A 66,905-nucleotide genomic window follows, 5' to 3' on the forward strand; every position below is an offset into this window, starting at 1 on the left:
CTGAGTCAGCCTTGGCTGAGTCCAGTCTAGGGGATTCCAGCCAGCGGCCAGATCCCGCCTATCCATCCAAGTAAGATTAACTGCATTGCTATCTCCCCATGTCCTTTCTGCCATCCACAATCTACTACGTTCCTCTCCGGTCAAAACTCTACTTAACAACTGATCCACATCCGTATAAGTAGGATTATAACTTAAAAACAATCTTTCTAGAAGTTCTATGATCTTTCGGGGATTTTCCCCAAAAGACCCTGACAACTGTCCCCACTCTTTCAAGTCCCATTCTAGCCATCCTTTATATTCCACAATACTAGCATGTTGCAACCGTCCATCATTGCCCATATAAGGTTGATCGTGCACCTGTAAAGGCATCTCTCTAACTATACTTTCCTCAGGGGGGGGGCATGCACCCTGCCGTACCTGCTTGGACATAAGCCTAGTAACTACTCCTCCCGAGGTTTGCCCCTCCATTTCCTCCTCATCCTTCTGCAGAAATTCCAATCTGGTATCCTGCAGATTCCCCTCTGCTACAAGGAGAGAGTCCCCCTGCGGAGGAATAGGGGCAGGTGCACAGGGGACCAGCTGACGAGTCAAAACACGCCGTGGTCTACACCCTTCATCGAAATAACCTGGAGGGGGTTCACTCTCGGGAGAGTACCTGACTGCCATAATTTTTAAAGATTTCCACAGCTCTGCTGCTGTGTCCCAACAAAACCAGTAACATAACTGTCCCGGATGGTCTTTTTTGATCTGGCTCTTTACTCCTCTTAAGGCAGCCTGTTCGAAAGAGCCATACGAAGGCCACCTTATCTCCGGGTCGGCCAAATCCGCGGTATACCCAGTCCAATTCCTTACACATAGTGTGTACAATTTCTTCCTAGACATTCCTGTCTGTACTGGGAGTTTCCCTTCGTTCCATAACTTATTTACAATCCCCAACGGACTCTCAAGAGGCACGCTAGTCCCTTGACCCATGGTGTCTGACAGGAGCCCTCCAACTGGCGTTTACCCTGCTGTCCAATACACGACCCCTCAATATTGAATTGGCTGGGAGAAATCTCCTGTGGCGCCTTGCCAATTCATATATGAGTGGTCTGACCACTGGACAGAGGTACCGCACCAGAAGGTATCCTGGACGAGCCCCCAAATTGTTAGGTAATAAAGCAAGTCCTTACTCACCTCTCCAGCACCCGAGTTCGTGCGGAGTGGGTATGGGCACACAATTCTGTCAGAGACCAGACACAAATGCGTTGATCAACGGGCTCACACTAACCCAAAAGCTTTAGAATAAGTGTGGCCCCTTTATTAGGGGTGAGCATCAATATTTATACACAGAAGTAAACAAAGTGATTAATAAAAGATAATGGTCATGCATAATCAATCAAGATTTTACAGGAAAAGCAAGTTTAACAAGTAAATGCATAGAGATAAAGGCTAATGGCTACTTGATAAAGGGGGTGTCATGAGTAGTTTGCAGGTCAGTGCTTTGTTCGATAAAGGGTTCAGAAAGGATTATGCAGAGACGGCCAGTCTGGGTGTGTTTTGGCTCCAAAGTTCACCAAAAGTTTAGACCCAACAACTGCAGAGGGGAGATAGATGGGATGCATATTCCAAGACTACCTAGCCTCTGAGTACATAAATCAGAAGAGGTATTTCTTAATGGTTCTCCAGGAGCTTTTGGATCACTTGTGAGTGTTTATGGACACTAATGCAGGCTGGTCTGGAAAGGTGCATGACCTATGCATCTTTCGGACCTCCAGCCTGTTCAGGAAGCTGCAGTCTGGGACTTTCTTCCCAGACCAGAAGATCACCTGTAGGGGAAGTCAAAATGCCCATTGTGATCCGTGGAGACCCTGCCTACCCCTTAATACCATGGCTCATGAAACCATATACAGGGAGCCTTGACAGCAGCAAGGAGCAGTTCAACAACAGCTGAGTCAGTGCAGAATGACTGAGTGTGCTTTTGGCCATTTAAAGGGCGGCTGGCACTGTCTGTATGGGAAGCTGGACCTGGCCAATGGCAACATCCTCACGGTTAGAGCCGCATGCTGTACCCTCCATAACATTTGTGAAGGGAAGGCTGAAAGCTTCACTCAGGCATGGAACTCGGAGGTTCAGCAGCTGGAGGCTGAATTTGAACAGCCAGAGACCCAGGGTTAGTAGAGGGGCCTCGTGCAGGGCTGAAAGGATTAGGGATGTCTTGAGGGAGCAATTCTATGATGAGAGCCACTAGTAATGTGTGGTGCCCTGCACAGGAGTGAAGTGCAGTGGTTCCAATGCTAGTAGGATCTGTGTTTGCTACATATGATGCACTGATTTGCAGGTCCTGTTGCTTTCCTGGGCTATGCTATTTTTTACTTAATGCAATAAAGAATGTTTGCAAAGCCAAAAAATTCATGTATTAAAAAGAAACCCAACTGCTGGAGAAACACATATTGCATGACACATCTGTGCTGTATGGAGGAGGGAAGGGGGCAGGGTGAGGATTGGGACAATCACAGATTTGTATTATGTCCTGTTATCATACTCAGCCTTCCTGTCTGGAGTGCTGTGCAATGAGTGCTGCACTTCAGGCTGGCTAAAATGCATGGTGATGGGGGCTGAGTGCAGTGGGTAAGTGTCATAGTTTGCAGGGCTGGGCGGTGAAGCTAAAGGTGTTGGAGGCAGCTGGTGGCTATAAGAAACCAGAGGTTGAGGAAAATGGGTTGGCAGTGACATGGGAGCACAAGGAAAGAGTTTAGGACAAGGGCTGCAGGATGGGGTGGGCGCAGATCTGCTCTGTCTGGAGTGCTATGAGAGCCTGCATCGAGTTCACTTGTGTCTGTTACAGCTATCCCCCTATTCCATTTTGTTTCTTACAGCTGTCCCCATACTCCATTTTGTTTTTGTTCTCCTCCTGTGGCCGCCCTTCCCTGGCTGTTCAGTTGTTTACCAGGGCCACTGCCCTTCTCAAAGGGAGGGCCCCTTAAGTTGTTTACCAAGAGCTATTGCCCTTCTCAAAGGGATGGCCACTTGTGCTGTGTGCTAAGTGGGACCACTGCCCTGTTCAAAGGGTTAGTCCTGTTATCACCTTGTTGAACCTGGGCTTGGTGTGGAGCAGGCAATGTCCAGAGCTGCAAGACCTATTGTATTTTTAAGATCCTGGGCATGAGTCATAGGCCTCATGTGCTTTTGAGTCACCTATTGCACAGGATTCTGCCCAGACATGTCTCTGTGCTCACCTGCAGTTTTTTCCCTGTGCCTCCTCCCCTGTGACAGAGGGAGCCTATCAGGATTACTGGCGGGAAACTGCCTAAGTTTGCCTTTAAAAACAGACATTTTTTAAACAAACATCAGAAAGGTTCCTGCTTTGCTGCCTCGTCTGATCAGCCAGGGGTTTTGGGGGCTCCTTTCTCTGCTCTCGTTTTATTTTTGAGCGTACCCCCGGTTTTTAAACCCCCCCCCCCACAAAGAACGAATTGCTGCCTGAGAGATCTCCTGATTATCGAGACCCTACCGAGCCCTCCTTGCTTCTTCTGATGTTGCTGCTGCTTCTGCCTTTGCTGCTGCCTTGGGGACTGGTAAGAATCCCTCTGTGAAACTTTCCATACTTTTATTTCATTACTTTAGCTGCTGGCTCTGTTTCCCTAGCACACAGACTCAAGCTAAACCTTGGTCTGTGTCTTAAAACCTCTCTTTAACTCCGCGGCGCTTTGCTGCTAAAAATAAGCTTGTGCTGCTGCTAAGCTCTGCTCCCTGCTTTCAGCTGTATCCACTGCAGCAGCCACCATCCCTTGGCTTCCTTGGGGGCTGCCTTGGAGCTGTATCCTGGGCACATACCACTCTGCCCTCTGTAACTTCCCCATAGCATAAGGTGCACCGTAGGTTTTGCTTTTTAGTTTAATAAGTCATAGTTTGCTAAGATTGTAGAGCTTGTAAGTTTCACCTGCCTTGTTATAGTTTGCTGTTTTGTTGCTCTGTATAGTTGCTTGTTATAGTTTGCTTAGAATTGTGATATTTGTTGTTTTGCCTAGTCATTGATTAAGATAGATTTAAAAAAAACATTGCCTGGTTATATTCTGTACCTGTTTTATTACTTTGTATAAGCTGCTTGTAATTTATATAAGTTTGATTAAGTTAGAGAATAGATAAGGTTTTTACTGCTTGAATTCGTCTTCCCGCTGTCCCAATCTCTCCCTGAACTTTCCCGTGTCTGTTTTTCCCCCTCTGTGTGCTTCTCCGTGTCTCCCTGTTGTAACCCCTTGCTGCTTCCCGCCCCCGTGTAACTTCCCAAACCCTTTGCCGCTTCTTTCCTTTTTTTTTTTGAGTGTCCCTCTAGCCCTTCTTTACACCGCTCTGCTGCCTCTCCCTGTATCCCCTGTGTTCGTGCTCCTGCTCCTCCCCTACCGAAGATCACCATCACATTGCTCCGTTTGTCTTCACCCCGCTACTCCGCAACTTCCCTGAAGTGCTCTCCGCTGCTGCAACCTGCTTCTTCCCTGAAGTGCTCTCCGCTGCTGCAGCCTGTTTCTTCCCTCAGCCGTCTCCCCCATTCTCCACGTGCCTTCCCCTCGCTTACATGTTCAGCGCCCTCCCCTCGTGCTGCTCTCAGACTCCCCTTAAGTGCGCTCCAGCTCCTCTTGTCTCCCGTACCTCCAGCCCACAGGCTCCTGAAGACTGCTGCTCTGGGCTTCAGAGTCTCTCGCTGCTTGCAGCTGCACTCTCCTCTCATCAGATACCACTAATCACTCACTACCCTCCCCCCTCCTGTTTCTTGACCCAGCTTTTAGGTACACTCTTGCTATCACAGCCTCGCAAATTAAGTCAGTAATTTTCTACATTGCATAATTTCACTTATCACCCATATTGTATCATTGCACTGTGACTCACATTTTACTTGTGGTTATAACACCCCATTAGTTGCCTCCATTTTTCTAATATACTTTGTATACCATTTTTATATAGAAGCTACCATTTTATTTTGCATTTTCTTTTGGGTACGTTTTGCACTCCACACTGTATCTAGAGTTGTTCCTATATAAAGTTGAGTTGCTTATTGACTGTACTGTATCCCATTGTGCTGAACCCCACTTACTGTATCCCACTGTTAAAACTCCCTACACTGTTCAATAAGAAGAACCCTCCATCACTGTCTATTGTAAACACCTTATACACCCCATCCCATCACATTTCATCGTTAAATTCCCACCACTTCCTCTTCCCTTTAATAAAGAAATTAATTGGCACCCCACCTGTGTGGTAATTGTTCCCCAAGATCCCATATACCTGCAGGCAGGGACAACTTGATGCTCCATAATGCTTAGGAGCCACTCCGGGCTTTGGTGCCAGCAAGTCGCATTCTCCTGGCAGAGCCTCCTTTCAGTCTCGCACCACTTCTGTACTTTTTTATTTTCAGTAAGGGACTGCTGCATGACTTCATGCAGAAGATCCTCCTTGCTTCTTCATGGACGCTTCCTGATTCTTTGTAGCCTTTCGGCCATTGATAACAAGGACAGCAGGCATCTCAAGGTTGCATCTGTAAAGCCAAAATGCAACACTTAACAGAGGCAGTGTTGTTAACACTAGACAGAGCAATGATTCGGCTGAACTTGAAGACCAGCACAGTGCACACAATAGCAGAAAGTGCCCATCCCAAAGCGAGCGCACATAACCCATAAGAGTCCTGAAATGATGAGTAAGCACAGGGGCGAGGGAGACTGTTTCAGGGCTGTACTGTCCTCTAGGGTTCTGTGCCTTAGGGAGAGCTAACGGCTGCAGGAGGCCCCTATACTGAACTCTGTCCCCACATTTTCCACAGCATGAGTTCATCCTGGAAGATATCTAGCTCCTGAGGGTGACCTGGGGAGCAAGGGTTGGTCCCAGGGCTGGTAATCACTCCGGCCCCTCGGGAGTGGCACGATCAGCCAGGTCAGGACCTGCCCCGACTGGGCTCCCTCAAGACGCACTTACCTGGAGGGGCCCAGCCAAGCCCTCCATTTTATTTCCCCTAGACACACCTGGCTGAGACTGGCCAGGCTTCTGCATCAATTCCAGGCAGCTCAGCTCCGTGGAGACAGGTGGGGCTTCACAAGTAGTGAGAAGCAGAGACTGTCCAGAGCTGGAGATGTACTGGGGTCTGGCCAGGGGACTGCGAGGAGAAGGGGGTGGGCCAGGAGATGGAGAGGAGGCTTTGGCCAGCCAGCGGGCAGGCCGAGAGGAGCAAGTGGTGGGCAGGGGGAGCCAGCGACGCCTCAGGGGCAGTGCAAGCGGAGCAGGCCAGGGCCCCTTCTGAGCATAGGCCCAGCTCCATGGGGCCACTGGCGCCATTGTAAACCTGGCACTGGTGGTGCGAACATGTTAGCCTTACTGGGACAAGGAGCACAGTAGCTCTGCCAAGGAACCTGCACAAGCGGCTTGCCCAGCTTCTGCATGAGATCTTCAGTGAGATCATTGAGGCTGATTACCATGATATGAAAGAGCACATCAACACCCTGTTCCTCTGAAGTACAGCTGCCCACCAGGTCCCAGCTGAAGCAAGAAACCCTGGGGCAGCTTCCCTCACCCCCACTTCCCACTGGGAACCAGAGCCGTGAAATTGTCAAGGCTGCTGGCCTCCTGGCAAGGAGCAGAACTGAGATGCCGAGACAGCTGGACCCTGCTTCCTGGGGGTCAGACGCCCCTGGCAGCTTCCTTCCCGCTTCCGGCGGGAACCAGGAAGGGGGCAGGGAGCACACCCAGAGCTTGTGGAACAGCTGGATTGTCAAGGAGTTTAGTGTGACTGATGTGTGAACACACTGGTGCACAATATTCAGCTGCAGAATATACTAAGGCAATTGTTGTAGTTCATAGAGTCCATGGGTTAGAGCCTCATTGAAAAGTATAACACAGGACCTAGCCTTAGTGCGGGTGTTCTCAAGGTGTTGTCGAAAGGTTAAACTCTGATCCAGTGTAATGCTAAGATATTTTGGGTTAGCCTCCTGGCTAATGCTCTCACCTCAGAACTGCACATCAAATTGGGTATTAGCCATTTTATTGTTGAGATGGAAAGTGGTTACCCTGGGGGGGTTTGGGTTAGCCCTAAATTTCCAGTGGTGGAAATAATCAGCCATTGATCAGCTAAGATCTTGGGTTAGGCTGCAGCTACTGGTATAAAGGCTTGTATGCTGAACAGCTAGGGCAATGTATCCGCATACATGAACTTCCTTGACTCTCGCAAGCTCCCCACAGACCAGGACACACCAAATAAAAGCAGCACAACACCCTGCCAGAACAACAGATGCTAAACCTGCTGATGCATCTCTACTGCTACAATGATCAACACCACCCACAATACGACTTTGAAGAACCATCGGTCCTACAGATGCCTACACAACATGTGGTGTACCCCATCCAGTGCACTAAATGCCTCAACAACAACTATGTGGGTGAAAACAGACAATCACTATGCTTTCAAATGAACTCACAGGAAAACGATGAAAGACAAAAACAACCTAGCACCTCTGGGTGAACACTTTTCACAGTCCTCATCCTCAAAGAAAAACTGCAGAACACTTTCAAAAGATGAGCTTTGGAGCTTAAATTCATTACTCTGCTAGACACCAAAGTTCATGGACTGAACACAGACATAGAATTTATTATAACAATCTGCAACCCACTAACCCTCTTTTTGTCCTATGACTGCAGAGGTGTTAATAGGTCACTCTACCTTGAATGGTCCCTTACAGTCAGGGCTGGCTCTACAGTTTTCGCCGTCCCAAGCAGCGCGCTGAATTGCCGCCGGACGGTGGGGGCAGTCCGTGTGCCCTTACGGAGGCAGGGGCGTTTCCGCGGCAGCGGCAATTCGGCGGCAGCTTCTATGTTTAACTGAAGCCACCGCGGACAGCTAAATATTGAAGCTGCTGCTGAATTGCCGCCACCGCAGAAATGCACATCACCCTAAGGGCACATAGACTGCCCCCGCCGTCCGGGGTGGCAATTCGACGCGCTGCTTGGGGGCAAAACAACAGGGACTGCCGCCCCTTTCAGATTGCCGCCCCAAGCACCAGCTTGGAATGCTGGTGCCTGGAGCTGGTCCTGCTTACAGTATATATTAGCTACTTCTGCTAAACAATCTACCCATCTTGCATTTTGCTGTGAGGCTGGGAGTTCCTTTCCCAGTCTTGAAGAAGAATTCTGTGGCTCAAAAGCTTGTCTCTCTCACCAACAAAAGTTGTCCCAATAAAAGATATTGCCTTACCCACCTTGTCTCTCTTACAATATCTGAAGCAGAGCCAGAAATTCTATAGTTAGGACTGTATTTTTTCCTCTCAGCTAGCAATGGGTCAAAAGTGGTTTCCATCAATTGTTCACTTTAGCATAGTTTACCCCCTGATCAACACTGGCTTCCTGCTCTCTCTTTAATCCCAAGGATTTGGATGTTCTTGCTTTTGTTTGGTTTTCTAAAATGTCTAACTAAAGACAAGGTGGTTGAGGTATTTAAAATGTGTAACCGCATACTGTGGACTGTCTTTTCAACTCAATGGAACATGTAACCATGCTGGTTAATTACATTAGCTGGAAGTTTCAGCCTCATTAAGCAAGGAGAGACAAACCTACTATTAGTGTTATAGCTAAATACATGGTGGAACAAATCTGTGTCACTGAGTATGTTTCCCAGATCTGAAGAAAAGCTCTGTGTAAGCTTGAAAGCTTGTCTTTCTCACCAGCACAAGTTGGTCTAATAAACAATATCACCTCCCGCACCTTTTCTCTCTAATAGCCTGAGACCAACACTGCTATAATAATGCCACATATAGCTAAAGTACTGCATTTTTCTTGCTTAGAGAGGCTGAAACTTCCAGCTAATGTGCTTAACCAGCATGGTCACATGCAGTCCATTGATTTAAAAGGACATTTTACAGCAGTGGTTTTCTAACTTTTGTACTGGTGCCCTCTTTCACGTAGCAAGCCGCTGTGTGCTACCCCCACCCCCAAAATTAAAAACACCTTTTTATATATTTAACACCATTATAAATGCTGGAGGCAAAGCAAGGTTTGGGGGTGGAGGCTGACATCTTGTGACCTCTCCCTCCCCCCCCCCCATAATAACCTCATGACCCCCTGAGGAATCCCGACTCCCACTTGGAGAACCCATGTTCTATAGGATGAGGTTACAAATTTTATATATTCCAATAAAGCACTGTTCTACCAACTTTGGTTTTCCTTCTACTCCCCCTATGGAGGGACTGAACACTCTGGCCCAAATCCAGCAAAGCACTTAAGCATATACTTCACTTTAAGGGAGTGAATATCTTAATGACTTCAATGGTCCTACTCACTTGCTTAAAGTTAAGTATGTGGATCAGTGCTTTGATGGATCAGGGCTAGATTGCTTAACTTGCAGGACTGAGTTCTTACTGCATCTGAGGCTTTGGCTACACTCACACTTTACAGCGCTGCAACTGGGGTGTGAAAAAACACCCCCCTGAGCGCTGCAAGATACAGCGCTGTAAAGCGTCAGTGTAATCAGGGCAGGAGCGCTGGGCGCTCCCAGCGCTGCACGCTACACTCGTAAAGGATGTGGTTTACATGCAGCGCTGGGAGAGCTCTCTCCCAGCGCTGCCTCTCTGACTACACTCACACTTCAAAGCGCTGCCGCGGCAGCGCTCCCACAGCGCTGCCAAGGCAGCGCTCTGAAATTCCAAATGTAGCCATACCCTCAGTGTAGGACTTTCTCCCCCTGTGAAAGGTTACAAGAAATCTTAGGGTATGGCTACACTTGAAACTTCAAAGCGCTGCCGGGGCAGTGCTGCGGCAGTGCTTTCAAGTGTGAGTGTGGTTGCAGCGCTGCACGTAAACCAGCGCTGCACATAAACCACATCCTCTATGGGTGTAGCTTGCAGATCTCCCAGCGCTGCATGTAAACCACATCCTCTATGGGTGTAGCTTGCAGCGCTGATTACACTGAGGCTTTACAGCACTGTATCTTGCAGCGCTCAGGGGGGTGTTTTTTCACACCCAAGCGCGAAAGTTGCAGTGCTGTAAAGCGCCAGTGTAGCCAAACCCTTAGTTTAAGCAAGCCCAGGTTTGTAAGGTGCCCTGGTTATACTCAAACCCGGCTTTGTCTGAGATTCTATATTGAAACTCAATTGCAGCTAGGCTGACCAGATAGCAAGTGTGAAAAATCTGGACAGAGGTTCAGGGTAATAGGCACCTATATAAGAAAAAGCCTCAAATCAGGATATCTGGTCACCCTATTTGCAGCAGAACCTTTACAACAGGGGTTCTCAAACTGGGGGTTGGGACCCCTCTGGGTCATGAGTTTATTACACGGGGGGTCACAAGCTGTCAATCTCTACCCCAAATCCCACTTTGTAGCCAGCATTTATAATGGTGTTAAATATATTTTAAAATGTTTTTAATTTATAAGGGAGGGTCACACTCAGAGGCTTGCTATGCGAAAGGGGTCACCAATACAAAAGTTTGAAAGCCACTGCTTGACCCCATTCCAGCCTACACCACTCCCCCAGCAGGAGAATCTTCATCATCCCCCATATGTGATGAAAAATGTATTGTTCTGTGTTTCACTAGGACAGTTATAATTGCTCTCCTGCTTCAAAAATGCCTCCCCTTCTTCCTATGGTCTGTGTGGCAGTCCTAGCCCTGTAACTGCAGAAAGCTTTAACATCTCATTTTTCATCTCATGCGTTTTCACAGTGACCTTTCCTTTTTTTAATAACTGGGCTCCCCCCCTTTTTAAATATATAAAGGAAGTCTGAAAGTTGCTTTGTTTTTGAAGTTTAATTTTAATACAGCTTGCATTTTATATGGAAACTTCTGCTCCCTCCCCCAAAACAATCTCGTTTTTCCTGGCTTTGCAGGAAGACTCTGGGGAGATCTCAGCACATTGCCCGTAAGCTCCAATCCCGCTGCGTGCAGGAACAGCAACAAAGGCAGCTTTTATTCAAAGTGTGACCTGCTCACGGAAGTTAAATAAGCGCCCCCAAACCCAACCCACGAGTTTTAAGCAGGCCCACTGAAGCTCCCAGCCGCTGTGTAACTCCGGCTGTCCTGGGAGCAGCAGGGCCCGAGCGCTCCCGCCAGCCCGGGGCTGCCCGCAGGGTCGGGCTCGTGTCCAATGCAAAAACCAGAAGGATCCGTGTGAGCCGCCAGGAGCCCCCGCCCCGGTACAGCAGCAGCGGGGGGCGGAGGGGCTCAGGCTCCGCTCCCTTCCGGGCAGGAGCCGCCCCGGGGCGTGCAGTTGCAGTGCGGGTCTAGGGCGCCTTGGCCGTGCGCTGCAGCAGCGGGAGTCTTGGCTCCCCCGCAGGCTGAGAGCGGCCGGACCTGGGGGGCCCGGAACTGCGAGCCCCGCGGCCCCTCCGTCACCGCCCCCTACGCTGGGGGCGCGGCTCCCTGCATTCAGCCGTGGTGGCCTTTGTTCATGCTCCTTATGCGCATGCGCCCCACAACCACCATTTTGTGGCGCTCGAGGAGCTGGGTGCTTCGCTCCCCACCGCACCTGCCCAGCCGAAACCGGGTAGAGCTTGAGTCTACGGGAGAGGTACGGGCACCTCTGCCCTGTACAGTGGGGCGAGTGCGTGCGCATCCGCTGTAGAGGGAGGGGCGGGGCTGGCTCAAGAAGAGGGTCCTGATAGCGCACCTGGTGCCGTTGCGTGCGGGTTGTTTGTGCGCATGCGCTGTTGTTGGGCCGGAGCTGCGCTCTCCCCCTGCCATTACCCCCAGTTGCTGGAGAGGCGCGCGGCTCTTGCCCCCTCCCCTGCTGTGACGCAGCAGTGCTAACGGTCGCGCTGTCCCCGCAGAGCCCGCGCCATGGGGGACGTGAAGAACTTCCTGTACGCCTGGTGCGGCAAGAGGAAGGTGACGCCGACCTACGAGATCCGCGCCGTGGGCAACAAGAACCGGCAGAAGTTCATGTGTGAGGTGCGGGCCCCTCACCGCGGCGTCGGAGCGGTCTCGGCGCCTGTTCTGCGCGGCTCGGCTCGGCTCCACACACCGGGCCGGCAGCCGCAGGCGCGGCGTGTAACCGCCCAGGGCCGGGCCTGGAGCGTAGCTGCGCAAGTTGCCGTTAAGGGGCCAGTCAAGGATGCTGCCCGCACCGCCCGGCAATGGGCTCCCGCTCCCTGCAGCCCCCCGCTCAGGGCTCCCGCCTGGCTTCCCCACGCCCAGGAAAGGAGCATTGGCTCAAGGGCCGTTTTGCTACCTCATCCTTTTCCTCTTCTCACCCTAAAAGTGGGAGCGGTGCCTGGATTGCTTTGCTTACAGGCCCAGCCCTTTCATGTATTGTGTCACCACCTTGGAAAATTCACTAATTACCATGAGTGGCCTTATTAGTGTAATTAGCCAGCTTCTGTCACTTCACACTTTTTGGCTGAGCAAAACCAGAGTCTATGTTCAGTTTATCTATAGAGCAAAGAACTGGTTGAGGCAACCTGCAACAGGTCCCAGCATAACAAACCCCATTTCAGCCCAGCTGTTGTCCCAATAAAAATGTTGACATTCTGAATGACTTGCTGCCTTCAGAGGCAGAAAAGAAATAATGGTGAAGGAGTGTGGGGTATGTGCACAGCCTTTGGCATGGCTAAAAGCGGCTAGCACTTAAAAAGTTAAGACCCACATAGCAGCTCTGGGGAAGATGCTCAGCTAGCAGGGGAGCCAGGAGTGAATAGAAACAGCTGAGAGTCCATTGGAATTGATTGGGTGTTCACATGGTGAGGTTTTGATGTTGTAAATGCTTACCTGAGGGTCAGTTTTTTTGTCTGTTGCAGGTTCGAGTGGAAGGTTTTAACTACACTGGAATGGGCAATTCCACAAACAAGAAAGATGCACAGAGCAATGCTGCTAGGGACTTCCTTAATTACTTAGTTCGGTTGAATGAAATCAAGAGTGAAGAAATTCCAGCTTTAGGGGTAAGTGTCTTTGTCCCTGTCTGTCATGTAGGAGAGCAGCTTTGATTCTCTCAGGTGGTAACTTGTAATGTGTTGCTAGGTAGGTTGGTAGCAGCAGAGATTGAATCTGGGATCTCTGGATCTAAATGTCAGAGCCACTTCTCCTGGAAGGGGAAAGCCTCAGGTGAGGTAGAAGACCCAGGCTTTCCACCTCAGCCTGACGCAAGGTAGAAGACCCAGGAACAGGGGCTATTGGAGAGACAGATAGCATTAGGCTGCTGGGGGGACGAGGGGTCAGATGGGGGCTCATAAGGGCTAGTGAGGGAGGACAGACTGGGGCAGGGGCTGAATGGGAGAGGAAGCGCAGGGTGACATGATGATGGGAGTGGGGTTGGCTGTTGGGGGCACAGAGACACGTGAGGACAGAGGAAGGGGTGCAGGGCCACATGGAGATGGGAGGGAGTGGGTGTCTGAGTGGAAGTGGAGGGAAACATGGAGTTGCAGGAATACATGGGGAGAGGGGCAGATGTGCCTGACTGAATGGGAAAGGCTAGGGGTCAGCCAAGGTCTGCACAGGGGAAGCTCCCTAACAATCCCCTCCCCCCACACACAAAACCCCTGTTCCATACTTTTCCCACCCATACCCAACAACCCTCCAAATTCACACCCAGGCTCCTTCCCAGCAATTTACTTCTCTCCCTCAGCTTCTCTGTTACCCCTGACTCCCCAAAGTCTTTGTATTGCTTCTGAGGGGTGTGGGAAATTCAGTTCTGTATTGTAGTTTAAATGATTTATTACTCAGAGTTCTGTATTAATATGCTTGGTAAGGAATCTATTTGTCAAAAAACATTTCCTTTTTTTTTTTTTGTTGTCTGTATTGTTACAGACATTCTTGCTGACAGGTATTTTGAAATAAATGACCACAAATAACTGAAACTGGTGTGATTATATTGTGGTGGTTTGACAAATAAAATATGCAGAATTTTTAACTTTTTGTGCAGAATTCCCCTAGGAGTATATACTGGAGGAGATTGCAGAAGCTAGTCTCTTATGACTGCTCTAATAGTTTTATAAGCTATTTTTCATCGCTGTGTCATGAAACCAGTAATGGGTTTAAAGTCCTCTGCCATATTGCCCTTTTCCTGTGAAGCAGTGGCTTTCTGCAGCTTTTAGGTTGTCTGTCCCTTAGGATACCTCTGGAACTGGTCATAGTTTGGTCAAGCAGTTGTGATGTAAGAGTGTCAAGTACTGAATGTGTCTGCCATAGGACACTGAATATCAGCTGTAAATTGATTGTAATTTTGTCTTTTGGTCTGTTGCTCGTAGCTTTGCTGAGGCATTGGAGCAGTGTGTAGACCCAGGCAAACAGTACTGTATCATTTCTGCCTGGTTAGAGTCTAGACTCCATAGTTGTGAAGATTATTTTTAATGGAAGTTTATGATCAGAAGAAATTTGTAGCTCTGATCATCCTATTCATCAGGAAAAGCTTCCTGCTCACTACTGGTGAGTGAATTTTCAAGCCCTGATTTATTATAGGCAAGGTTGGCAGCACCTGAGAAACCTCTGTGAGATGGGAGGGTCATCTTATCCCTATTTTACAGGTGGAGAATTGTGCCAGAGAGAGAGTAGGGTCAAGAGCACTTACTAATCTTGAGTGCCCATTTTGAGGCCCCTGGGACCTGTCTTTTCAGAATATTTAGCATTATAAAACAGGTTTCCATTGACTTCAGTACTTCTACAAATCAGACCCTGGGTCTCAAGTCAGGCACTCAGAAATTGAGGAACATTCAGTTAATGACCACCTGTGAAAAGTGTGGTTTAAGTAACTTGCCTAGCATCATGTAGGTACCCTGTGGTATAGGCAAGGCTAGAATCTGTTTCTCCAGGCAGCATTCACCTGCACTAACCATGAGACTATACTTTATCTTCCTTCAGTCCCCTACTTCATTCACTGTGCACTTTGTAAAGGTGCTGGTCAAGATGGTCAGAAGAGGAGTTTGACTGCAGGAGGGGGTTTGCAGGGGGTTGCTCTGCAACTGTGGGCCTACTTCTGATCCCTAGTGCAATCATGTCTCTGAGCAGTTTTCCCCTGGGCAGTGTCCATTGACTCCTTGGATGTCTTTGAGCAGTCATGGGTGCTGTCAGGGTTTCTCTGCTCGGTGTCCCCTTCCAGTTCCCTGATTTTTCACTCCTATCTCTGTTTGTTTCATTTGTTGTCCCCAGTATTCAGTTGTGGCCTAGGTTCACTGTCCCCCTCCCCTCTAGTCGGGGGAAGGCCTTTAGCTACTGGTGAGCTTAGACCCGCTGTGTCCTGGAACCCGCAATAGGTACTCATTTTCCAACTTTTACAGCAAATGAAGAATGGTGTTTTAGGGACAAATCTCCTTCACTACACAACATTCCTAGAGCAGATCCTTTCTGCTAGCTGAATGGGCTGAGGTCCTGTTGGAAAACTATATGTGATTATGTAATTAGACTATCATAATGCATATGAATAATGGGGCTGAATTAAGGGTGTCTAGCTAACTGCTTAACTTTTGAGTGCTTGATTTTTGCAATATTAATAATGTTCTTTTTGTGTGTAATTATACAGTGCATTCAGTGTGTCATGTTTATCATGGCTATAAGCCGTAGGTCATAAACATGCATTTTTCCTGTCGCTTGAAGCAACTAGGAATGTTAAATTGTGAGTTTTAGTAGGACACCTGAAAAAGTTTAAATGCTCAGCAGTCAAGCTTTTAAAATGTTTTAAATGGAAACTTCTGACAATGTTATATAACGAACATATCTTTAAATTGTATGACAACTTTTCTGACATAAATGTTGAGTGAAAAGTTCTGTCATTTTATGTGAAGTTGATGGCATTGCCATTCATGGGCTGTTTCCCTTCCCCAGGCAGGAGCTGCTGATGCTCCGGATGGAATAGTGCCTGAAGCACGGGGAGATGCTGGTGAACGTGTTTCTACTCTGGGCGGACCTCTTCCTCCACATTTGGCACTGAAGAATGAAACAGGTAAGACTTGAATATCTGTAACTTTTTCATTATATTTATTTATTTTTATGCACACACACACACACACACACACACACACACACACACACACACACACACACACACACACACACACACCACACACACACATATATGCGTGGAATATTTTTTACCTTATAGTAGCAATGTCTCCTGTGTGTGTTTCTTCATAAAGAAAATAACTAAAAGAAATTGAGTATTTCTGAGGCGTGGCTGGGAACAGTTGAGATTTTTCTTTCCTCTTCAGAGCACCTGACTTCTCAGCATGCATCTCACAATTGTTAGGAGAGGGGTTAACTTTTTTTCCGCCATTAGGTGGTGGTCCGGCACCTGGAGTTGGAAGCTCTGGCTATGGTGGGGCTCAGTGGGACCGTGGAGCCAATCTGAAGGATTACTATTCAAGGAAGGAGGAGCAGGAGGCACAGGCTGTAAGTTAACCTATCTAATTCTACTTTAGCTCTGAAACAAGTGTTTTCCACACCTTTTAATGATTGATTAGAGTTTGCAGCCAGGCTTGTAATTTTTATGAGTTCAGTATTTTGTAATTTTTTAACTGGCAGAAGATCTATCAGTGAAGAAACTAGCTGGTTACTGTTAACATCCAACACATTGCTAACCACTGTAACTAATTTACTATCTTAAATTAGTAACAGAATAATGGGTACACTGACAGTCAGATTGTCCTCGTATCAACATTATTATTGTTTATACAGACTCTTTGCTATGGCAGTCTGTGGAAATAGGCTTGAGGCCGTAAAGGCACTTAGATTTCTTATGAAAATTCCTGACTATTCCGTGGCATGCTGACCTATTACTTGGGAAATTCAACTTTTATATTTTGTTTTAAACATTCTTGTAACAAACTTTACAGTTAGAGCCAGTAAATTTAAATTGTTTTCAATATTAGACCTTGGAGTCAGAAGAAGTGGACTTAAATGCTGGTCTTCATGGAAATTGGACCTTGGAGAATGCTAAGGCGCGTCTGAACCAGTTTTTCCAAAAGGAGAAGGTCCAGGGAGAATATAAATACACTCAAGTGGGGCCTGATCACAACAGGTTTGCTAGTTTCACTCATATCCTTCTGTAACGAGGGTTAGAAACATTTGTGGGCAAGAGGAATCCTTTCTGGAAGCCAGCCTATTGATCTAGTTTGTAGTACTCCGCAGTCCTATGTGGGAAAGCTTTGTTCATTAGTCAGTAGCTCTTTAAAAAAGGCAATGAGCAGTAGTCCCTGGAAAGAGGGAATTATACCTCATGTTAATCTTCCGCAGCTCCTTTTTTCCTTTCTCAGTTGATTTTAAAAAATGGCTTTGGCTTTGCAGTGTCCTATCCAGTGTGTTTAGAAGGATGGCGACTGTTGTTCTGGACCTTGGGAGGGAGGGGGAAGAGGTCCTTGACGTTGGGATGTGGATGACACTGTGGAGAAATCTTTGCCTGATGGTTTTGGCATCTTCTTAAAGAAATGTCTTTTGTTTTGCATTTTATAGTGGTAATATTGCTATAATCTAGGTAACTGGGAGGTCTCAGTTTGATTGCTAGGCGATTATCCCAGCAGTAAATAATCATTTGTGCTACTCACTATAAAATGCATTAAGGAAACATTAATTTAATGTGTAATGCTTAAATTAGGTTAAGCAGGGAACGTATCTAATGGAGACTTAACAATTGTTATGCTAGAGCTGGTTGAAAATTTCCATTGGAATATGCTGATTCAGTGGAATCAGTGTTCTGTGGGAATGTATTGTGATAGCATTGAAAAGTTTTGGCAGAAACTAGGAAATCTGGCCAACCTGGTTTCCTGCCAACCGGTCAGGGTCCCAGGTTGCTCGGCTCCTTGGGGAGTGAGCTAGCTAGCAAGCTGAAAAATTCTATTTCATTTCTTCTGAAATGGAATTTTTTCCATTCTGTGGAAAAATTCACAATTTTGAGTTTTCATCCAAACTTGGGACACCTTTCCCGGCCCCCCCCCCCCACCCCCGGCCCTTGAAAATGTGAAACTTTTTGTGGCAGGGAAAGTCTGTTTTCTTTCATACTGAAATCTTTTTGTGGTGAGAAACACTATCATACTTCACTTTTTTTTTTTAAATACATCAGTTCTGTATAAATAAGCCTTTTGGAAAGCTGCCGTGCCCTTTGCCATCCTAAATGTGTTCTCTGAAGGTTATGCTATTATCAAGAGAGACAGCTGGATTTTTGTTTTCTCTGATTCCAATATCCTTTGATCTACTTGCAGAAGATTGCCAGGAACTCTGAAGTATCTCTCCAGTCAGTTCCTATTAATGGTGGGAAATTTCATAAAATTCTTTTTCAGCTATATGAACACATTATGTGTTTGACATCAAGATACCCTGGTACTCATGTAAACCTTGTACTGGCATTGCTTCAAGTCAGTTCACTTCCATTTCTGTTTCCAAATGTTGGGCACTTACCTCTTTCAAATCAATGGGGTGAGGATTAACTGTATACTACTGAGTACATACAAAATTCAAGTTCTAAGTGGTTGTTCAGCAGAGTGTTTACTTCTATAATCTGCTGGTTGCTGTTCCTGTATGTGGTGGTATGGATTCCTTGTGGGTGGAGACCTTAAAATCCATATAGTTGAGGAAAGTGGGGGTGGTGGTTGGTACTGGTATGTTTCTCAGCCTGCTTGCTGTTCTTCCAAAGAGCATTCCAGGGTGTAGTATTTATTACTCCCAGGAAGGCTCGTGTGGATTACTCTCGTGTGGATCAGCATGTTGGAAAGAGTGGATTGTGAGAGAAACCTGTTACAGTGGATCTGACTCTTCAGACCTATTCTAATATGAGGCCCGGAGTAAATTTGCATATTAGGTGAATCCTTCTGGTGTATATACAGTAAAAGCAGAGGAATAGTTGCACTGTATCTCTGGATTGAAGAAGTAGGGTGATGATAGTATTTTCAGGAAGCACCAATCCTCGCATATACTAGGCTTGGCAGAATTCAGTGTTTGATTTTTGTATAATGTTGAAAGATAATATCAATATTTTAAATTTTCAGATGTACAAAACTGAGTGTGTCAGACAGTTGTTTAATGACAGACACTGAGATTCAGAAAGTTAAAGCTTTAGAAACTAAACACAAATTGTAAATATCACATATCAAAAGATACAAGGAAAATAACCTTAAATCAAACTGTAAGTTCTCAGGCAGCATTTTTCTTACTTTGCTTATCTATAAATTTAGATTATTGATGGTAATGTCTTTTGTCCATTTGTATGTGTATGATGAAATCTAAACTTGCTGACATTTACCAATAAAAAGCTAATCCTTCGAAGTCTACATATAACTTGGCAGTTCTGATCTTTTTAATATTCTTTATATTGAGTGTCAGTTTTACTCTTCCATAAGTGAGAAATTTTAAAGGAGAAATGTCTCTTCAGTGGATTTTTTTGTCACTGTCCCTTCAAAACTGAGTGGGTACAGGTACTTAATAGCATACATTTGGAATCAAGAGGGTTTATTTTGAGTAACAGGCATGTAAATATAGAACTTCTGGGACACAGGCTACAAAATAAATATTTTAGCAAATGATGGGACAAGACTTTTACCTTTTGGGGACTTCGCTGGCAGTCTGGGTACAGCATTGCTGCTTGTTTCATGCTGAAAGGGGTAGCAGACGGCGACACCAGAGATCTGTGCTCATTCACACATGTGCTTCTGCTTAGGCCGAACTAAGCAATCACATGGGAGTCTATTGTAAACTGATTTCTGGTGTCGCTGTTCCCCCCTTAGGTGGAGGAGAATGAGATTGAGTGCTGACTATAAGCCTGGCTGAGAAACATACTGGCATCGGTGTCATTAATGAAAGGGTGGCTGTTGTATCCCTGAGAGCCAGTGGCCTTTGACTCATGAAGCCGCTGTGCGTGAAGGTCAGTTCACTGATGGTGCGTGCAGGAAGGAGTCTAACATTGAACTTAAATCCTCACCTAACCTTTGTTTTATTTACAGCGAGAAATCAAGTCTGTGTCCTAGCTGCAAGGTTCTGCCTGCAGCAGTGGAACCACCAGAGGCATAGTTTTCAGAGAGGAACTGCATCTGTTAGAGCCCAAACAACTTGGATCAGATTTGCAAGTTTAAATCCAAAGTTATAACAACGTGGTTTTAATTTCTAATCTTCGAACAAGCATTTGTGCTGTGATTTTTTTTTAAAAAGGGAGGGAGGGCAAAACTTGTGAGATCGGTGCCCAATTCCCATTGAATTTCAGTGTAAGTTGGGTGTCTTACTCCCTTAAGTGTCTCTGAAAATCACAGCCTTTATCAATGTACCAGTAGTCTCTTTAACGAGTTTATTATATGGTTAGCAGTCTGAATGTTTGTGTTCTGACTGAAGGCAAAGCCAGAACACCTAGAAATTAGGGGAATCTGAGCAGATTGCTCTACATTTCAGTGTTAGGCAGTACTGCATATAAGAATCTTGTTAACAGAACCATTGACTACAATTCAAAAGCAACTCTGTTATCTGCCTATTTGGTCACACTTCACCACTTGATTCCAGGCAGGGTAGGAGCTTGTTCTTGTGTTTAAACATGTATACCTTGATGCTAGTGAAAACAAGTGAAGATATCCTCTCCCTCTCCTCCCCCCCCCCCCGCCCCATCCATCCTCTTCTTTAAGGCTCCTCAGATAGTTCTGTCTTGTTCTGTCAGTTTCTTAAGGTTCTGTTCTGAAAAGTAACTGTAAAATGACATCATGGATATGTGTGTTCATGAATCCAGATCAGACATACTCGAATTACCAGATTTTTTTTCCAGTTGCCAGTCCTTCAAAATCACTCTTCAGTTCAAAAGTTAAGCTGCATTTTTACCAGTATATGAGTCCAAATACTGAGTGAGTGTGCCTGTGGTTTCTTTTGGTGTTGCCCATTAATTGTCAAGTTGCATAGGGAACAGATAAAGGAAGAATCTGGATCTGCAACTGGAACAACTGATCCATCAGTCAAACTAGAATTCAGTTTACTTAGCTGAATTAGTTTTTATGGGATTAAAAGCACTAGAATCTTATTTTAGTCATTAGTTGTTTGAAGTATAAATCTGCTGCTCAAAATACACAGGGAGCAGATCTCACGATTGAGAAGGTGTCACTGTACAAGGTTTTTCAGAGGGAAAAACCACACACTTTAAAGTTAATGTTTCATTTGTTCTAGAATTAAGGAGGAAATAATTGTTTTATAATTGAGTTTTGATTAGCTTTGTCTAAACAGTTGGAAAACCTGGCCATCTTGGAAATGTCGGGTTCAGCCACTCTCAGGAATTAAAACCTTAACGGTGTCTCTCTGTGTGTTTACAGGAGCTTTATTGCAGAAATGACCATTTATGTCAAGCAGCTGGGCAGAAGTAAGTGTCCTCCTTTTCCTCCTGTCTGGCTACTTCTGGGTCTTAGAGCAGAGAAACATGAGCATAATTCTGAGTACATGCAACACTGGTTAGATGGTGTTTCATGCAATAATGCACTGCTACCAGTGCCCCAGTGGGCCCCAGTAAGCAGCTTGCTGAATGGTGTGAAGTTTCTCACCATTGACTGCTATTATGAAAATGTTTTTACCTTTTCCCCCAGTAAACCTTTCAGCTGCTTGTTCATTAAACACATAGACCTTTCCTTTTTACATTGTAAAGGGATGGCCTGTGATAACTGGCTACATAGTGTATGGTGGTTTCAAATACTCATATATCTGGTTACTGAAATAGCTTAAGACCCTTGGCCCTGAACCACCTGAGAGATGCAGGTATCTAGTGTTATTGCGCTGCTTGAATTGTTGCTTTTAGAAATTATTTTTAACGAGCTGGCCTCTACCTTCATGGAAGTCTATTGCAGTAAAGTCCAAAGCAAGCAAAGAGCTAGAAGTAGGACCATTCAAGAAGCCTCCTTGCTCAGGTTAAGTATCTAGTCAGTGATCCAGGGTAGACATATACAGGACTAGGATGGAGGAAGATGGGCGGGGGGGTGGGGTGGGGGGGAAACCTTGGAGAATCACAAAAGTTACACCATTTCAAAACAGCTAGTTAGAAACCTGTGGGTTGTGTGGTGTTTGGTGTTTGTTTTTGAATGATACCTAGCACACAAGTCTTAATCTTGTGATTTGAACTTTAGCAGATATCTGTACAATAGAAACTTCATCAGTCAATTGATGATCTTTTTATAATGTCCTTAATGCAGTAAAATTGATGTAGTGTGATGCCTTAAAATGACCAAACTGTTAGGTATTTGAAGACACAAGAAAAACAAGTGTCAAGTTTCTACTGGATTTGTAGACTGGTGCCTTGAAATTGAAAATGGGCCTGCAGCATAGCCTGGTCCAGGTGAGTGCTGTAAGGGAGTCGTGGCTTTCACAAATGTGGAAAAAGCCCTGTTAAGCCTGGGTAGGCTGAGTGCTGTAAGGTAAACCTGCTTGTGTGAATACTGTAATGTGAATTAACTTTTGTTGGTTACAGCCTGGCTGGAGCTGGGAGTCCCTCTTCTCAGTAGGGATCATTACTGAAACCTGCTTCTAAGTAGCCACTAAACCCATCTTATATTGCTATCTTATGCTAAAGATGTTTACCCGCACAGACAACATGCATCATTGGCTACTATAACCTTAATGTTTGTGTGCTACAGGAATCTTTGCTCGTGAGCATGGATCAAACAAAAAGCTGGCAGCACAGTCCTGTGCTCTGTCCCTGGTCAGACAGCTCTACCATCTTGGTGTCATCGAGCCCTACACTGGGCAGACAAAGAAGAAGGAAGGAGAAACAGTGAGTCTGCTGTAGGAGAAAGCAGATACTATTCCTCTGAGTCAGAAGGAGCAGTAAACTGGTGTAAATTTGTCCCTGCTTGCTTATGCTCCATGTTTAATGCTTGGGAAGCTAATGCAATTTTCTGATCTTCAGAACCAGAGAGAGATTTTGATCTGGGGAAGGATGAGTGGCTGGGATGAACAGAGAACTAACTGCGTGTGTATTTGTGTGTATGTATGTGTGTGCACCTGCGTGCTTGGAGCAACAGAGAGGTATGCATGCATATTGAAAGGGCAGGGTGTGTGTGTGTGTGTGTTTTATTTGTGGTCACATTCTACAATAGTAAAACTAAAAATAAAAAATCTCTATTTTTCAACTTAAGAACATAAGAACGGCCATAGTGGGTCAGACCAAAGGTCCGTCTAACCTGGTATCCTGTCTCCGACAGCGGTAAATGCCAGGTGCCTCAGAGAGAATGAACAGAACAGGTGTGATCATCAAGCGATCCATCCCATCTCTCCCATTTCCAGCTTCTGGCAAACTTGATTTAACTTGTCAGCAGACCAGTCAGTTTTGGGTTCTCTTGTGTTAGTAGTACTGCAGTATTTTGATTGCAAACACTGAAAGAATTGTCTACATGTTCATTAAAAAAAACAAAAACACTCAGTTTTTTAAAAACATAGATTTTTGTTGAACTTAAATTTTGTATAAAAAGTACCTTTAATAAATATGAGTTCTGAGCTGTCAGTGTCCCTTTTCACTTCTCTCTCCTTAGAAGCCTCTTAGCATTTCAATATATTCTCCAGTGAGGTTCTTGTGGATATCTTGGGTTTTTATTGTAGTATTTTTTTAATTTCACAGGTAGAACCTTATGAAGTGGTGATCTCGCCTGATTTGGAAAATCAGCTGAATAGCATCATACAGGAGCTTTCTCTTGAGATCATGCCACAGGTGGGTGCGTGCTTCAGACTTGGGCTGTCAAGCGATTAAAAAACTTAATCATGAGATTAATTGCGTGATGTTAAACAATAATAGAATATCATTTATTTAAATATTTTTGGATGGTTTCTACACTTTCAAATATATTTCAATTACAACACAATACAAAGTGTACAGCGCTCACTTCATTTTTTATTACAAATATTTGCACTGTAAAAAAACAAAATAGTATATTTCAGTTCACCTAATACAAGTACTGTAGTGCCATTTTTGTCATGAAAATTGAGCATACAAATGTAGAATTATGTAGAAATAATAACGGCACTCAAATAAAACTATCTAAAACTTTAGAGCCTACAAGTCCACTCAGTCTTACTTCTTATTAGCCAATCACTCAGACAAACAAGTTTGTTTACATTTACTGGAGGTAATGTTACCTGCTTCTTGTTTACAATATCACCTGAATGTGAGAATAGGCATTCACATGGCATTGTTGTAGCTAGTGTCGCAAGATACTTTTGTGCCAGATGCTCAAAAGATTCATATATCCCTTCATACTTCGACCACCATGCTGATGATGTGTTCTGCACAATAATGATCTGAAGTAGTGTGGACCAACACATGTTCATTTTCATCATCTGAGTCAAATGCCAACAGCAGACGGTTGACTTTCCTTTTGGTGGTTTGGTTTTTGTAGTTTCCACATCAGAGTGTTGCTCTTTTAAGACGTCTGAAAACATGCTCCACACTTCGTCCCTCTCAGATTTTGGAAGGTACTTCAGATTCTTAAACCTTGGGTCAAGTGCTGTAGTTATCTTTTTAGAAATCTCACATTGGTACCATCTTTGCATTTTGTCAAATCTGCAATGAAAGTGTTCTTGAAATGAACATGTGCCGGGTCATCTGAGACTGCTATAACATGAAATATATGCAAGTAACACATAGCGGGAGACATACAATTCTCCCCCATGGAGTTTATTCACAAATTTAATTAACACATTATTTTTTTTAAAGCAAGAAGGGGCATACACATGTTTAGCATATCTGGCATGTAAATACCTGGCGATGCCTGCTACAAAAGTGCTATGCGAACGCCTGTTTTCAGTTTCAGGTGATGTAAATAAGCGGGCAGTATTATCTCCTGTAAATATAAACAAACTTATTTGTCTTAGTGATTGGCTGAACAAGAAGTAGGACTGAGTGGACTTGTAGGCTCTGAAGTTTTACATTGTTTTTATTGCAGTTATGTAACAAAAAAATCTACATTTGTAAGTTAACGCTTTTATGATAGAGAGTGCATTATGGTACTGTACTTGTATGAGGTAAATTGAAAAATACTTTTTCTTATATCACTTTTGCAGTGCAAATATTTGGAATCAAGAATAATATAAAATGAGCACTGTACATTTTGTATTCTGTGTTTGTAATGGAAATAAATATATTTGAAAACGTAGAAGAAAATGCAAAAATTTAATTTCAATTGGTATTCTGTTTAGCAGTGCAATTAAAACTGCGATTAATCACAATTAATTTTTTTAATTGCGATTTTTGTTAATCACATGTGTTAACTGTGATTAATCGGCAGCCCTAGTTCAGACACTTCATTACACTGTTTTTCCCCATCAGTCTTACAGTTTAATTGAACATTTTTTTAATTTTTCTGAACTTGTAGCCTGAAGATCCAAGCTATCCAGTTTCGCTCAACATTGGAAAGCTGGCCCATTTTGAACCATCTGTGAGACAGAATCAAATGGGAGTTGTCCCATGGTCACCCCCTCAGTCAAATTGGAACCCTTGGACCAGCTGCAATATTGATGAGGGTCCTCTGGCATATGTAAGTCTAAGGCAGTTTCTTAGAATGGATCTGTTCCTATTTGCATATTCCTGGAACTTGTAAATGCATTTTTCCGGGTTTCTGGGGAAAGTTCCAATAATCCATGGGACTTCTTGGATTGACTTAATGGATTTTGGGTTTAGCTATCTGACAGCAGCCCCTTGCTTGTCCTATTTGGCCATTTTGTTTCACACTATCATTTTTGCAGCCCTTAAACAGCTCCCATTAACTTCATAAGGCAAACATATAGGCTTCTTTAAATTTCAGTTTATAACTATTCTCAGCCTGTCTTCCCAATCCCCAGGAATCCTGCTTTTGAAAGGAGAAACTGCTTCAAGCAGGTGTCACTCTTACCAGTCTGCTTTTCCATGGCTTCCAGCTACGTAGCGAACAATGATGTGGCCTAGTAAAGAAAAGGAAATGTGGGCTTGGCGGATGCAGCTGGCTTGACTTGAGTACCAACATAACCTGGTCAAAATAGGGTACCCATAGCAAGAGTCTTGTTTTCTATTTTTCTGATGCCGTTTATGTCCCTATCTGCTCCCTGAGCTTTGCTTGCTTGGCTGAAACAATTATGCGTTGTTTTTCAAAACACGGCCCTAGCAACAGTCCATTAACTGCAAATTTGAGATGTGTTTGTAATTAAGATCTTGAATGATACTGCAAATTGAACATATACTTCATATCACTCACAAGATTTGCTCGGCAGGGTGCAGCTTCCTTTTTGCAACGGAGATTAATTGATCCTTTAGTAGCAAAGTTGAAAGATATTTATGACTATATTTAATATTACCATTAATCGCACAATTAATTTTTAAGACTAATCGTGGTAGTAAAAAGATTAATCGTATGATTGAAACAATAGAATACTATTTATTTAAACAGTTTTGGATGTTTTCTACATTTTCAAATATATTGATTTCAGTTACAACACAGAATACAAAGTGTACAGTGCTTACTTTTTTTATTACAAATATTTGCTTTAAAAGACAAAAGAAATCATATTTTTAAATTCACTTCCTACAAGTACTGTAATGCAATCTCTTTATCATGAAAGTTGAACTTACAAATGTAGAAGTATGTACAATAAAACAATTGCATTAAAAAATAAAACAATGTAAAACTTGAGAGCCTACAAGTCCACTCTGTCTTCCTTCTTTTCAGCCAATCACTCAGACGAACAAGTTTGTTTACATTTCCGGGAGATAATGCTGCCTGCTTTTGTTTACAGTGTCGTCTGAAAGTGAGAACAGATGTTCGCATGGCACTGTTGTAGCCGGCATTGCAAGATATTTACGTGCCAGATGCGTTAAAAATTCATATGTCCCTTCATCTTTAACCACCATTCCAGAAGACATGTGTCTATGCTGATAACTGGTTCTGCTTGATAACTGTCCGAAGTAGTGCATATTCACTTTCATCACCTGAGTCAGATGTCATCAGCAGAAGGTGATTTTCTTTGTTGACGGTTCAGGTTCTGTAGTTTCTGTATCAGAGTGCTTCTCTTTTAAGACTCCTGAAAGCATGCTCCACAGCTCGTCCCCCTCAGATTTTTTGAAGGCACTTATTCTTAAACCTGCAGTGAAAGTGTTCTTAAAACGAACAACATATGCTGGATCATCATCTAAGACTCCTGTAATATGAAATACATGGAAGAATGCTGGTAAAACAGAGCAGGAGACATACTATTCTTTCCCAAGGAGTTCAGTCAAAATTTAATTAATGCATGATTTTTGAAAGGAGTGTCATCAGCATGGAAGCATGTCTTCTGGAATGGTAGCTGAAGCATGAAGGGGCATACAAATGGCATGTAAATGCCTTGCAATGCCAGCTACAAAAGTGCTATATGAACTCCTGTTCTCACTTTCAGGCGACATTGTAAATAAGAAGCCTGCAGCATTATCTCCTGTAAATGTAAACAAACTTGTTTGTCTTAGCAATTGGTTGAATAAGAAGTAGGACAGAGTGGACTTGTAGGCTCTAAAGTTTTACATTGTTTTGTTTTGAGTGCAGTTATGTAACAGAAAAAAATCTATATTTGTAAGTTGTACTTTATGATAAAGAGTTTGCATTATGGTACTTGTATGAGGGGAATTGAAAAATACAATTTCTTTTATCATTTTTACAGTGCAAATATTTATAATAAAAATAATATAAAGTGAGCACTGTACACTTCGTATTTTGTGTTGTAATTTAAATCAATATATTGGAGAATGTAGAAGAACATCTAAAAATAGTTAGACAATAAAATACCAGTTGAAATTTATTACTAGTGCGATTAAAACTGTGATTAATTATTTTAGTTAATTGCGTGAGTTAACTGCAATTAATCGACAGCCCTACTTATTAAGTATTGGAGGTGGTAGTTCAGCTAAGGTTTTTACTGCATCCTGCCCTTTTGTGCAGAATGGCTAATCTGTGGATGATGCATGTGAAAGATTGCCATCAGAGTGATCACTTCAGCTGTTCCTTGATATATAGTTTTTCCATTCAGTCAGAGTACAATACATTTGTGTCTAAGCCTAAAACAGAGAGTTAGACTGTTACTGAAAACTTTCTGGGAAAACTAACTTTTTTAGAAAAATGGTCCATCCAAACTCTAGCATGCTGGTCTAGGTAGGTAAAGAAATGGTAGGATAGCTCAGGGAATTAGATGAAAAGATCCTGTTTCTTTTGGAATTGCCTGCATTCTTCAGTCATCACTGATCAGAAGGTGAAGCTAAGTCCTCACTATCATGGTTTTAAAAAATAAAACCTCACATCTTTTCAGTAGCTTTTTCCTCTTACTATAAATTAAAAGTCCATTTTCATCTTTTTTTTTTTTTTTTTTTTAAATATTCTCGCATCCAAAGTTATTTAGGCCATGTCTACATCTAAAATTTTGCAGCGCTGGTTGTTACAGCTGTATTAGTACAGCTGTATAGGGCCAGCGCTGCAGAGTGGCCACACTTACAGCAACCAGCGCTGCAAGTGGTGTTAGATGTGGCCACACTGCAGCGCTGTTGGGCGGCTTCAAGGGGGGTTCCGGGAACGCGAGAGCAAACCGGGAAAGGAGACCAGCTTCGCCGCGGTTTGCTCTCGCGTTCCCCGAACCACCCTGCAAACCGCAGGGAAGGAGACCTGCTTGCTCGGGGTTCCGGGAACGAGAGAGCAAACCGGGAAAGGAGACCAGCTTCGCCGCGGTTTGCTCTCGCGTTCCCGGAGCCACCCAGCAAACCGCAGGGAAGGAGACCTGCTTGCTCGGGGTTCCGGGCACGAGAGAGCAAACCGGGAAAGGAGACCAGCTTGATTACCAGAGGCTTCCTCCTTCCACGGAGGTCAAGAAAAGCGCTGGTAAGTGTCTACATTGGATTACCAGCGCTGGATCACCAGCGCTGGATCCTCTACACCCGAGACAAAACGGGAGTACGGCCAGCGCTGCAAACAGGGAGTTGCAGCGCTGGTGATGCCCTGCAGATGTGTACACCTTCAAAGTTGCAGCGCTGTAACTCCCTCACCAGCGCTGCAACTTTCTGATGTAGACAAGCCCTTAGAGTAGGAAGCTGCAATTTGGCACACTGTCTCAAAGAGAATATTTCTACTGATGATCTCAGTGAAGACCTAGTAAGTCCCTTTTTGCGGTATGAGAGGAAAAAGACGGTTACTCACCTTTGTAACTGTTGTTCTTCGAGATGTGTTGCTCACATCCATTCCAGTTAGGTGTGCGTGCCGCGCGTCGGAAACTTTTTACCCTAGCAACTCCAGTGGGCCGGCAGGTCGCCCCCTAGAGTGGCGCCACCATGGCACCCGATATATACCCCTGCCGGCCCGCCCGCTCCTCAGTTCCTTCTTGCCGGCTACTCCGACAGTGGGGAAGGAGGGCGGGTGTGGAATGGATGTGAGCAACACATCTCGAAGAACAACAGTTACAAAGCTGAGTAACCGTCTTTTCTTCTTCGAATGATTGCTCACATCATTCCAGTTAGGTGAATCCCAAGCCATACCTAGGCGGTGGGGTCGGAGAGAGAAGTAGCGGCATGGAGCACTGCAGATCCGAAGGCCGCGTCCTCTCTGGACTGCTGGACCAGGGCATAATGGGAAGCAAAGGTGTGGACCGATGACCAGGTCGCTGCCCGACAGATTTCCTGGATGGGCACACGGGTGAGGAAAGCCAGCGACGACGCCTGCGCCCTGGTGGAGTGCGCAGTCACACGGCCCGTAGGAACGTGAGCCAAGTCATAGCAGGTCCTGACACAGGATGTTACCCACGAGGATAACCTCTGTGAGGAAATGGGAAGCCCCTTAATGCAGTCCGCTACTGCCACGAAAAGCTGGGGGGATTTGCGGAACGGTTTGGTCCTCTCCACATAAAACGCGAGAGCCCGACGGACATCAAGCGAGTGGAGTTGTTGCTCCCTGCGTGAAGAATGAGGTTTCGGGGAAAAAAACTGGGAGGAAGATCTCCTGGTTGACGTGGAAGGCTGAGACCACCTTGGGGAGAAAGGCAGGGTGCGGTCTCAGCTGCACCTTATCTTTATGGAAGACTGTATACGGGGGATCTACCGTGAGCGCCCGGAGTTCCGACACCCGTCTAGCTGAGGTAATAGCTACTAAAAAGGCAGTCTTCCAAGAAAGATAAGAGCAGGGAGCAAGTAGCTAACGGCTCAAAGGGGGGCCCCATGAGCCGAGACAACACCAGGTTAAGATCCCAGGTAGGGGCAGGGGGTCGGACGTTAGGGTAGAGACGTTCCAGCCCCTTAAGGAATCTAGTCACCGTCGGGTGAGAGAAAACGGAGCGGCCGTCCCCACCCGGGTGAAAGGTGGAGATAGCCGCCAGGTGGACCCGCAGGGACGATATCGCCAGGCCCTGTTGCTTAAGGGACCAAATATAGTCCAAAATATTGGCCACTGAAACTTCCATTGGGCGGAGACCCTTCTCCACGCACCAATAGGAGAAACGCTTCCACTTGGCCGAGTACGTCGCTCTAGTGGAAGGCTTCCTGCTGCCCAAGAGTACCTCACGTACTGGGGTGGAGCAGCGCAACTCAGAACTGGTCAGCCACGCAGGAGCCACGCTGCTAGGTGCAGCGACTGGAGGTCCGGGTGACAGAGAGTTCCGTGGCCCTGGGTGATCAGGTCCAGGTGAAGGGGCAGGGGAACTGGGTCGGCTATGGCCAGATCCAGCAACATGGGGTACCAATGTTGCCTGGGCCACGCCGGGGCTACCATGATCATGCGGGCCCTGTCCCTGTGCACCTTCAGAAGGACCCTGTGGACCAGCGGGAACGGGGGGAACGCGTAGAACAAGTGGGTCGTCCACGGAATAAGGAAGGCGTCCGCTATAGACCCGGGCTCCCGGCCCTGAAAGGAGCAGAACGCCTGGCGTTTCCTGTTCCCCCTGGACGCGAAGAGGTCCACGCGGGGACAGCCCCACCTCTGGAAAATCGAGAGGGCGATGTCCGGGCGGAGGGACCATTCGTGCGCGAGGAAGGATCTGCTCAGGCGGTCCGCCAGCGTGTTCCGTACTCCGGGGAGGAAGGAAGCCGTGAGGTGAATGGAGTGGGCTATACAAAAGTCCCAGAGTCGCATCACCTCGTGACATAGGGGAGAGGATCTGGTGCCACCCTGCTTGTTGATATAGTGCATGGTCGTCGTATTGTCGGTAAATACCGCGACACAACGACCCTGAAGCTGGTGACAGAATGTTTGACAAGCAAGGCGGACCGCTCTCAACTCCCGCATGTTGATGTGTAGTTCCACCGCCTGTGGAGACCACAGGCCCTGTGTCCTCAGGGTTCCCAGGTGGGCCCCCCAGCCGAGATCGGAGGCATCCGTCGTTAGGGACACCGAGGGCTGGGGTGGGTGGAATGGGAGCCCCGCACACATGATGGACTGGTCTAACCACCAACAGAGAATCCAACACCCCCTGGGGGATTGTGATCAGCATGTCTAGTGACTGCCTTGCCGGCCGATAATGTGCGATGAGCCAAGACTGGAGGGGCCTCATGCGGAGCCGTGCATACCCGGTCACAAATGTGCAGGCTGCCATATGGCCTAACAGGGTTAGACATGTCCGTATCGATGTCAGGGGGCCTGCCAGCAAGCGCTGAATGATCGCCGACAACGACTGGAACCTCGGCAACGGCAGAAGGGCCCTGGCTACGGTGGAGTCCAGGACGGCCCCAGTGAACTCTCCACCCTCTGCGAGGGGAGCAGGGTGGACTTGTCCACGTTGATCATGAGGCCCAAGGTAGCAAACAGGCCGGTGATCCTGTGGACGTGGCTGCAGACCTGCAGCTCCGACGTGCCCCGAATTAACCAATCGTCGAGGTAAGGGAACACGTGAATGTGACTGCGCCGAAGATGTGCCACAACGACGGCCATGCATTTTGTGAATACCCTCGGAGCCGTAGAAAGGCCAAATGGGAGGACCGCAAATTGGTAGTGAAGGCGGCCGACCACGAACCAAAGGAAACGTCTGTGGTGTGGCCATATGGCAATATGAAAATAAGCGTCCTGCATGTCGAGGGCGGCATACCAGTCTCCAGGATCCAGGGATGGGATAATGGTCCCCAGGGATACCATGCGGAACTTCAACTTTACTAGATATTTGTTGAGCTCTCGCAGGTCGAGGATAGGCCTGAGGCCTCCCTTGGCCTTGGGGATCAGAAAGTAGCGGGAATAAAACCCCTTGCCCTTCTCGTTCTCCGGAACCGCCTCTATAGCTCCTTTGTTGAGGAGCGTCTGTACCTCCTGGCGGAGGAATTGTTCGTGAGAGGGGTCCCTGAAGAGGGACGAGGATGGGGGGCGGGAGGGAGGAAATGATACAAACTGCAGACGGTATCCCGTCTGCACCGTGCGTAAGACCCAGAGGTCAGATGTTATCCGGGACCACGCCTGGAGGAAAAACGAAAGGCGGTTGGAAAACGGGGGGAAAGGATCCATGGGGGATACTGGTATTACGCCCTCGGGCGCACCTTCAAAACGAAGGTTTGGGTCCAGGTGGGGCTTTAGAGGAGCTTTGGTTTTGCCCCCCTTGATTGCCCGACGGCCTGCGCCTGCCATTTCTGCCGCGGCGCCTATTAAGGTCCTGCCGCTGGCGGAACTGGGGGTATGGCCGACGCTGCTGCTGTTGCTGCGGTCGGAAGGGTCTGCGTTGCGTCCCAGGCGTGTGCATCCCAAGGGAGCGGAGCGTATAATGACCCGATTGTCCTTAAGACTTTTCAGTCTGGGGTCTGTCTTCTCCGAGAACAGGCCCTGGCCTTCGAACGGGAGGTCCTGGATGGTGTATTGGAGCTCCGGAGGAAGGCCAGAAACCTGAAGCCAGGAGATGCGGCGCATCGTCACCCGAGGCGAGGGTATGGGCAGCCGAGTCTGCCGTGTCCAAGGAGGCCTGCAACGAGGTTCGTGCAACCTTTTTGCCCTCGTCAAGAATCGCCGCAAATTCTTCACGCGCCTCTTGTGGCAGCAGCTCTTTGAACTTGTCCGCTGCCACCCAAGAGTTAAATGCGTAGCGGCTAAGAAGGGCTTGCTGGCTGGAAACCCTGAGCTGAAGGGCCCCAGCCGAATAAACCTTGCGGCCGAGGAGGTCCATACGCCTGGCCTCCTTGGATTTGGGGGCTGGGGCTTCCTGTCTGTGACGCTCCCTCTCGTTCACCGACTGCACCACCAGGGAACATGGTGTCGGGTGAATATGGAGGTACTCATAGCCCTTGGAGGGGGCCATGTACTTCCTTTTGACGCCCCGTGCAGTAGGGGGGATGGAGGCCGGAGATTGCCAGATTGTATTGGCGTTGGCCTGGATCGTCCGAATAAAGGGGAGGGCGACCCTGGTGGGAGCATCGGAGGAGAGGATGCTGACGATGGGGTCCTCGATCTCAGAGACCTCTTCAGCTTGCAGGCTCAGATTCTGTGCTGCGCGCCTGAGGAGGTCCTGATGTGCCCTGAGATCCAGAGAAGGAGGGCTATTAGAGGAAGTGCCAGCCACCGCCTCATCGGGAGAAGACGATGAGGAGACCCCTGGCAAGAGAGTGTCCAGCGGGGGGTCCGCCTCAGCCCTCGCCTCTGGCTCAGGAGGGAGATCAGGGTCCTGTTGCTTTGACCCGTCCTCCCCGTCCGGGGAGGGAGGGGGGCGAGACAACGTCGCCTCCGGCGCCCTGTGCTCTGCCGTTGCAGGTCTAGGAGGAAGCTGTTGGGGGGCCCTGGGCTTGATGGTACGCCCAGGGTGTCCAGAACCCCCACTGTTGCGGACCCTGGTCCTGTTGCGGAGGGTCTTGGAAAAGCTCCGCTTGTCTGTCAGTGCCCAGTGCGTATACACTGTCCGCCTGCGATGACACCGACGGCTGTCTGGAAGGCCATGGAGGGGCCGACCGCGGCTGGTAAGAGTCTCCGCGTCCTGGCGCCGAAGATGTTCTCGGTGCCGGGGAGAGGGACCGGGGTCTGTCATGGACTCGGTGCCGGGATCGGGACCGGGACCGGCCGCCGCCTCGGTGCCGGGATCGGGACCGGGACCGGCCGCCGCCTCGGTGCCGGGAGGTCGATCGGCGCGTTGATCGACGGCGGGACTGGCTCCTAGAGTCCCGATGCTGGTATCGGGGGCTGGAACCAGACCGTGACCGTCTGGAGGCCGATCGGTGCCGCGATCGGTGCTGCCGAGGGGAGCGGTGCCGGAACTGCGAGCGGCGGTGGGATCTTGAGCGACCATGGTGTCGGGACCTCGACAGCGAGCGTGAGTCCCAAGACGGCGCCGACATCATAGGTTTGCCCCTGGATGCTACCCGCACCGGAGGTACCGGGGGTGGAGGCTGAGTCGACTCAGTCAGGGCAATGAGGTCCCGTGCCGAGACGAAGGTCTCTGGTGTCGATGGGACCAATAGCTCAACCCCAGATCTTATGGGGGAGCCCGGCGGGACCGGACTCGACGGACCCTCCGGGCCCGGAGTCGACGGTGCCGGTAGCGCCACGGCCGATGTCAGTGCCGGGCGCTCCACTCGAGTCTGCCTGGATGGAGTTGCAGACTTCGAGGGTCTTGCTTCTGCACCCGGTGCCGGGGAAGGTCGGTGCCGGGGAGTCTTTCCGGTGCCGGCGCGATCCGGTGCCGGTGTCGAAATAACGGCCTGCGAAGCTGCCGGGTCGAGTGCCGCTTCCATGAGGAGAGTCCTAAGTCTCTGGTCTCTCTCCTTCTTTGTTCTAGGCTTAAAAGCCTTGCAAATGCGGCACTTGTCTGACCTGTGCGATTCCCCCAGGCACTTTAGACACGCGTCGTGAGGGTCGCTGGTCGGCATCGGCTTCTTACAGGCCGCACATTGCTTGAAGCCCGGCGAACCAGGCATGAGCCTGGTGCCGGGAGCCGGGGAGGGCTACGGCCCAAACCGGCTAACAAATATCTATTAACTATATATAACTAACTACACTTAACTACTAACTGTCAACCGTAGAACAAGGAAAGCTAGGGACGTGGAGGACAGCTGTGCCGCGCTCCACAGTTCCAACGACCAACACGGCGGTAAGAAGGAACTGAGGAGCGGGCGGGCCGGCAGGGGTATATATCGGGTGCCATGGTGGCGCCACTCTAGGGGGCGACCTGCCGGCCCACTGGAGTTGCTAGGGTAAAAAGTTTCTGATGAATGTGCACGCGCGGCTCGCACACCTAACTGGAATGGATGTGAGCAATCACTCGAAGAAGAATAACCCGTTCCCTGAGTCAACTTTCATATGGAATTCTAATGCTCTAACATGAAGGATTACTACATGTGATCTTTGTGATAAATACGCAGCCAAACTCCTGGTCCATTGGTTCCCTGTCCTGTCTTTGAAAGTGGCAGGCATTTGATGTCTTTTGATGATGGACTGTCAAAGTAATATTGATGGTGTACTCCTGATTTGTTCAAATTGCATCTTTTTATGACTACAGATTTGCACATATAACTTCATCATCCAAATATTCAGTATTGGTAATGGGTCAAAGTTAAGGTTATAATGGTACTAATGCAATGTTACCAACATAACTTCTTATTGCATTAATGTGGTTTGTTTTCATTGTAAATATAAACAGATGTCCTCCCAACGAGTCTCTTAACCCTTCGTGTACTTTCCAGGCCACCCCAGAACAGATAAGCATGGACTTGAAAAATGATCTCATGTACCGCTTGGAGCAGGATCAAGAGTTACAGAGGGTAAGTCTGCCGCCTGTGATTTTTGGCATGCTGGTAAGTTTGCAGAAGCAATGCTTGCTGTAATTTTCTTCACCCTAACCCTGGACTTGCTGCTCTTTCTGAGTGCTGTAGATAATTCTTTGTGCTGGGGATTGTGGGTTTTAACTCAGGATTGCTGGCAAGTGCTTTCAGAGGCATGGGGCACTACTGCTGCAGGAATGGTTGCTTTAATATGTTTTGTCCAAGTTCAAGAATGCTACCATTATGGGTTTTGCAGGAAGAGATCTCTCAGGTTCACAGATCCCACTAATGTGGAGTAGAGTACATGTTTTGCAAGAGTGGAACACTCTTGATGTAGATAGGGAGCAGAATGGGTTGGATTGCTGAATATTACAGGAAAGGACTGGGTCTCTTTTCAGATTCTACAAGAGAGGGAGACACTGCCTGTGAAGAAATTTGAGACTGAAATTCTTGATGCAATCCATCACAGTCCTGTTGTCGTCATTCGTGGTGCCACTGGTTGTGGCAAAACCACACAGGTTCCACAGTACATCCTGGATGAATACATCAAAAACGGCAAAGCTGCAGAATGCAACATTGTAGTAACACAAGTGAGGAACGTGTTATAAATTGAAATTATTTAGGTCTCATGGTGGATTATGATAAAATACCCATCTGGACATGCTATTAAATCTGAATGTAATTAAAACAGTTCACGAAGGCTGGAGAAACTAAATCACATTCTAGACAGTTGTGAAAACATCTGCTATACTGATTACACTAAATTCATTACTCACTATGCATGTGTCTGTGTAACGATTATTCATGTTGCAGTGGGTATCTGATAAGACTTAATGCAATAATCTTCGTGGACAGCACCAGAAAACTCTGCACCTGCATATATAGTGCAGTCCTTTCTGATACTTAGTAATGGAATATCCTAGTTCAGGGATTGGCAACCTTTGGCACGCGGCTCACCAGGTTAAGCACCCTGGTGGGCCGGGCCTGTTTGTTTACCTGCTGTGTCAGCAGGTTCGGCCAATCGCTGCTCCCACTGGCCGCAGTCCCCCGTCCCAGGGCAATGGGGGCTGCAGGAAGCAGTGTGGGCTGAGAGACATGCTGGCTGCTACTTCCCGCTGGCCCCATTGGCCTGGGATGGCTAACCGCGGTCAGTGGGAGCAGCGATTGGCCGAACCTGCAGACACGGCAGGTAAACAAACAGGCCCGGCCCACTAGGATGCTTACCCTGGCGAGCTGCATGCCAAAGGTTGCCAATCCCTGTCCTAGTTGATAGGTGCGGCAGGTCAGACCTGTTGGTTATCTGAAGGAATGGGATCCAGCAGATAAGGGATATGGGGGCCTATGGAAATCAGCTGAACTATGCAAAATGAACCATTTTTTAAGAAAAATGCTGAGCTTGCACCTTTCTGGTGATTTTGTTTCCTCCATTCCCAGCATAAGTAGTTTGCTTCTTGCAGTGTCTGCAGTGTGATACTGTCCATTAGAAGCAGCTACTGACTTGCATCCAGCTTCTTTTTATTCACATTGTTCAGCAGGGTCTGCTTAAGATAGAAATGTTTTGAGGTGCACTGGCAGAGCTGCGTAGGACTTTCATATTACCTACCCAAACTATACATGGCTCAAGCCAGTGCTGTTAGTAATGTATTTTCATGAGTATTTTAAGCGTTTGGATTGTAGTTCTCATCTTTTTTGGGTGCTTACCAATTAGATTTGTCTTTAAATGAGTATCCTGCAACATTAAAGTTTGGGGAGAGGGCACAGCTAACTTCCCCAGTCTCTCTGTACTTGTAGGTCTATGCAATAGGTAAGTTTGCTTAGTTTCATCTTTACAATGTTCAAAAAACGTTTCACCTCTCAGCCTAGGAGGATCAGTGCAGTTTCCGTGGCAGAGCGTGTGTCGTATGAGAGAGGAGAAGAACCTGGGCAAAGCTGTGGATACAGTGTGCGATTTGAATCTGTACTTCCCCGCCCCCATGCCAGTGTGATGTTCTGCACTGTAGGTCTGTATTGCTTTGTTACCCAACCAGCCTAATATCTGAGTATCAGCTTAGATGCCTGGCACTAGTGACACTGATGACAGTGAGAAAACAGTCCTTGTTTTCAGAGAGAATCTGAATGAAAATAGCAGGTTTTGTTCACCTGCTCAGCAAACTTCTCCAATTACGAAAAGGGAGGTGTGCCAGTTTAATTTGGTCATTGGGCTCATTAGAGGTTTGAGAATGAATACAGATCAGATACCATATCCATAATATTCCCTCTAAGTGAGATGAGGAGTAGCCACCTGAAGTTTAGGGTGGGGAGAGGTGGTCTCTCTAGTCTCAACACTTGAGCCCCCTCTCCTCATTACATACAGGTGTAAATGTGGGATTTAGACAAAGGGTTTCAAAATGTGCACAGTTCTTGATATAAACTGATGTTGGCAACCCTCATAAAAGCATAGCTGAGGCTTTGTTATAAATGTTTGAACTGTTATGATCCATCTCAACATTCAGCTGTTACTATCCCCATTAATGTGAATTCCTTTTTTAAGGTGTCCTCCTAAGAAAACTGGAGGCTGGAATCCGTGGAATTAGTCATGTTATTGTGGATGAGATCCATGAGAGAGACATTAATGTGAGTTACTGAGCTGGAGATCTGGATTGCTTTACCTGTTTACCAGGTCTTTTGTGTTTGCTTAGTGTTTACTCTGAATGCTGTGTATGCGTTCCTGTCTTATGTGAAAGGGAATTGTGCATTTTACTAAATTTTATGGATCTGAGTCTTCTGTAATTGTTCTCAATTGTAGTACTGGTTGAAATACTTCTGAGATGTTTCCAGCTGAAGATCAAGGCTGCACAGCTTCTTACATCCCTTTATAAGTCATAGTAGGACTCTCTCCTACACCTTTGGCTTTCTTTAGCAAATAGAGCACTACAGTGCAAGTACTTTGTACAAAGTGGTTTAGTGCTGAAGATAAGAGTGAAAATTGGATAGGCTGAAATTTTGTTGTCCTTCCCTTCCATTTTCTTATCTACAGTAATATACCACTTGATGATTGTGGCTTAAGTACTAGCATATTAAGTTGACAACTACAATGCAGTAGTTCATCTTCAGTACAAAAATCTATAACAAATTGAAAACCTGAAAGCACTGCAAAATGAGCAACATTTAATATAAAAGTGGGGATATTGTGCTGAATTTATTCACAATTAATTAAAAACTTTTTTTTTTTTTAAATGTACCTGAATCTACCTTGGTTTTCATAAGAATGGCTATACCGGGTCGGACCAGTGATCCATCTAGTCTGTTTATTTATTCTATCTTCTGATTGATAGTGGCTGGTGCCAGATGCTTCAGAAGGAGTGAACAGAACAGGGCAGTTCATTGAGTGAGCCATCCCCTGTCATCCAGTCCCAGGGTCCCTTACCATCTTATGTCTATCAATGAGTTATTAGCCACCCTCAAGGAACTTATCTGTTTGCTTTTTTTGAACTCTGTTGTAATTTTGGCTTTCACAACATCCCCTGGCAATGTGTTCTACAGGTTGACTCAGCATTGTGTGAACATGTCTTCCTTTTGTTTGTTTGGAACCTACTGCCTATTAATTTCATAGGGTGAACCCTAGTTCTTATGCGAAGGGTAAATAACACTTCCTTATTCATTCTCCACAGCAGTCATTATTTTATCGTATCAACCCTTAATCATCTCTTGCTAAGATGAGTAGTCCCAGTCCTTTTCATCTCTTCTTGTGTGAAAGCTGTTCCATATTCCTGATCATTTTTGTTGCCCTTCTCTGTACTTTTTACAATTCTAATATAGCTTTTTTTTTTTTCTTTTGAGATAGGGCAACTAGAATTGTATGCATTATTCCAAGTGTGGGTATACCATGGATTTATTAAGTGGAATCATGATTTTCTCTTATCTGTCCCTTTCCTAATGGTTCCTAATGTTTGTTCCTTTCTGTTTTCCTCAATAAGATTTGATTTCCAATTTTTAAAGGATGTCTTTTTGTCTTTAACCATCTCTATTACTCTGTTTAACCATGGTGGTGTTTTTTAGTCGTCTTGCTATTTTTTTTTTGTTTGACGTATACATACAGTTTAAGCCTTTGTGGTGTTTCCATGCAGCTTGCAGGCATTTCAATCTTGACTGTTCCTTTTAATTTCCATTTAACTAACCTGTTCATTTTTGTCATTCCCCTTTCTTTGGAATTTCTCTCTCTCTCCCCTCCCCCCGACTCCCACTCCCAAAAAGGGATGTTAAATTTAATTACATTATGGTTTCTGTTACTGAGATGTTCATCTATATTTGTTCTTGGACTAGATCCCACACATCACTTACAATTAAATCAAGGATTGGCTATGCCCTTATGGGTTCCAGGACTAGGTGCTCCAAGAAGCAGTCATTAATGGTATCTTTCAGCTTGCCACACGAGAAAGCTGAATCTTGTCACATGATTAAAGTTCAGTGTGTCAAAGTTCCTCATTTATACTATGAATCCTCTTACGAGGAAATGTACGTGCATTTATGGCATCCAGACCGGATGAGATGCACCTTTTCCTCTTCTAATAGGAGAGATGCTATTAAGGGCATCTATTGTATTGAGTAGTTAAATTTTTGTACAGAATTGGTGTTTTTTAAACTAAGAGGTGGTCTGAATGCAGGGCAAGTTAAACAGATAAGGCCAGACTTAAACCAATAAATGTTTTCATAGTATGGATCACCACTTCATGGTGCCACATCAATTACCTCCCTTCTCATTGACAGTTATAGAACGTCCTGTGTGTAGGACTACAGCAATTGTTCAGTTGTATTTTTTTTTTTAATGAGGACTGGAAACTAGAACCGCAAAGGGTTCTTTAGTGCTAACTAACTGTTCTGAGCTTGTTGATATGGAAGTCAAAACCACTTTAAGGAGGCAGTCTAGAAGCAACTGAAACATAGTCTAATCTGGTAGGGGGAAATGAGCAGTTGATAACTAGGTGCTTAATTCTCCAATATGCTAGCTGTTGTTCAGAAGTTAGTTTAGTTTGAAAGGTTCTTAGTAGAAGGCAACATAAGTGCTGTTCATATGAATAGGCAATTACATAGTTGCTTATCTATTGTTAGGGTTACTGGAGAAATGAAAATGTTTCTGGCAGCCTTGGCTAGTTGGTTAACACTCCTGTTTTCTCTATATACAGACGGACTTCCTCATGGTGGTGCTGAGAGACGTGGTTGAGGCATATCCTGAAATCAGAGTTATCCTTATGTCTGCCACTATTGATACTAGCATGTTCTGTGAATACTTCTTCAATTGCCCCATCATTGAGGTCTATGGTAGAACCTTCCCAGTTGAAGGTAACACACTGGCTGAGCGTGTATTTTGAGTAGTTGGTTTTATTCATTATCTTTTCAGTCTTGTACAAAGTAGAAGGGACAAAAGCTTAAACAGGTCAAATGAATCACAGCGTATCCTGAGATCTGGTCTATATCCTATGTCAGCAGAGAAGTCAGAGAACATTAACTACTACAGAGTGAATTTTTTCACTGTTTCTCGTAGAGGGTTAGATAGTGATTTAAAAATGAGTTGCTTCTACATAATGCATACATCTATTGTCTTGAATAAACCAGCCTAAGTGATCCAGTATAAAAACTGCTGTAGAAAATACATGGGAAGAGCCTGAATGGACAGGCTGGCTAGTCAGGGGTGAGGAACAATGGTGGGAGAGTATGGGGAAGCTTGTAGTGCCATTGCCCATACTGTACGTATTCTTTGGCTAAATCAAGGAGTTTGGTTTCCAAGGCTGTCAGTCAAGCACTCATCTCCAGCACTAGCTTCAAACTGAGTCCTCAGCCTGCTCTTTTGAAACTATGGCTATCTTTAGGAAGGGCCTTTGTAGAGCTGTGGTTAGAATATGTCCCTCTGGTGAACCTATGTGACTGGTTGATGGGCATCCTCTATACTAACTTGATGGATCTGTCCCTGCAGAGTATTTTCTGGAAGACTGTATTCAGATGACTCAGTTTGTTCCTCCATTAAAGGATAAGAAGAAGAAAGACAAAGATGAAGATGGTGGTGAAGATGATGATGTATGTTGGGCTTGTTTATCTGTGTAAATTAAACAAGCACTGGCTGGAACCAGCGCACCAATGTCATGCATGCATTGCTGTACTCCTTTCTTACTTGGACATCAATGAGGCATTTGACCTGTTAGGGACAGAACACAGTTTAGCCAAGTTAAATTATAGTACTCTATAGTAACATTTTTCAGATTCTCTTTGAGGGTTAAATATTTGCAGCGTTTCAGAAAAGTATTATTCCTACATTATTATATAAAGACTAATGGGTGAGCATGAGTAACTAATCGGGGACAGAGATAGTGGTCAGACAGCAGAACAGTGGTATAAAATGAGTTCCTATATATATAATTCACTGGCTGTGTTTTAATGACTGCAACACTGTTACACTAAAACACTTACAGAAACCTTGTAACTATTGAAATAGTGTGGGATTGCTGTCGATGTATTTAACTGAATTTTCTGAATACTCCTCTAATTGATGTACAGTAAAAGCTGTTTTATACAGCACTTCACCAACTGGAAAGCTCTATAAACCTGCATTTCTGATCTTCATTGAAAGTCCAGTTTATAGTCCAGTTGGTGTGTGGCTGCCGGGGGTTGGGGTGCAGCATGCAGACTCTGAGAAGGAGTTTGGGTGCAGGGGGGGGCTTGAGGTGCAGGGGGTTGCGGGTTGCCGGATCTGGGGGCCACTCATCTTGGGTGGTTCCCCGGAAGCAGCAACCTATCCCAGCTGCTCCTGGTTCCTGGCCAGTAGGAGCTGTGGAGGTAGCACTTGGGGTAGGGGCAGCACGCAGAGCTGCCTCCTGCACCTATGCCTAGAAGTAGCCAGGACAGATTACTGCTTGTGGGGAGCCTCCTGAGGTGAGCACCCCCCGAATCTGGGTCCCCCTTCCCGCCCCGCACCCAAACTCCCTCCCCCTTAGTTAATCAGCATTTTTCATTTACCGGCACCCCCCATTCCTCCAGCATGCTGGATAAAACAGCTTTTATTGTATTTATTTACCTTATAAAGTTCCCGTCCCATTTTGTCACATCACCTGTGTTTTAAAAAAATTGAACTGATGTGTGAATTCAAGCTTACTACTTTTGCTTCAGTAGATTTTGCCAGCAACTATGCCTACCAAGAACTTGTATTCCTTACATGGCTGTGGGTGATGGTATCTTCTGTAAAAAGATACAGTCATAAATTTTGTAATGACTAAGATCATTTAACTGGGGCTCTACCAAATTCACAGTCCATTTTGGTCAATTTCACAGTCATAAGATTTTAAAAATAATAAATTTCATGATTTCAGCTATTTAAATCTGAAATCTCACTTTGTTGTAATTGTAGCGGACTTGACCCAAAGGAATTGTGGAGAGGTTGCAAGGTTATTATGCATGGGGGGTGGGTTGTGGTACTGCTATGCTTCTGTGCTGCTGCTGCTGGTGGCAGCGCTGTCTTCAGAACTGGGCAGGTGGAGAGTGGCAGCTGCCGGTTGGTAGCCCAGCTCTGAAGGCAGAGCCACTGCCAGCAGCAGCGCAGGAGTAAGGATGGCATGGTATGGTGCTGCCACCTTATTTCTGCACTGCTGCAGAGCTGGGGCCTCAGTCAGCCGCCACCACTCTCTAGTCACCCAGCTCTGAAGGCTGCGCAGACGTAAGGGTGGCAATATCGCGAACCAATACTGCTACTCCTAAAATAACCATATGCCCCTGCAATTTCCTTTTGGGTCAGGACCCCCTAATGAGAAACGCAGGTTTTCCCCCATGAAATCTGTATAGTATAGGATAAAAGCACACAAAAGACCAAATTTCATTGCTGGGGGTAAGACCAGATTTCATGGTCCGTGATGCATTTTTCATGGCCCTGAACTCAGTAGGGCCCTATCTATAACTATGAGGGGGAAAACTTGTGTGTGTGTTACTTTATGCATTTGAAACCCACTGTTGGGGTCATGTAGTCAGTTTCTAGATTTACTCTATATAGTTCCTAATTTCCCCAGCTGGCACTGTAGGTCTGTCTTCTAGCCACAGAGGAGAGAGAAACACCTCAGCAGGAGAAACTTAGTAGTAAAATCACAAAAAATCTCAATTAACTTGATTGCAAATTGACCATTTCTCCTTAAAATAAACAATTTTTTTCCAAACCTACATATTGGTATTTCCTTAAAGAAAAGCAGTTTGATGCTTCTGTTCTAATGGAGATTTATATGGTTTGATAGTTTCCTTCTTAATTTATAATTATATGGTTTATAATTCTGAAAAGAGAATACATATAGAAAAAAGCTGAGGAACAAGGCCAGGCCAACTTGTCCTGTGAGCCAGGACTGAGCCTTGGACAATGTTTCCAATCTATCCATCCCATTCATCTGTCTGGTTTGAGTGTCCCTCATCCCCACAGTATCAGAGTGCCATCTGGTTAAAGGTTTTTTGTTTGTTCTCTACATCTGCAGGCCAACTGTAATCTTATATGTAGTGATGAATATGGTCCAGAAACAAAACGTTGTATGGCCCAGTTGAACGAGAAGGAAACTCCCTTTGAGCTCATTGAGGCCTTGCTAAAGTACATTGAGACCCTGAATGTTCCAGGAGCTGTGCTTGTCTTCTTGCCGGGCTGGAACCTGATATACACCATGCAAAAGCATCTGGAAATGAATCCACACTTTGGTACAAACAGCTTTTGGTTATTTTCTACTGTGTCCTTCCCTCAGAACAGTTACTGGATGAATGTAAAGATGACTTGACTGAAGGAGTTGGTCCTTGTGTGTGTCTATATAGGATGAGAGCTGGGTTTGTGTAGATGGATGAGAGAAAGTGGAAGGAAAGTGTTTAGGTATGAAGCGGTGGATGGATAAGAGAGAGTTGAAATTTAATGTCTGAGACATAACAGTTATAGTTGTTTAACCTCCTGATGTTCATATTGTAGGAAGCCACCGGTACAGAATTCTGCCCCTGCATTCACAAATTCCTCGAGATGAACAGCGCAGGGTGTTTGATCCAGTGCCTTCTGGAGTGACCAAGGTGTGAAACTATACCACCTACACAGAGACAGAGTGTAGTTTCGTTGCTCTCTCCTGTACTTTTGAGAGAAGTTTTTTAATGCTGACATTCTACATGTTACCTTACAGACCGTCCTTGGCTCCTTGTTACAATACATGTATTCAAGTACGATTTTCCTGTTTTCATAGGTGATTTTATCCACCAACATTGCTGAGACTAGCATTACCATCAATGACGTTGTCTATGTTATAGACTCTTGCAAGTGAGTTCCCGATCCAGATCTTTATTTTACACAATGTATTCTTTGTTGGAATGCCAAGTAGTTTTTGTGAACATGCAGTACTTCCTTGTATTACTGTAGCCCCAAGACTGAGTTTGGAGACCTGATCTGCAGTGGTTGTGTGCTCCCCCAAGCAATCTACACAGTTAAACCACCACATTGGAGTATCTGTAAATTGTCCTTGGTCAATTGAATACCATGCTAGTGGTATTTATATGGGTGTCAGTGGGATTCCTGTATACTGTGTTCCAAATGGATGATTTCATAGTACAGACCTTGGTGTCCCTAGCCTTTGTTTGTCAGAGGGTGGAGATGGATGGCAGGAGAGAGATCACTTGATCATTACCTGTTAGGTTCACTCCCTCTGGGAAACCTGGCATCGGTCACTGTCGGCAGACAGGATACTGGGCTGCATGGACCTTTGGTCTGACCCAGAATGGCCATTCTTATGTTTAAACTCTCATTGTATGATTGCTGGGGGAATATTAAGCCTTCCTATATTAGTCTGTTATGCACTTTGACTTGCTGTATGCACTTTGAGCATGTTATAGTCATGAATCACTAATTGCGTTAGAGCTTTGAGCTGAGATTAAAACTTTCGGGAGAAGTCCCGGAAATACAGGTTCTGATGCAGTGAATGGGGGCACTATTCTTTAAGCAGAAAGACTAGCACAGTTAACTTTTTTTATTCCAGTTTTGCTGCGTTAAATGATACAGTGCAGACCTGCTTTGACAATATTTGATCTTCATTGTTTTTACTACTTTTACAGACAAAAGGTTAAGCTGTTCACTGCTCACAACAATATGACAAACTATGCCACAGTCTGGGCATCAAAAACTAACCTTGAGCAACGGAAAGGGCGAGCTGGCCGAGTGCGGGCTGGATTCTGTTTCCATCTGTGCAGCAGAGCTCGCTTTGAAAGGTGAGGCTGTGCCTCTTCTTCTGGGACAAAGGGACATTTGGGAGTACTCCATAAATTAGAGCATACAGTTTTGAGCTGCTTCAAATCAAGCACAGGAAGCAGATTAATGCAAAATCATGGGGATAAGATTGCCATGAACTGTTGCATTTCCTCAGACACATAATTTAATTCCCGCTCTAGAATCTGTGGGTCCCCTTAGAAAACTGCCATGGAAAGCAGGGAAATTGTTCAAGATGTCCAGTGAAGTGGAAACTGCTCCTGAAGTCACAGGTATGGCCCAGGAGCCAGATAGAAAGACTTGGAAGAAAGAGCCCCATGCTCAGCCAGCGAGACACTGTTGAGGCCCAAGGTATTGAGAAGACAAGGAAAGGGATTCTAGAATGAGATACCACAAAAGACACCTGGATCCTACCAACCAAAAAGTGCAGGATTGTGTAGAGAGATGCTGGAACCCAACTCCTCTCTGAGAGGACAGCAGGTGTAGAAGGTGATGAGAACCAGGTGGAGAGGAGGCAGGTAGACAGATGTTCTTCCTTTTTCCCAACTCCCTGGCCAAAAGCTGCTAACACCTCTTTTTGCTTCCAAAATGTTTTTCTCCCACTTCCATCTGCTCTAACATTCCCAAACTGCTGAAACCTGACCTGTTCTCATTCCTATCTGCCAAACCTTTCCCCAAAGACACAGCCATGTAACCCTCACTGCACAGCTGCAGGGGCTTACACAGCTGTCAGATTCTACTATATTTCACCCACTACCCTGCAAAACATCACAGTACACCCATTCCCTTGGACAACAGCTGCAGGATAGCTGTATGTTTACAGTGATTGATGTCAAGAAATCTCAGTTTCTGAAGCAGCGTATAATAAAAACATTCCTAAAATCTTTGTTGAATTAAACATTTAGACAGATTATAGTATACTGTGATGATCTTAATTCATTATGAACTTCTGACAGCAAACTAGTTGCATGCTGTTAAATTCTGACAAGACCCCATGATTTCTTTAAGTTCATCTTACCACAGAGCACATGGAACCCCAGGAATTACTGTGCTTAAACAGACAAATTGTAAACAGGAGATTGAGTCGTGTATTTCCAAAGGGGTCCCACAGAGATATGTTCTTGACCCTACACTATTTAACGTTTATTTTTTTTTGTCAGTGATCTGGAAAAAAATATAACAACTGATAGTTTGTGGGTGACACAGATTGAGGGAATGATAAATACTGAAGAGAACAGGCCTCATAGAATGAACAGGATTGCATGGTAAACAGAGTGCAAGCACTCAGTGTGTGTTTTAATAGGCTGAATGTAGACATCTGAAAAGAGAGAATGTAGGCCATACTTACAGGTTGGGGAACTATAGCTAACATGATCTCTCTCTCAAAACAAAACCAAAAAAAAAACTTGCTTCCCAGGATAATGAGGAGAACGTGAGCTCCCAGTGCAGTGCTGTGGCTGGAAAGGCTAATGCAATCCTTGCCTGAATTGGAATCTCTAGTAGAAGTATAGGTTATTTTAGCTCTGTATTTGGCACTGGTGCAACTGCTGCTGGAATACTCTATACGGTTCTGATGTCATTTTATGAAGAATGTTGATAAATTGGAGAGGGTTCAGAGAAGAGCCACCAGAATGATTAAAGGATTAGAAAACATATTTTATCATGATAGACTGAAGGAGCTCAATGTGAGATTAACAAAAAGAAAGTTTAAGGGGTGACCTAATTGTATAAGTACCTGCATGGGGAACAAATAATGAATGGACTCTTCACTCTAGCAGAGAAAGGTATAACATGAGCCAGTTGAAAATGATGTTTTTTTACCATGGGAATAATTAACCCTTGAAACAGTTTACCAAATGTTGTGGTGGATCCACCCATCACTGGCAATTTTAAAATCAGGATTGGGTGTTTCTCTAAATGATATGCATGAGGAATTATTTTGGGAAATCCTATGGCCTGTGTTGTACAGAAGATAAGACTAGATGATCACAATGATCTCTTCTGGCCTTGGAATCTCTGAAAGCCTAGCTTCATGCAACGTAGAAGGAGAAAGACAGTTTGAACTGTGGAAGCAAGGATAAGAAGTAGAAATGGATGGGACCATGTTCATTTGGGAGGCATGTTTATCCCAAACATCACATAGGATACTAAGTGTTCAAAACCTCAGTCATTTATAAGGGTTAACACTGGAACTGTGGTCCTCAAGGTAAAGAGACTGAGGGCGCTGTGTCAGGGAGAAAGGGGCCCAAGAGCTCCATCCCCACCACACCTCCATGCTTCTAGAAATAAATACTTAGCCTGTTTCCAGTAAGAGCACTCCTCCTTGTTGTTAACCCAATTGAACCAGGGACCAGCAGATGGTGTTGGGAGTGGAGGTGATAAAGTAGCCAGCATGGAAACTGGGTAGTGGTAATAGGTAGCCTGGAAGTAATTGATCTGCCTGAGGAGTGGAAGAGCTGTTCTAGCATTCAGGTTTGGTTGTGGAAGGGCCAGGAGATAAGGTTCCAGTTGGAGGGGAAATGGGAATTTCTGAAGATAAGTACTGTTAATCAGTGCAGGTTGCAGGAAGTCACTGAGGGTGGATTGATGAGGTGGCTTGGTGAATGTATTCATGTAGGAAGGCTAGGTTGCACTTGATGGGATGACCTGTATTGGGGATTGGTAATGCAAATGTTTTGTTCTCCCCTTACTGTTTTCAGGCTTGAAACTCACATGACACCTGAAATGTTCAGAACACCACTGCATGAAATTGCTTTGAGCATCAAACTTCTGCGACTGGGAGGGATTGGACAATTCTTGGCCAAAGCGATAGAACCACCACCTTTGGATGCAGTGATTGAAGCAGAGCACACACTCAGAGGTACTCCTATTGGGCCACAAGGTTCTTTGTTAGCAAACCCAGAGATGTGACATTTACAGCTTTGAATGGTTGAGGGTCTCAAGGTCAGTTGTAAGTAGCTTTGATATTTATATTGCTAGATAGACATTTATATTTCTAAGTTTTCTTTGGCTGGAATGACATGTCTGGAGACTCCTTTGTGGCTCTGGGATGCATTTTCTGGGTAGCAGTGAGTTTCTGAAACTGGAGCAGTACTTAGAACACACATGTTCCTCTAGTTGACTTCCTAGCTTCAGGCTTGTGTTTGTTACATTTTAGGAGGCTCTTATGAAACTGGCTACTACTGTATCTTCAGCTGTGAGACTCATATATATGAGATGCAACTGAGTCCACTGCATTACAGCATTTAGGAGACTGGTTCAAAACAAGTCTGATCTAGGTTGATGGATTCTGTTATAATTATTTTGCACTTCTACGCTGCCTGGTCTCACCCAGTTTTGTGAGATCCCTTTGTAACTCATGGCAGTCAGCTTTGGACTTAACTATCTTGAGTACCATAGTTTCAAATTTTGCCACCTGACTGTTCACGCCCCTTTCCAGATCACTTCTGAATATGTTGAACAGTACAGGTGGTCACTACAGATCCTTAGGTAGCCCTCACTATTTACCTCTCTCCGTTGTGAAAACTGACTATATATTCCTACCCTTTGTTTCCTATCTTTTAACAAGTTATTGATCCAGGAGAGGACTTTCCTCTTATCCCATGACGGCTTAGTTTACTTAAGAGTCTTTGGTAAGGGACCTTGTCAAAGGCTTTCTGAAAGCCCAAGTAGGGTGTTTTGACTGGATCTCCCTTGTCGTCAGGCTTGTTGATACCCTCAAGGAATTGTGATTGTTGAGGCACGATTTCCCTTTACAAAGCTGTGTTGACTTTTCCCCAACATAATGTATTTATCTGTGTCCAGTATCAAAGGGGTAGCCATGTTAGTCTGGATCTGTAAAAGCAGCAAAGAGTCCTGTGGCACCTTTAAACTAACATACATATTGGAGCATGAGCTTTCGCGGGTGAATACCTACTTCGTCGGATGCATGTGTCCAGTCATTCTGTCCTTTCCTGTAGTTTCAACTAATTTGCTTGTTACTGAAGTTAGGCTTACTGGCCTGTAATTGCCAGATCGCCTCTGGAGCCCTTTTTTGAAAATTGGTGTTACAGTAGTTACTCTCCAGTTGTCTGGTTACAGAGGCTGATTTAAGCAAAGGTTGTGTATCACAGTTAGTAGTTCTGCAATTTCATACGAATTCCTTCAGAATACTTGGGCGAACATCATCGTTAAAGTACTTAAACTAATCTGTCCTCCAAGGGCTAATTAAATCCTTGGTTTGACTTTGGGCTTGTCTACACTGGCAATTTACAGCACTTCAAAAAACACACCCCTCCGAGCGCAGCAACTTTCAGTGCTGTAAAGCGCTGGTATAGCCAGTGCACCAGCCCTGGTAGCCACGCTCCCAGCGCTGGTAGCTACACCGCTGGTGGAGGTGGGTTATTTTAGAGTGCTGGGAGCTCTCTCCCAGCACTCTGCTATGACCACACAAGGCACGTTAAAGTACTGATGTGGCAGCACTTCAGCGTTGCCAGTGTAGACTAGCCGTAGGCAACTGCCAGAACCATCTTTGTTGATCAGTTAATGGCTTGTTTCAGAGCTGGATGCCCTGGATTCTAATGATGAGTTGACACCTCTTGGGAGAATCCTTGCTAAACTCCCCATTGAACCTCGTCTGGGCAAGATGATGATCATGGGCTGCATTTTCTAGTAAGTTCCTCAGTATCAGTGATGATTCTTTGCTGTCTTGCGCTGTGTTCTTGAGACTTCAGGCATCCAATAATGTCAAAAAAAGAGGCACCCAGATGGGCTGTGAATGGCACTGTGGGTGGTGGCGTGGAGGGGAAGGGGAGGGAACTGCATATTCATGAGATTAGGAGACAAATAACATCACTGGGTGTGGGGAGCCAAATATTCATGAGCTAAGGAGGAACTGAATGGCACCAGTAGAGACTGAATATTTATGAAGTGAGGGAATGGGACACGGAACACTTGTAAGATCGGAGTGAACTGTGGTTGGGGAGATGTGGGCAGTTAGTGTTTGAGAGACAAGGTGAAAAGAACCATGGGACTGAATATTCATCAATAGAGGTATGCGGGCATTAGTTTTAATCATGAGCGGTGGTGTTGGAGAGCCCATTATCTGGAAGAGGGTGGTGAACAGGATTGCAAGAACAGATGGGGGAGGGGAAAGGCATAATATTCATGAATGTGCTGTGAAATTCCAGCCACTGTCATTTGATCTAATTAATGTCCTTATTATGGGAAGAGCTGCTATAAAGAAGTCTCTCTAAGAATAAGGACTGAGCTAATGAGGCCCATGTCCTTAAGCAGGAAGTTTTTACTCATGTCAGTGGGCCTGTAACAGCTGCTGGCAACAAGACTAGGAACAAACCGAGTCATAAATATTTCTATGGTTTTTGTTTCAGTGTAGGAGATGCTGTGTGTACCATCTCTGCTGCCACCTGCTTCCCTGAGCCTTTCATCAGTGAGGGTAAACGGCTGGGTTACGTCCATAGGAATTTTGCGGGGAACAGGTTTTCAGATCATGTAGCCTTGCTTTCAGTCTTCCAGGCCTGGGATGACGCAAGGTATGTTGGCTTAGCACAGAACTTGATGGAAGATTAAGGGTAATACTAGGTGAGCAGCTAACTGTGACCTGACTAGATAGCCAAATGGCTGTGTTAGAGTTTCCGTTTGTGGCACTATTCTTCTCTTGTGTAAATCTTCTTGAGTCCACGTGAGTCTGTCTTGACTGTTTCCTTTTTAGAATGGGCGGTGAAGATGCGGAAATACGGTTCTGTGAACACAAAAGGCTCAACATGGCTACACTCAGGATGACTTGGGAAGCTAAAGTCCAGCTTAAAGATATTCTTATCAATTCTGGCTTTCCAGAAGGTAATACTCCATGGAAGTAGTCATTTCAGTATTGTCCTCTTCAATTTTTGAGTTGAGGGATAGGTTTCCAACCTGTTGGCTGGCTAATAGCCCAGTAATGGTGAATACATGGTATGTGGGACCATAGTGAATTTGCCCCAGCACTGTTGTGCTGTTAAAGCAGCCTCCACCTGAGTGTTGCTGCATGCATTCTGCCTCTCCTGGCTGAGAGCAATTTAAGGACTTGTCTACACTGTGCATTAGTGCATACATTGGGACTACGTTAATGAGCACTAGGGAACTTAGGGTGTGCCAGCAGGGTCCATGCAGACCAATCAGTGTGCAACACCCTAGTGCACACTAGAACTTACAACACTCTAGTGTGGACTAATGCACAGTGTAAACAGGCCCTACAACTGCATGTGAATTTAGCACTGCAGTGGTGGTAAATTCTGGAGGGCAAGGTTATGAGGAATTTGACCTTAAAGTGGTAGTTGTCTTTTCAGATCCACCTCCATGGTTTTGCTTCTCATACTTCTCTGCCTCTTACCTCTGCCATATATATTGCAATGATATTCCTTCTGGATGAGAAGAGCTAGAGACTGCCCTTTCAAAATCACTTGGCATAGCTGTTGTATTATCTTAAGGGAATCACTCAGGGCATTACCTCCCCACAAGATCTGAACATTGCCTTTCCTGCTCTGTAGTTTTCTGGGCTTGTGTTCAGATCTTCACTACATAGCATGTTAGCTTAGAATTCTTCGTATTTGAGTTTTCATTTCCATTACAGTGGGAATATTACAATACATAGCAAAATCTCTCAGCTAGTTACCAATATAAGATTGAGCAAGACATGACTTAACACAGCCATGTGCAAATGACATGAAGTCAGATTTTCTTTCAAATGAAGTCTGTTCAGAGAGAAGACCAAATTTAAGGAAGGTACCTGTAAGTATCCAAATTAGGTTGCATTTATAGAGACGTTGTCAACTTGAAATCTAGTAAATTTTAGTGCCTTCTGCATAAAATTAATAGCAGTGGCCAGATCCCTAGTGGACTTCATGGGGTCCTTGCCTCTCACCCATTTTCAAGGTAAAAACTTGGATTGGGGTAGGGTTTGGGGCGGTTTACATTTATTTTGTTCTTGTAAGGTTGACTTTGTTTGAGGAGTATGCTTGGGTTGGGGTCTTTCGATTAGGAATCAATGCGGAGAGTTTCCATTCTTGTAGTGGAAGAAAAGCCCTTTTTTGAAGAGGAAGGCTTTACAGTGTTCCCTAAAGATGGGACAGGTTCTAGATTCGATTATCTCTGCAAGTTTTTTTCCATGTTAAAAAGTTGATGGGAATCCAAAGTGTGTTGCTCTCCCTTTCGTTTTCTTAATGTCCAATAGTCTGTCTTTCTCCCTCTGCTCTCAGGGATAAATGCTACAATAATTGTCTTTCTGGGCTGGATGACCCAACAACCCCCAACCTGGGACTCCAGGTTTGTTGTGACAAACACTATTACAACATCCAACCTGACCACTTCGGGGGGTCCTATGTCTCCAAAACAAATGAAGAAAAGATGTGATACAGCTATTCCTGGACAAGCTTTTATGTCTTTGTTCTTGAAAATGTGGGAAGGGGAATGACTTCTCCAATTTGTAGTTTATTTTTTAGCTCTTTTCTCATTGAATAATAGAGAATGTGTACAGTTTTACTCATTACAAATACAGTTCTTTAATGTTATGATGCAGCATTCAAATGGCCTTTTCTAAGGGCAGAGATGTCTTGAAAACCAATGCCTAAATAAATAGTTGAGTCAGTAAATCTTCAGATCAAAGATCCTGAATAACTTAGTTGCACTGCACTATGCGAGATCTGGAAAGTAGCCTGTTTTCTGTTCTCTGTCAACAGAGTGTTTGATGACTCAGATATTTAACAACACTGGACCAGATAACAATCTAGATGTTGTGATCTCCCTGCTTGCTTTTGGTGTATACCCTAATGTCTGCTATCACAAGGAGAAGAGGAAAATTCTTACCACTGAGGGGCGCAATGCACTTATCCACAAGTCATCTGTCAACTGTCCTTTCAGCAGCCAGGACATGAAGTATCCATCTCCTTTCTTTGTTTTTGGTGAAAAGGTAAAGAGAATCGTGCAATACCTTCTTCTATAAGATTACTAAACTTTATGCCCATTCTTCATTTCAAAAGGAGCCTCTCTGGCACTGTTTTATTTCTTTAATGAAAATGTTAGTGCTAGTTAAACAGTGGATTGCAGCCCTGAAATCCTGTATTCCAAGGCTCTTCTGTTGTATGGCAAAAAAGCCTAGAATTAGCCCTCTCCTCTTGCTGTTCCCTGCTCAAGGTCAGTTGGTTCAAAATTCCATGTTCATCTATTTTATCACATGCACAGTCCCCAAATGTTCAGCATGCTGCATATTTTTGTATTGACAAGTAACTGCTTTATAGAGTCAAGGGACATGATGGAGGTTTAGGGAGCTGAACAGGGGGACAGCTATGGCCTGTGGCACCCATGAAGGTGAGGGCAAGTAGCTTGTGTTTTGTTACCAGAATGCATTTGAGTCTTTTGGTGCTGTGGAGGGGATTCCATCTCCTCTTCACTCCTGCGCAAAAAGGGGAGGGAGAGAGAATTACAAATTTTGGGAGGCTGCAGGCATTAATTCCTTGCTCCCGTCACTCTAGCAACCCTGGATAACATCAGGCTGCCTCATTGCACTCCACCCCAATATCTGCCACAACAGCCAGCAGTGACAAATAGGCAACGATATACTTATCGCTGATCTCTAACCGTAACTGGGCTTGCTAACACACCGTTGAAATGAATAGGGCAGTTCACATAGTTAGAGCCATTATCTCAGTCTGTCTGCAGAGTTCAGCAGATGTCACTGAATTGATTTATGCCAGATCCTATTTTGAAGGTATTCTCAACAAATACCATGTTCAGGTTTTAGTTTATATAAACAAAAGCCTAGAGTTTTAGCACAGTTATGCAGGAATTTACAAATCTGCAGTTGTGGGACAGTTGTGTAATCACCAGGAATATATGGCTCCCTGACTATCCAAAGAGCAGATTGCAAGCTTCTCCTAGAGTGCCCTGCCAAAGTGCAGCATCCCAGACCATCTCATGCTGGGGCATTCTGCTGAGACTGACAAAACTTGTTTTTTGTAAAGTTACACCTGTTCCTTAGGAACTGCACTTAGACCACAGAATTCATTTCACAGCTTTTAAATGGTAATGAATTTGTTTCAAGCAACCAAAGCTGAATTCACAGCATCTGTCCTGATCTGACGAGCTCTCCCTCTCAATGGATTAGTAATAAATACAATCTCCCTGGGATTATCCTGTTTGTAAAAAAAAAAAAAAAAAAAAAAAAAATAAAAAAGGGGGAAAAAAAAAAAATGGTTAGTTTGCATGGCCAGTGGAAGAAAGAGCCGTCTCTTAGTTCTTCAGATGGGAAACCATATTCCTCTTCTACCTGCAGATCCGAACACGAGCTATCTCTGCCAAAGGAATGACCTTGGTGAGCCCGCTGCAGCTGCTTCTGTTTGCCTCAAAGAAAGTCTTATCTGATGGAGAGATCATTCTGGTGGATGACTGGTATGAACTTCCTAGTTGATCATGGTAACTGTGAGGAGAAGCAGCTGGTAACATAGCTATAAGTATGTTTAGAATGGGAAATGTAGGTCAGGCTGTGCAGTAACAGATGAATTTCATCAGAGCATTATCACTGGTCTGTGTAAGGATGGGGGAACAGTTTATTTTGGCAGCTCCTGTTTTTTTCTGTAGATTATGTTCTTAAATTGAAAACATGAGGCATTGGCTGGATTCCACAAAAGCTACTTTCCCTGAGATCAGATCTGAATTAGAGGCAGTGTAGAATTTGGGTCACTGCCTCAGAGACAAGCAGGAGGAAGGATAACCTCATTGTTAAGACACAGTTCTGGGTCAGGAGTGCTGGCTCTGCTACTGACTTCCTGTGACTTTTCGCAAGTAATTGGGAAACAGGTAAAAAGACAGTCTTTACAATGAAGTTAATGCCTACCCACTTCTCAGAGTTGAGGCATAGTTCACTAACATTTGTCAAAGGTGATACTATGGGATGGCGGGTAGTTTTTGATGACATCTTTGTGTCCTTAACAGGGCCTTGAAGAGCCCTTGTATTTTTGAGCCTGCTTTAACATTTTGGCATCTTTTAATCCCAGAGGGTAATGGAGTAGTAACTGGTAGTACCTGAAGCGTTCCAGGTCCAAAGAGCAGGAAGTCAAAAATGTAACAGCTGTTCTGATTGGCTTCTGATTTTCTCTCAGTGCTGGGGAATCTCAGATGTTGCCAATCATACTTTTTCGGTTCCAGATGGCGGCATTTCCCATTGTTAGGGTGTTACCCATACTCTTAACTTTGAAGTTCTAAGTGTTTTCTGTGGTGGTTGGCACTAGACGCACTGAACACCTGCTCTATGGAACATCGTTCTCTATAGCCTCTCTCCTGTAGGCTATGATGCTCTGTATCTAGAGATCTTCATTTTGAAATTTTTTCCTGCTCTAGGATTAAATTGCGGATGTCTCATGATGCAGCTGCCTGTGTCACTGCCCTACGTGCAGCAATGGAAGCTCTTGTTGTTGAAGTAACTAAAGATCCTGAAATCATTAGCCAGCTGGACCCAGTGAATGAGCGAATGCTGAATGTGATCCGCCAAATCTCCAGGCCTTCAGCGGCTGGCATCAACCTCATGGCGGGAAACACAAGGTTAGTGCCAATCTGTTCACGTATACAGCTGGATCCTTGGAGTAGGAAAACATTCCTGGTAACTTGGAAAGCCGAAACATGCCAAAGGCCAAAATGTGTCTCTGAACTCCCATGTCAGCAAGAACTCCTGTTATGGGATTTAGTTTGGAAGCAGGCTGCCTGATGTAGATGAGTGTTGAAGTTTTTATATACTCATATTTTCAGTGAATCATAATGTCGGAAAATCTTTCTAAGAAACTGTGCAAGCAGTGAAGTTGCAGGTTGATGGAGGATGACAAAAAGAGAGTAAAATGATGGCTCCTATAGTTAAGTTAATGAGGTTTGGTGTGATTGGCTATCCTGTGATACAGCATATACCAAGGATCTTCTGGATTTCACAAACGAATTGTGGGGGCTGGTCTATTCATGCATGCCTTTGAACTGTTTAGGAAATGCACACCGTCACATACAAAGTTTACTGACTGTAATTCCTTCCCCAGGCCACATGTCACTCTCCCATTAGTGGCAGAATTATAAAAAATAAGGAATAGCAGTTCCAGGAAACTGAAATAACAAAACCCTAAGGGTCTGAAGTAGAAATCTTTCAAAAACCTGGGAGAGTATGGTTAAACTATAGCAACTTGGTATGCACAGATGGTTACTCTGCAGAGAGTAACCGTTTCACTGGCCTGCAATAAACTTCACACCAGAAGACTGATCTTGGTATGAAGTGTTTGAACAAGTTAATTTCAATTTAACCCTACTGTCAAATTCAGAATATGGTAGTTGTAATTCAAGAGGCCATGGTACCCTGGTGTGTACGTCATATGGCTTGAACATTCTGGCAGCTGTAGAGTTAATTTGGATTTGCAGTGGTGGGCATTAACTGAATTTACTGAATTTTACATACTCCGAGCATGTGTTTTTTCCACCTACTCAAGGCTATTTAGATTGCCTGCAATTTCATACCCTTCACATCAATTTGTGTTGCTCATTATACAGAACAGATTTAAGATGTAAAGATGACTTTCCCCAAATCTCTGGAGATATAGTAATGGTTGAATTACAGGCAAGGAGAGAAATGTATTTGGTTGATAGTGTTTGACTTCTCCATTCTACCACAAATACTCTTCCTGCAGAGATCAGTGCATCAGTTCTTGAGTGCTTATCTATTCAGACTGTGTGGTGCTAGGATTCCCCCTTGGTCCTAATGGCTGCCTAAGAGCAGAAAACACTACTGTACTCTACTCTGCTCTGCCATTAGTCAGATTCAGTGTGGGCAAAGCACACATCAGGGTTGGGACTTTTCTTGTAGAGAATGGGTTCTGAAGCTCCTCATCCAGTCTGTATAAAGAATGATAGAAATCAAAGAAGTGCTCCAGGCTCCTAAACCACTATAAACTGTACCTGTGTTGCTCAGTACAGCAAACCATTACAGACAGCAAGAACCACTTTTGCAGTTTTTACAAAATTATCTGAAAATAGTTGGTGTCAGTCCACACGAGTCTCACCACTTCTCATAATACAATACCTATTTGTGCTTTTCCATACCACTGGTAAACATGGCTGTGTATAGGGGAAAGGGAGCTGTAGAGCTCTGTGATGTATACACATGAAAGTTCTAATAAAGAATCTTTTCTCTGCTTCAGTATCAGTCCTACTACCGCTGTTGAAGGGCTGCATGGGGGGGAGTTCCTGTTTCAGTATCTTTTGTGCGTTGAGGAACAGGCTGGCCCTTTCTCCTCCACCCCACCCCCACTCCTTCCCTAACTATATCAAGCACATCCTATTTCCAGTCTGCTCTTCCTTCTCCTGCAGGCCATCTCCTATTATTTTCTCAAATGCTGGGTGAATTTACAGGCCTAAATGTTAGTGACTTCAGAGACTTTTTCATGTTCATTATTCTGCTGTTATATCAGCAGAACAGAAACTCTGCTTTCTTTGTATCATTGGACCTTTGTTAGCAGTAGCCTCAAACGGAAACGGCTGAACCACTTTGGTTGAAATTCAGCCTGAGGCAATTGGCTGGCATGGAAAACTTCAGCCCCATAATGGGACTTTGGCAAAGTTGTAAACAATTGAAAATAGTCTTATAGTGGGACATATCAGGCAGCCCTGCCTCTAATAACCTGTTCATTCCTTATTTCTGATGTAGATAATTTAATAAAAGTGACGGAGACTCAGCTGTATGGCACATAGGTAACTGATCAAAATGAGGGACCAACTTCTATTTTTTCTTAAACATATCATGAGGGGCAAAATAGAGAGCCCAGCACTTCCGACATAAGCTGAAAACTGCCGCCCCTGCCTATGAGTGGTTGTTTTTGACAAAGTCCACGTCAGTGGACAATTTTATCTCAGCTTTAGAATTTTTTCAGAATGGGTGTGGTCCTGGACCGGATGAGATCACTCCCGGCTGCTCTTTAATGAAGCTTTACAAGGAGCAAATGTCTAAGTTGGGTGTGGGATTTGAGCATATTGCTCAGCTGCATAAGAGAAGTGGGAGTTTTTGTAAAGTTGTGGGTGTTTAAATTAATTTATTCTTAAAACTTTTCTTTCCTAGGTTTGGAGATGGTCCTCGTCCACCCAAAATGGCTCGATATGACAATGGAGGTGGTTTTAGAGGACGGGGAGTTAACCAGCGTGGCTCTGGCTACAGAGGTGGAGGCTATGGTGGTGGAGGCTATAACTCATACCGAGGTGGTTCTGGAGGAAGAGGATACCAAGGTGGTTCTGGGGGAGGTTATAGAGGTGGTGGGGGATATAGAGGGTCTGGGGGAGGGTATCGAGGCTCGGGTGGGGGATATAGAGGGTACCAAGGTGGTGGGAATAGAGGTAATTATGGAGGTGGGTATGGAGGCCAAGGAAGGGGGCGTGGTGGTTATTGAAGTCTTTCTTATACTCTACAGAAATGTGCATGTTTCCTTCTGGAATTTCTTTGATACTAATACAGAAGTCTGTTTATCATTCTACTTGTTCACAGTAGCTTGAAACAAATTGTTTAGGACTAGTGATGATATTATATAATATAGTCCTTACTACAGAGTACCACAGTCTGTATACTTTGTTCTTAATAAAGTGTTCTGTTCACAAGACTTAACATGTTTTGTCTCTGTATGATGTTTGGATTCTTGAGCATGGCTGTTTCCTTTTAGGTTTAGCATTTGTCTATAGGAGGTATGAGAAATTTTGGGAGAAAACATCTCTTTATTGTTTCCAGGGTGTAAAAGAGCATGTGGGACAGATATCAACAATTCTTCAGAATGGCAAGGGTTTCTAGTCATTGCTGCTTCAGACCATGATTGCACTGAATGGACAGAAGCAGAGGTTTGAAATCATAGGACTGTGTTAGCCGATACCTAGTGAGGTGTAGAATACACTGCATTACATTAATAGATATTATGAGCACAGTATTAATATAATGAACATCATTATATATGTGTTGGGAAGCTATGTTAAGTATTGTGCTCTCCCCACAATTCTGTTCACCCATGTCAAATATCCTATTACACTTGTCAAAGCTGAAATCGGCTTTACAATTAGAAAATAGGAAACATGGCAAAGCAAAGATGCATGAATCCTTTGTATCATGTACAGTTAGGATTTACTTTCATGGCTCATCAACACATGGAGTGTAATATTCAAAACAAAATATGGGAAAGTACAGGTTGATACCAAGGACAAAGCTGGCACAAACTAGTGGGTTAAAGTGACGTGTAAAGAGTTGTAACTTGTAAAATCATTACTACTGGCTGAAATGTGTATCTTTGAAGCATACAGCTGCAAGCATTTGCTTCCCAGGAAGGTATGCATGTCTCCTTTTTATTGTACTGCTTTGTCTTTAGACAGTATATTTAGCTAAACTGGATTATTTGGTCTGGAACACTTTTAAGAATGATCCTTGAGTGTAGTCAAACAATTGGCTACACTTTTTTTATAACTTGAATAGCTGATGATGTGAGGGGAATCTCTTCCTTTGCTTTAGAATGCACTGTGCAAATAGGCCCTGCTGCAGTGCCAGGTGACACTGTCACCTTTTACTGCAGATTTACAGCCATTTAGGTTGTCCACTGGCTGGCTACTAGTATATGCTGCCTTGCTCTATAGAGAACTGTCCCTAGTGAGGTAATAACATGGGCTAGGTTTCTCTGGCTCAGATACAGAAACCTCCAATGGAAGTGTTTGAGGCTGATGTAGAGATGTTTGCTGGCTCTGAAGTTAACTTGGAAGTATGAAAAACCCCATTCATCTAAACATTTATTAACTTACAATGTTGACAGGTAAGCAGTGAAATAACTTGTATGACGAGAGGATTTCTGTTATCTGTCCATTCTACTAGAAGTGGCAGCATTTTGGCACCATGAGTAAGGACAAAGAACCTCCGAGTCCAGCATGTATTTGACGTGGGCAAGCACAGGGAATCCAGCAGAACTCCTAGGTGTGTTTGAATACTAATGAATAGAGCCAAGGCCAGAGAATGTGATATATCATGCTTGTAATCAGGTGCTGTCTCAGATGAAGCGCTATGAACAGAACTTGAGTGTCACAAGCTTCCCCTTGCCTCCACCACCCCTGATTTTATGGGTTTAATTCTAAATGAAACAGCCCCTCCCATAAGCCACAAAAATCATTAGCAGTACAGTTCAGTAATTACCAACCTGGGCTGGATGTAAACTGGTAATGTATTGCTTAAAGACTTTATTCCATTACCAACTATCTGAGCTATCCACTCCTATTTTTTCCTCTAGTTTCCTGTATGGTGCTCCTTTTTCTCCCTGTTTTTGGTTTCCTTAATCTTAGTATAACGTGTAATATAGCGTATTGTACTAAATTATTGCACATGTACACTGAAACAAATATGCAGAAAACTGTATTTTGTAATTAGATGTGTATATAAAACAAAAAACAACTTTAAACTAAAAATATAGCTGAGGGAGAACACAGATTTTGCAATTTCTATCCTCTATTTGGTATTTGTACATTAAATAATATTAAAAAAAAAACATTTAATATTACATAATATATGAATCCAGAGAGAAGCCGCGAGGACAGAGAATACCGGTGCCTGCAGTCCCAGAGTACTCTGTCCCCAACAGCTGCAGGGGCCCAGATTCTCTCCCCTGCGGGGCAATAGGCAGGCCCCGCACCAGCCGGGAACAGAGAACACTGCGCCCGCAGCCTGAGTTCTCCATCCCCGGCAGGCGCAGGGCCGTGGCTTCTCTCTCCTGCTGGGCACTAGGTGGGCACACACAAATGCCCTGGCGGGCACCACGTTGGGGACCACTGCTGTAACCTATTGTGGACTCAAAACTACAGGCAATGAAAACTAAATTTATATAAATTATGTATAACTAAATTTATATATAATGGGAAAAATCCTATATAGTACAGCTTTCTGGAGCCCAGTGTCTCACAATTCTGCTACTTATATTCCCCCACTCCTATCTGCTGCTTTCAGAGGCAATTAAAAGCTGTAGCATAACCTGTGATAGACACATTCCCTTTCTTGACTGAGGGCAGGGTATTGCCTCCACCCAGCAGTCAGTCATGGTTCTCTGCTCCTAAACTTGACTTGTACACTTTTTCATTTTGGGGCATTAGCAAGCAGACTTCTTTGTTCTCTCCCCCTCCTGGACCAAGTATTTAGAAGCAGGTGGCTGAAGCCTCACAAAGTCTCCACTGCAGTGCCTCTCTGCTGAGCTCTTCTTCCTCTTTTCAGGGATAGCAGGGCAGCTGCACAAGCACCACAGTGACTAAGCCTAAAAGGCTCTACAGAAAGCAAATTCTGTCCTGCCTGTTCTCAGCCACCACACCGTAGTGTGGCTAGGCACACAGTTTGGAGTGGACAGGCATGTTGACACTCCTATCCTTTCAAGAAGCTGTGATTTCATTCCAGAAATGCCCAACTGGCCAGAAAGCGCAGAACAGGGAGACCTAAGGATGTGGATTTCATTCAGCTGCCCAGGGGCTAAGTCCTGAAGTTTGAAACCATGTTAAAAAAATGGAATCCACAATCCAGATCCAACATAAGCAGGCCCTCTAAGGTAAGCCTCAGAGTGAATACCTCCCTTCCAAATTTTCTCCTTAGTGATTCCACTGCACACACCTTTTGAAGCAGTAATCGAGGAGGAATGGGTGTCTCTTGAAAAGGGTAAACACACTAACAGGCAGGTTCTGATTCTTTGGCGCTTTCTGCTTGTAGAATGCTCTCTGATTTACTTAAGGTTGATGCTGCTATAGCACCCCTACCAAAAGAGAAGGTTGTTCCAACAGAGGGGAGACTTCTTCCCCAAGGATTCAGCAGACAGCAAGGTGGAAGGCCATCCTTAGAAGGGAACTGCTGCCTCCTCAGAGCATCTCTGGCAGCCACAGGCTTTGCTTGAGTCACAATGTCATGGCTAAAGGACTTTAAAGCCCTTAAGGGCAGAAACCACCTGGACTATATACTTAAAATCTCCCAAACAGCATTGGTAGCAGATGCTTCAAGTGGATGCTATAAGACTTTTCTGCCCATACCATGGCATCCAGCTCAGCAGCCAAGAGACGCATGGTTTCATCCCTGTAGATACTCACTCCAAACAAATCCTGTGCTCCTCTGAATTCACAGGACCTCCCTGGGGAGAAAAATTAGACAAAAGTCAAACAGCCTCTCCTCTCCAATTAGTGCTCAAAAGAACAGACTACAAAGCTACTATCAGATACTCCTTTTTTCCACCTGCCTCACAGAGGTTCCAGAAGAACGATAACACATAAGAGAGAACCTTGGAACAGAGAAGCGATCAGAAAACCTAAGGGTGGCTTCCATGACCTCCATGAGTTCATTATGATGAATGAATGGGCCTCCACCTAGACCTCAGTTTAGAGGTAGAAATTCTCAATTTCCAGATGAATGTCTTGTTTTTACCACACACAAGTAGATATGAGGGAGGGTGCTCCAGGGATACTTCCTCATGCTAAAGGCCCTGCCCCCTCACTTCTTCCTCCAGTCTCCCATAACCAGTGACCCCGCAAAGCGTTAGCAGGTCTGAAATGAGATTTCCCATCTGGCCATAGGAGTGATGGATGTTCCCCCAGAAGAACACTTCTCAACGTTTTACTCCTCCTCCTCCATTGTTCAGAAGTGCACTGGAGGAGTCAGGGCCATACTCAACCTCTTCAAAAAGAGATGAAAAAAATTCTGGATGGAGTCCTTGGCTTTGATAATGACATCCCTGTCTCAAGGCTACTTCCTAACCTCAGTGGATTTGGCAGATTCAACCTCCACATTACACCACAGGCTTTTATGATTTGCTTAATGGCACAGATCACTACCAATACTGAACACTGCCATTTGGTCTCTTGGTCCCCAGCGATTTTATGAAGATGCTGGCAGTGATCATGGGTAGGCTCAGATCCCAGAGTATTCACCTGTATCCCTTTCTGGATGAGCCCTGTCCCACAGCACGTAGTGCCATGATCCGGACTCTGAATCTTCTGCGAGCACACGGATTTGTGATAAACATAAAGAAAAGTTCCTGGATTCTGTTGACAAGGATTATTCATCTGGATGTGGAGAAACATGTTAGCAACACTGATCTGTCAATCATCACTCAACAGATTCCAGAAGTTTCAGGATCTGATATCCATGATGGACCAGTGCATGAGCCCAACCATAGCTGCACGGCTTTAGCTACTGAGCTTCCTGGTCTCATGCACCGGAATTTTCCCAGGGCAAGGTCACATATCAGGTGCCTCCATGGCCTTTCTTCTGAAAGTATGTGACCAATCCCTGGAGCGCATACAAAATCAGGTACTAGTCCAAAACCAGATTGACTCCATGAGATGGGCAGTCCCGGGCAAGTTCCACAAAGCAATCTTCATATGCCTTCCAGACACTCAGGTTCTTACCAATGCTAGCCTAGACAGATGGGAAGCACATATGGAGCCTGGGGAAAGGAATGATAGCATCAATCTCTTGGAGCTCAGTCAGTCAAACCAGCTGTTGTGAGATTCCAGAGCCATGTGGAAGGCAACTACATCATGGTGAGTCGGACAGCATGACAATGGTTGCATACGTAAACAACTAAGGAGGGAGAAGCAGGTTGCTCTACATGTAGAAGTGATAGAGATAAGTGTGTGCAGAAAAGATTATCTGTTGCATAAAAATAATCCACATAAAAGAGGAACTGAACCAAAAGGCAAACTAGCTCAGCCATTACAATCTCAGCAACCCAGAATTACCTTCAATCTGATCACACAGATATTCCGTTCCCTTCAGCTGCCCGACTTGCCAATCACAAGAATACAAAGTGGCCAAAATACTTCACCTGGGAAGCAGATGCAAGTCTATGGGAACAGATGCTTTGTCAAACAGATGGCCTCAAGGCTGACTATGCACGTTCCCGCCCTTTTTTCTCATAGGGAAAATGAGCCAAAAGATGTGAGAAAAAGCAAGGGTGATGTTAACTCTGCACTGGCCATGGAGACCCTGGTTCTCTGACATGATAGATCTAAAGCTGAAACCACCATTGCAGCTACTGGTGAACTCAAGACATCCTTTATCAAGGACCATTTCTCCATCTGGATGCAGCTCATCTTTACGTGACAACCTGACTGTTAAAAGGGATGTGTTAGCCACATGTGTGGCATATCTTCCAAAGTGATGGAGACTCTGCTGTCTTCTATGAGAGGTTCCACACTAAAATCCTATTTCTCCAGCTGGACCAAATGTAGCAGTTGGTGTCGAGAACAGAGTAAAAGATCATGGGACTCTAGTTAAATTGGAATTTCTTCAGAAAGCAGAGGCTAAATGTTCATGCCAAGCACTGCAGCTTGCTAAGTGTCAGCCTTTCATAGTGTACTGGTTTGCATTATCCTCTGGCTCCCTGGCCAATAAGCCTCAGGTATCCAGGTTCCTCATAGCAGTTTCACTGGCCAGATCAGCTGTCAGACTGATCTTCCTTAAGTGGGACCTACCACTGGTGTTGAAAGCCCTAACCATCCATCTTTTTGAGCCTTGGACATAGCTGTATCACCATGTTACCTCTCCATCAAAACTGGTTTTCTAGTTGCCATCACAACCACCAGATATGGCTGCTAGTTCTGGAACTCATCTATGCATGAACCTTGTTGTGTGTTCCATGATAGTAAGGGTTGTGCTAAGAATTTCAAAAACATTCTTGCAAATGATACTGCGAGGTGTGACACTGAGCGGATGAAGAGTGACTACAGGGCACTGGGAGTACAGATGAAGGAGTTTGGTGCACAGGAGGTATTCTCTTCGATCCTTCCTGTCAAAGGTAGGGGCCCGGGCAGAGACAGGTGCATAGTGGAGGTGAATGCCTAGTTGTGAAGATAGTGTCGCCAGGAGGGCTTTGGCTTCCTCGACCACAGGATGCTATTCCAGGAAGGACTGCTAGGCAGAGATGGCGTTCACCTTTTGAGGGAGGGGAAAGACCCTGTTTGGACACAGACTGGCTAACCTAGTGAGGAGGGCTTTAAACTAGGTTTGACGGGGACAGGTGAGCAAAGCCCACAGGTAAGTGGAGAACATGGAGACCTGGGAGATGGGTCAAAAATAGGAGGGAGCATGGGCTATAATGGCAGAGAGAAAGGAGGATCAGGGCAAAACTGGAAGGCAAGATCAAATCAGTATCTTAGATGCCTATATACAAATGCGAGAAGTATGGGTAATAAGCAGGAAGAACTGGAAGTGCTAATAAATAAATACAACTATGATATTGTTGGCATCACCGAAACTTGGTGGGATAATACGCGATTGGAATGTTGGTATGGATGGGTACAGCCTGCTCAGGAAGGATAGACAGGGGAAAAAGGGGGGAGGTGTTGCTTTATATATTAATAATGTACACACTTGGAATGAGGTGGAGATGGACATAGGAGAGAGAAATGTTAAGAGTCTTTGGGTGCTGAGAGGCTAAAAGGGGTAAAAAAAACAAGGGTGATGTCATGCTAAGAGTCTACTACAGGCCACCTAACAAGGTGAAAGAGGTGGATGAGACTTTTTTTAAACAACTAACAAAATCATCCAAAGCCCAAGATTTGGTGGTGATGGGGGACTTCAACTATCCAGATATATGTTGGGAAAATCACACAGCGGGGCTCAGACTATCCAATAAGTTCTTGTATTGCATTGCAGACTTTTTATTTCAGAAGGTTGAGAAAGCTACTGGGGGGAAGCTGTTCTAGATTTGATTTTAACACATAGGGAGGAACTCGTTGAGAATTTGCAAGTTGAAGGCAGCTTGGGTGAAAGTGATCATGAAATCATAGAGTTCACAATTCTAAGGAACTGCTTGCTTCTTCCCATAGGTAGCAGAATTGTGGGAGATGCTGGGCTGCAGAATGGAAATTTTCCTACCTGATCATTTTATCTGCTAGCAGCATCTTCCACAATTCTACCCGCCCTGGATGGCTTGTCAGCTGAGGGTGAACATCTTATTTGGATGTTCCAAGCAAGGATTTACTGTACATAGTTATTTGGTTGGCATTGGAATTATTGTTACTAATTTTCTACAAGTTTTTACACAGCTTTTGAATGAATCATCTGGCAGTAGACTGGAGAAGGGGGTGTAGCTAGCA

At 45.0% G+C, this 66,905-nt stretch overlaps 1 protein-coding gene across 2 annotated transcripts; it reads left to right on the forward strand.

The window, feature by feature from the left end:
- The first annotated feature begins 11,404 nt into the window (after positions 1–11,404).
- Positions 11,405–59,424, forward strand: DHX9 (DExH-box helicase 9). 2 transcript variants are annotated; one of them, XM_030571459.1, is made up of 28 exons: positions 11,405–11,515; positions 11,775–11,895; positions 12,741–12,881; positions 15,757–15,874; positions 16,208–16,320; positions 16,800–16,948; positions 21,198–21,244; positions 22,506–22,642; positions 23,486–23,575; positions 25,236–25,397; positions 35,474–35,551; positions 35,950–36,141; positions 37,410–37,551; positions 38,082–38,164; positions 40,714–40,870; positions 41,502–41,602; positions 44,029–44,242; positions 44,502–44,596; positions 44,764–44,837; positions 45,626–45,778; positions 48,476–48,636; positions 50,315–50,426; positions 51,146–51,307; positions 51,487–51,614; positions 53,489–53,718; positions 55,081–55,196; positions 56,145–56,345; positions 58,888–59,424. In XM_030571459.1, exons 2-28 carry the CDS (start codon positions 11,785–11,787, stop codon positions 59,210–59,212), a joined length of 3,792 nt encoding a protein of 1,263 aa, XP_030427319.1. In that variant the 5' UTR covers positions 11,405–11,515; positions 11,775–11,784; the 3' UTR covers positions 59,213–59,424. The 2 variants fall into 2 exon arrangements, with proteins under 2 accessions (XP_030427319.1, XP_030427320.1); XM_030571460.1 differs by lacking the exons at positions 11,405–11,515; positions 11,775–11,895; positions 12,741–12,881; ... (1 more) ...; positions 16,208–16,320; positions 16,800–16,948 and adding an exon at positions 19,688–19,780.
- Positions 59,425–66,905: the final 7,481 nt, after the last annotated feature.

Source organism: Gopherus evgoodei, chromosome 8 (genome assembly GCF_007399415.2).
Source record: "Gopherus evgoodei ecotype Sinaloan lineage chromosome 8, rGopEvg1_v1.p, whole genome shotgun sequence".
In the NCBI taxonomy this organism is placed as follows: Eukaryota; Metazoa; Chordata; order Testudines; family Testudinidae; genus Gopherus; species Gopherus evgoodei.

Bases quoted from the DNA above. Each gene is read 5' to 3' on its own strand.
- DHX9 (XM_030571459.1), top strand. From the start codon at position 11,785: ATGGGGGACGTGAAGAACTTCCTGTACGCCTGGTGCGGCAAGAGGAAG. The intron at 12,882-15,756 runs GTAAGTGTCTTT...TCCCTTCCCCAG, and splicing joins AAGAAATTCCAGCTTTAGGG to GCAGGAGCTGCTGATGCTCC. The intron at 44,243-44,501 runs GTACAAACAGCT...TTCATATTGTAG, and splicing joins GGAAATGAATCCACACTTTG to GAAGCCACCGGTACAGAATT.